The following is a 72,089-nucleotide window of genomic DNA, read 5'->3' as shown; positions in this document are numbered from 1 at the left end:
GAAAACCCATAGCTTTGACTATCTGGATCTTTGTTGGCAATGTCTCTGCTTTTTAAAATACTGTCTAGGTTTGTCATAGCCTTTCTTCCAAGGAGCAAGTTTCTTTTAATTTCATGGCTGCAATCACCATCTACAGTGATTTTGGAGCCCAAGAAAATAAAGTCTGTCATTGTTTCTATTGTTTCCCCATCTATTTGCCATGAAGTGATGGGACCAGATGCCATGATCTTAGTTTTCTGAATGTTGAGTTTTAAGCCATTTTATTCACTCTCCTCTTTTACCTTCATCAAGAGGCTCTTTAGTTCCTCTTCACTTTCTTTCATAAGGATGGTGTAATCTGTGTATCTGAGGTTATTGATATTTCTCCTGGCAATCTTGTTTCCAGACTGCACTTCATCCAGCCCAGCATTGCAAATGATGTACTCTGCATATAAGTTAAATAAGCTGGGTGACAATATACAGCCTTGGCATACTTCTTTGCCAATTTGGAACCAGTTCATTGTTCCATGTCTGAACCAGACTGTTGCTTCTTGACCTGCATTCAGGTTTCTCAGGAGGCAGATAAGGTGGTCTGTATTCCCATCTCTTGAAGAATTTCCCCCAGGTTGTAGACTATGAAAATATATTTGATGTGAGAAGCATGGCAGAAAAGCCAAAATCACCGACATGTCCACATGGGTTATGTAATTCTAGATAGCAATATATGCTCATTCTGATATATTTATAATAATACGAGATACATAGGATGCACGTCTTTGGTGAGGAAATTAAACCTTTGGTATCATATCCAGCTGAGACAGATCACAGAACATAGACTTTGAATTATTCCTTCTCTCTTGGTATTTTTCCAATGTCTGACAAAGACAGTTATACCCACTTATTTCCAGGAAGCAAATTGAGAGAGAAATTACAGAGAGGGAAAAGTAGTTGGTTTGTTGCATATGTGGATCTATTCTCTAAACCCACATGTAGAGACAAGAAGGGATTTTGTCTCTGAGACCAAAACAAACATAGTGTTTAGACAGGGAGGCCTGACTTGCCCACAAAACTTGGTCACTCACAGAACACAGGGCTTCTGAAATGAACTGATACCAGAAACTTTGCAGGACTCCGTAGACTGTAAAATCTCACCCATCATGCTTACTTGTTACAGAAATTTACAGAATATGGAACAGTATCTTTGGTTTTGTAACTAGATTGGTAATAATCACCTCCATTTGGGAATATTCATCTTTGATGACCCATCAACATCCAAACCTGACATCAAGCACTATAAGAGTTTGTCTTTATAGAAATTAACTCTCACTCAGTAGTTGCTTTTATGTTTTATAGTAGTTTTTTTTTCTTTTATCACCACTTTGCTTCTTGTATTCTGATTATTTCCGCTTTAACAATCAGTGCTTCAAAGGTCATATGGAGAAATCAAAGCGCCTGCCTTTTCAAATGCTAGTGGCTTGGGTTTTGTTTTCTTGTCTTTTTTTTTTTTAATCTTAATTGCCACAGCCACTGGAGATTGATTTTCCTAGAAATGAGGATTCTGTGTTTATCAAACAGCACTGGAGTCTGACATGCTGCTGACTGGTCTCCTCTTAGTCAATGTCAGAAGCTAGCTTCTCTGAGGAACGTTTTAAACAGCTACTTCTATTCAAATGCAAGAATCCTTAATCACAGATTCTTTTCCAAATAACTGTTGAGGTTTGACAGGTTTTCCCCACACAGATAATGGGTGGGATAGAAAAAAGACATAAACCAGGCAGATGGTAGATTTCATCATCTCAAGTATCATTAGTTTTGCTGATGAAAACTAAACAATAAAGACTGTAGCAACCCAGGGCAAATGAAAAGATAATCACTCCTCCTTGCCGCAAAACATGAGACAGCTCTTTTTTTTTTTTTTTTTTTTAATTATAGGGGTATAATTGCTTTACAATGTCATGTTAGTTTCTACTGTACAACAAAAGTGAATCAGCTATACGTATATCTATATCCCCTCCTTCTAGGATCTCCCTCCCCCACCCCCATCCCACCCCTCTAGGTCATCACCAAGCTCTGAGCTGAGCTCCTTGTGTTGTACAGCAGCTCCCTACTAGCTGTCTGTTTTATACATGTAGTTATATACATCAACGCTACTGTCCCAGTTCATCTCCCCTCACCTTCTGCCAGTGTATGCACATGTCTGTTCTCTGAGACAGTTCTTATAACAGATACAACACTTGGCTTGCATTTCACTGTACTTCCCAGTGACAAGTTGGAAAGCCAAAGACCAGAAAGGTAAGGAATCAATGGACTTCCAGATCTAGGAGACTCTGACCTTTTTTCTTTCATTCCATCACAGCTTGTTATATCAGGGAAACAAGCAAGGGTCAAAATTGCCCTAAGGAATGAAGTTATCAAACTAAGCTGTACAAAGATAATCATGTAGGATCGCTTTGAGAACACCTCAGCAAAGTCACAGGGCAAGTTTCTGGTAGAGGAGTAGAAATTGCAGAAATTGTCTGGTAGAGGAGAGAGGCATGGGGCTTCAATGGCCCAGCTCCAGGAACCTCACCACTGCCAGAGTAACCTGACTATTTTAGGCACTGTTTGGGAGCAGCTTGAGAGAAGTACAGCCTCTGCATGTACTCTGAGGTGGATCTGAAGGCAGAGTGGGCCGGAGGTTGTCGATAATTATGCTTCTTGCTACTACTGCTGCTTGGAAAGAGAGATCTGAGTGGTGTACTGTCAACGGCCACTGATGGGCACTTAGTTATGTGTAAAGTTTATCCCATGAGGAGAGGGAAGAATTACTCAAATTACTCATTATATTCTGAGAAGTCAATGTGACCTCATAGGAGCAAAGATAAGAAGATCATAAAAGCAGTAGAATTTATTTTAAATAAAGAATACAGCATGCACACAGGTGTACTGTCAGAAAAAATAAAGCTTAAAAAGAGCTCAGAGGAGGAAAAAACTCTCTTTTCCCCCTTTCCTATCTTTTAAATTAATTTTTATTGGAATAGAATCTACCTCCCAAGCAGGAGATGCAGATTTAACCCCTGGTCAGGAAGATCCCCTGGAGGAGGAAATAGCAACTCACTCCAGTATTCTTGCTTGAAAATTCCATGGAGAGAGGAGTCTCTCCTCTACAGTTCATATGGTCACAAAAGAGTTGAACACAACTTAGCAACTAAACAACAACATAGTTGACTTACAGTGTTGTGCTAGTTTCTACTGGATAGTGAAGTGAATTAGTTTTATATATGTATATACACACACACACATATATATGTATATATAGATACATACATATATACACACACATATATATACACATATATATGCACATGCATATATCCATTCTTTTAGATTCTTTTCTTATATAGATTACTTTTTTAAAGCAGCATTTGAAAAATGCTCTAAGTGAATATGAATAAAAATGAGAAAACTGTAAAACTGTGGCTTCCTTTCTTGGAAAAGACAGAGTAACAGTAAAGTACTCATTTGCTTACTAAGCCCAAATTTATTGAATATCCCACTATACGCGGAAGTCAGTTAAGCACCAGGGGTAAAGATGAGAGATAATGTCTCCTTTCCAATAGCGTATCAAGGGCCATAGACCCTTGAAGTGAAGTGAAGTTGCTCAGTCGTGTCTGATTCTTTGTGACCCCATGGACTATAGCCTGCAGGCTCCCCTGTCCATGGAATTCTCTAGGCCAGAATACTGGAGTGGGTAGCCATTCCCTTCTCTGGGGGATCATCCTAACCTAGGAATCAAACTCAGGTCTCCTGCATTGCAGATTCCTTACCATCTGTGCCACCAGGGGAGAATCTTATTAAGCTATAGATCAGAGATGGAAAAAGGTTTATGAGAGAGGAAGTGGGAAAAACAAGTGGGGAAGGGCCAAAGGAAGAAGAGAAAAGCAGCAGACAGTAAGCATTCACAAAAATTGTGCATGCAAATTTATGCCCCCCCAAAAGCAGAAACCCTAGGTTCTTGAGTTCACTAGATTATAAACTCCTAATCTCATATTCCTAATGCATATTTGTCTTTTCTGATATGACAATTTTTCAGACAAGAATGTATAAAGCAAACACCAGTAGAACAAGTGGAAAAAAAAGTCTAAGAAAATACAGCCTGCTCTTGGTGCTTTTATGTCTCTTTTGGTTATAACAAATTTTATCTCAGGGTACTCAAGGGGCATATATAAATAACACTGCTAACTCACAGCCTGTTTTCTTCAAGAAAACAGGAGAAACAGAACACATGTTGAGTAATTGAAGGCACAATATATCCAAGGAGGGAAAATATAGATAAACCAGCAAACATGTTAGTAATCCTAAGTAGGATTCTAGAACAGGTTATGGTACTTAGTGATGGAGATGCTGTCACTAGTAACCAGTGTGGTTTTAGTAAAAACAGAGGGTAGCTAACTAATTACATATCCTTTTGTGACAGGTTATCACTGAACTGACAGTTTAGGGGAAAAGAATAAACATCATATTCTATAATTTGACAAAGAATTCATAAATTCTCTCATATCTTGTGTATTGGACATAGCAGTGCAAGTTATGTGGTAATACAACGAGAACATGCAAATACTTGGTGACTGAACTCTAGAGAATCATTACTGTCCAAGTGATGTCTTCATTGGTGGCGCTTAGAAATTCATCTTGCCCCTGTACAGTTCAACATTTGTACCAATGATTGATGATTTCTTTAGAGCATGTAGTTAAAGTTGGGGGATAGCACTAAGCTAAGGGTGTCAGCTAATATCATAATGAAAGAATCAGGATCTAAAATTGGTGAATTTAAGTTGGAGCTTTTTGGTTTTGTTAAATTTAGGTTTAATGGAGCTAGCACACTCAGAACATAATTGTATCATTTCATTTCACGTGGGTTAGACCACACTTTCTTTTTTTTTTTTTAACCAATTTAAAAATTGAAATTATAGTTAATAGTTAAAGGTCCACATAGTCAAAACTATGTTGGACCATAAAGAAGCCTGAGCACAAAAAAAATTGATGCTTTCGAATTGTGGTGCTGGAGAGGACTCTTGAGAGTCCCTTGGACTACAAGGAGATCAAAGCAGCCAATCCTAAAGGAAATCAACCCTGAATATTCATTGGAAGGACTGATGTTGAAGCTGAAGTTCCGGTACTTTGGCCACCCTATGCGAAGAACTGATTCATTGGAAAAGACCCTGATGCTGGGAAAGATTGACAGCAGGAATAAAAGGGAGTGACAGAAGATAAGATAGTTGGATGGCATCACCAACTCAATGAACATCAGTTTGATCAAACTCCAGGAGACAGTAAAGGATAGGGAAGCCTAGGGTGCTGCAGTCTATGGGATCACAAAGAGTTGGACATAGCTTAGGGACTAAACAATAACAACAACCAAATAATTTGCAATGTTATTTTACTTTCTGGTGTACAGCAAAGTGATTCAATTATATATGCAATTTTTCAGATTCTTTTCTATTATAGGTTATTATGAGATATTGAATATAGTTCCCTGTAATACACAGTAGGTACTTGTTGTCTATTTTATATATAGTGGTGTGTATATATTAATCCCAAACTCCTAATTTAAATTAGGTCACACTTTCAATAGTGCTATGTGCACTCCTGGGTGCCATATTTTTAATAGTATATTCACAGACTGCATTTGTCCTAATAAAAAAGATAGAATAATCAAAGATTCAACATAAGAAATGAGCAAAGGAACTGGGGAGTGTTCAACATGGAGGAGTAATTTAGAGTGTTCATGCTGTTTAAATTATTTAGAAGGATTACATAAACAGAGAATGACACATGTTCTCTGTGGCTCTGGAGGAAAGAACAGGGGCAAGTGAATATACATTACATGAAAATGTTGATTTAGCTGAAGAAACACTTTTTACCACTGATTGCTGAAAAGAAAAAGAAGGGAAATATTTTGGAAGTGTGACAACTTCCCCATTACTAGAGGCTTTCAAGTAGTTATTCAAGTGGTAAGTAAAAGACCACCTGGTAATATCTTAAAGAGAGCCACGTCTCAGAATTCTCCTGAAACTAAATACACTCTAAGGTACACTAAAATAGAAAGAATTCTGGGTAGAGATTGTGCCAGGGAAACTGGCCCTCAACTTCCTTCATGTAAAATTATCTCTTGGGACTTTTCTAGTAAAAAAAAATTTTTTTTAACTGATGCTGTCATGTTCTGAGACTGAAATTCATTTTCATGATACTTCATCAGTCAGGGGAAGTTAGGTTTTGCTGCAGCAACTCCAAAAGCTCAGTGGCTTCAAGTGGCGAAAGTTTATGTCTTGCTCTTACTACATGCTCATCTCAGGTTGATAGACCACCTTAAGGATCTAAAGCATTTTTGGCTTGGGCAGTCAGCAGAAGAAGAGTTCAGTAAATTATGCACTGCCTCTTGAAGCCTTCTGCCTGTCTGGAATTAATCACAGTTCTCACAACTACATGAGGAACAGGCAGTATATTGTCTTCCATGTGCCTAAAGGAGAGAAAAACAGCTACCCTGAGCAGTAACTAATGACCATCTGAAATGAAAATGGATGCATGCCTTCAAAAAGCAAAAGGGTCCAAGGAAATAACACTGATTATCTTCTGAGATCCAGCCCTGTCCCTGTTGTGAACTTCCTCTGTGGTCCTGGATAGGTTACTTCACCTTTCTACACCTCAGATTCTGAAAAACAAGGAGATGATTCTCTCTTTCTCTCATTCGGGACTGTAGTCACATACAAGGAGTCAATACATACAGATACAATTCAGAACATTTCAACCACCATACAAAATGAGTGGAGAATGAAGAAATGCTCCATGCCCAATACCTACTGAGAATAGCTGTATATTGAGAGTAGCTGAGAGTCTCCTGTATATTGAATGAATTCTAGAAAATTTCCTTTTACTATAGGAAGCACTTCTATCAGTGCAGTATTCTAAGTGTTTCCCCCACTTTCTGGTGAGGTAGGCAAAAGCAGTTGTCCCATTGCATGTTACAGGGGCAGACTGAGGTCTCTGAGGACACTCAGAATTAGTAGGAGGGTCAGGAATAGGCAATCCCAAGCTCCAGACTCCTACCAAGCCATTTTGCAAATTCTCCCTCTCCACTATGGCCTTGCTTCCTCTCTTGCTCTAATTTCAATGCTCTACTCAGCCTTGGCATGGAGAATGGAGAGTGTGGGCTACTTGGGCAGTGGAGGAGGAGACTTTGTGCCAACAGCCTTCTCAAAAATAGTTGCAGTTCACCAGTGACCTGGCCTGCCCCACCGAGAGGTCACATGAGGGAGGCTAGGCACAGGATGGAGTCGTTTTGGTCCAAAGGCAGCCCAGATGTTGCAGGCACCCAAGCTCCCCCTGCCGATGGCCAAGTCGTAACTACGGCATCCAGGAATGTGGGCTCCCATCCAGGTGCTCCCAGCCGGAAGACATTCCCCATGCAGGGAACTGACAGTGACTTGGAAAGTGAATTGGAAAGTTTGGAGGCCCAGGTCACAGACTGGACAGAGTGTACGCAGATCATGGGGGGCTGTTCTCCCATCAAAGAGTGCTGTCCTCCCATGGGGTCACAGAGCAGCTCCGGAGGGCTGGGCAAAGGGCCTGGTGAGGGCAGGGAGGCATGTGCATGCTCATGTCACACTTGTACGCACGTCCACTCTTCACACTGGCTCACGTGCTTCTCAGCAACTGACAGCCAAGCCAACCCTAGGAGGACTTGATACCAAAGACTGTGTAAGAGATCACTGAAATGCAAATAGGTATAGTGCCTGTCCTCAGGGAACTTAGAAGTTCACTGGAGAGACAAGACGTAAACATGTGTAACAACTAGAAAAAATTACTAGCCAGTGTGACTGAATAAATATTACTACAATGGTAGAATTCCGATGAGATAGAATTCAGAAGTGGATAGTTTCTGGTATAGCTCATGCCTAAAATCTGCCTCTTTTGTGCTAGTCCAGACTATTCCAACTTCTTCCAACCTAACATAGTTTCTTCTCAAGTAGATAGGTGACTTTTTCCTGCAAACAAACTGATATAAAGAAGCACCCTTTCATAGGGAAGCCACTAACTAGTCTTCTATGAGATTAATATATATACCTACATCCAATCCAGGTTCAATACCTGGGTCAGGAAGATCCCCTTCCCTAAGCTGGGAAGATCCTCTGGAGAAGGAAATGTTAACCCATTCCAGTAATCTGGCCTTTGAAATCCCATGGTCAGAGGAGCCTGGTGGCTACAGTCCATGGGGCTGCGAGAGTCGCACATGACTTAGTGACTAAATCACCACCACCAAGGCGTTTGAAATGATTAGATTTACCTTTAACATAGTTTTCAATTCTCAATTGATGACCAAGGATCAAACTTTCATTCTGCCAACTGTTTCTCTTTTCTGTGCTTTTAGTAGTAGTAAAAATAAGGCTGGTAGGACTTTCCTGGCTGGCCAGTGGTTGCGACTCCATGCTTCCCCTCTAGGGGGCACAGGTTCAATCCCTGGTCAGGGAACTAAGATGCTGCATGCTTCACAATGCAGTAAAAATAATAATAATGCTGCCAGTCATAATGTCATATTAGGTCTGACTTGGATTATCAAGGCAGGGAGATTTGTTGGAGTGTGCCCAAGGGAAGAAGCTACCTGTATAATTCATCATTTGTCACCTGAGTATTATTTTATGTTAAGGACCATGATGGACCCCTCCCACACTGCCCAACATGACAGAGCTAACACAATAAGTAGTCAGCTAAATAAACCCTTGCCAGATGAACATCTCCTTCGAGTGACTAGTCTTTACTCATGTTTTGCTTAAAATGCAACCAAAGTGAGGTACTTACCTCAACATAGACAGGAAATATGACTTCTAGATTAGGGGTTCTGGTTCTAGAATCTATCCCTTCCATCAGCTCCTCTAGAAGCATTCTTCTCACCTGTTTTGTCATGGGAATGGGATGCAGGAAGCAGGAGTCTAGGGTTTTCTTTCATCACAACTTTCCAAATGGTAGGAAAGAATCCTTTATGTTTGCAAAAGTTTAGCAAATGATGAAAAGTACTAGCCACGCAGTTGTGTCCAATTCTTTGCAAACCAATGGACTGTAGTCCACCAGGCTCCTCTGTCCATGGGATTTTCAAGGCAAGAATACTGGAGTGGGTTGCCATTTCCTACGCCAAGGGACCTTCCTGACCCAAGGATCGAACCCAGGTCTTCTGCACTGCAGGCAGATTCTTTACTGACTGTATCACCTGGTAAGAGAAGAGAGGATTGCAGGCAAAACTTGCTACAGAAAATTGAAAGAATCAGATCTCATCCTTTGTGTGTGTGCTCAGTCATGTCCGATTTTTGTGACCCCTTGGACTCTCCCCAGGCCCCTCTGTCCATGGGATTTTCCAGGCAAGAAAACTGGAATGGATACCCGTTTTTTTCTCCAGATCTCATCCTGCAAAACATATTCAGTCTTCTCACCTTTTTCTTTCAATTTCTTGTGATTAAGCTTTTTTAAGAGAGTCTCAATGCATCATTTTGATCAAACCAACAAGCCGGTTTCTCAGAACTCATTAAAACTGTCAGTGTGGACACAGGTGATATGGTGAAGTAGTGTTGTTTCCACTCAGTATTAATGGGGTGAACATTTTATTGCAGGCCACCCAGAGGACTGGACATGAGACCCTTTCCTTCTCGATGCTATTTTTAGAGGGCGCATGTGTTCTACACAGCACTTGCACCTGTCATCAGTAAGCTCAACAGTCAACAGTTCATTTCTGATGCTACTGTACGTGCGGCCATGTGGTGAAACCTGGACTGGGGCTGAGGTTGTGTGAAGGTCACCATGGCCCATGGCTTTCAGACAAGGATACTCTTAAAGATGGCCCTTCTAACTGGTCCATCTTACCCACAAGCCCTTGACTCATAGGCAAACACTAGCATCCCAAGGCAGTAATCACAATTATTTTGCAGGAGGAAAAAAAGATTTTTGAGTTTATTTGCTAAAAAAAAAACCCAGCAATATGTATACATACAAATATATAGTCAAGTACACATATAATATGAAAAAATTTACATGTGAAAATTTTAAAATATGTACCAAATTTAGCAGTTACAGGTTATAGATAGATAGACAAGATGAAATTTGAGGAGAGAAGTTGTGAAAGAGTGTTTTAGCTTTTACTCCATAAACCTTGATGTTGTTTGAATTATTAACAACTAGAATGTTTTCTTTACCACTTGAGTGATTTTTAAATCCCTTGGCACAGATGCTGTTATATAATATGAAATTAAAGGGGAAAAAAGAGGGTGTAGGAAAAGAGGAAGAAGGGAAAGAGGAAGGAAGGAAAGAAACAGAAATGGAAAAGAAAAGAGTATGTGTGACTTTTTAAGAGCCAAGTTCATGAGCTCTGAGTGAGTGGAGTGGTTAGAGATAAATGGAGTTCATTTATAAAGGCGTTGTAAAATTTTGAACAGAGTTTTTAAAATCATTTTTAAAAAATTATAATGTGTTCACTCTCTCCTATAAGGTATTCATTGAAGAACATAGAAGATGGAAAACATAGAAGAGCACAAAGAAGAAAATTATTAGCACCAATTACCCAATTTCTCAGAGAAAATCATAGTGAACACTGCAGTGGGTGTCCTTACATTCTCTTGTAATTTTTAGATGACATTTTGAAGGGAACTGGGAATATAACATCACAGGGAAGAGAGAGTCAGGAGTGGGGGGCCATCCTAGAAGAGCAATGAAGGGTTTACCAGCAGCCTGTGATCGCGTTGCACTTGCCTGACCCATGAATATTGGTGTATTCATCTGCCTTGTGAGGGTTACATCCTCCCTAGGTCTCAGTGGCTTTCTCTCTAAAATGGAGAGGTCCTCTTTAGCCTGCCCACCCTGCAGCATTAAGACCCCCTAGACATAAACAAAGCACATTCCAATTACAAATCAACTCTTAGAATGCAGAGTAGTGATTGTATGCAGGTTTGTGGACTAGCTTATAAAAGCCAATTTAACCCAAAGGGTAGTTTAAATGCCAAATTCTGACTCTCTATCTTTTCCTACTATGTGATCTTCTATCTTTTTTCTACTATAAGTGTCTAATTTTTAGTCACAGTATGGGCATTTTAAGGCAGATTCTTGTATATTCTGGGAACCCAATCACAATTTGTTTCAAGCAGAAGATGGATTTTATCTGCTTAGAGAGGAGACTGTTGAGGCCCTGCCTGTAATTTTAAGGCTCTCCCAGCAGCGTTATCAGAGAGTGAAGAGTGCAGTTCAGGGACAGGTTTTGTTGCTGGGAGCACCTCCAGCCCAGATGCCACACAGATCAATCTCATTAGAACAGCAACTGCAACATATGAAAACAGTTGGACATGAGTCTGAGCAAACTCTAGGAGATAGTGAAGGACAGGGAAGCCTGGTGTGCTGCAGTCCATGGGTTCACAGAGATCGGACACAACCTAACACACACATGTGAAAACAGACGCAATGGCAGCTATCATTTATTGAGGGGTATTGTGGTCTTAATATGCTTTAGATGCATTATTGCATTTAATTCTCAAATCAACTTATATCCCCTGGTTTATTAAAGCGGAAACAAGGCACTGAGAGGTTAAATAGCTTACTCAAGGTCATGCAAATGAGTCTGATGTGAACCAGCATTTTAATTCTGATAAAAAGACTCCATAGCCTGAAAGCTCTTATCAACTGGCAGAAGAAGGAACCTCAGTTACCATTTGTGATCTGCCAGCCCTAGAAAGTTATGCCAGGTTATTCTGGAGGTCATCTGGCCATTTTGTGAGATTCTTCTAAATGAGAGGAAAATGGTAAAAGAAATCTGACCTCCTGTTTGAAATCTGATGTCTAACAGGAAGTTGCCCATCCCCCTCCCATATTCCAATCCTGGAGACACTGCCCTGGGCAGCCTGACATTGGGGAAATCTATCATTGAGGAAGTTCACTAAGGGACTTTGAGCAAAGATTATGACTTTAGAATTTTGGAGTGGGGAGAGATTTGTAATCATGTCATTCTCTTCTGCAGTGCCCAGTCCTCTACTGGATCCGTATTTCTGAATCATCTCTCAGAATCCACTGCCTATAGCATGCTCTGTTTCAGAAGCGTGTCTTTTGATTTTACGCTCTACATGCTGTTTTTTGGTGTTTTTTTTTTCCCATTCTGTTTTGCTATATTGCTTATAATGTTTATACAGCTGCTTTGAGAGCTAAATATGCAATCAGTGTGATACAATCATGTTCCTTGCTTATCAAGGAAGGGAGAAAATGCCAACTTGAATTTTATACAATTCTCAAAAGCTCCATGATGCAAAATGCTAAGTTCACTTACTTGATGTGATCTTAATTGGAATCGCAAGGGAAATTGGAATGTACATGAAGTTTAGCTTTTTGTGTTTTTAATAGCACTGTTTGGCTGAGATTAGACCATTATCTACCTCTGGTTACCCAAATGATGAAGAGCTTGTATTTCTTGAAGTTTGCTGGAAGTGGAATGACATATCACAGTATTTTTCTGGCCTTTTATGTTCTGCTGTTTCATATGAGATTTTTATTTTATGGGCTATATTTTGAGAATGTTTGAGAATATATATATATACAGGAATAGTCATTCATATTCATTATTCATTAGTAACTGACAATATTTGTTTATTCACTTGTTTAATAAAACTTTTGTTCATTTAGAAAATATTTGCTCAGCCCAAGCCAAATGACACTTTTGATAGACACAGGAGATGAACAAATGAATAAGACTAAATCCTATTTTCAAGATCTCATCATAGTTGGAGAGAGGGAACAAGTAAACTGTGGGGCAGGTCCTGGGATAGAGATATGTAAAGTTATTTAGGGTACAGACAAGAATACATACATATCCTGGAGATGGTCACTAGATTTAAAATACAATGTTGAATTTTATCAGAGTGCAGAGAAAGGATGGCCTTAGGAGTCAAAGATAAATTCAAGTATAAAATTCAAGTTGGCATTTTCTCCCTTCCCTGATAAGAAAGGAGCGTGATTGCATCACACTGGTTGCATATTTGTGAAACAAACAGGCTAGATGACAGTACTACATTAAACAGATGAGAGACTCAAAGCACAGGCCAGTAAGTGACCTGCCCAAGAGTACACAGCTAAGAACTGGGACAGGTATTGAAACTATGTGGGGTTTTTTTTAGCATTTTTTTTTAAATTTATTTTTAGCTGTCTTGGGTCTTCTTTGCTACAGGGGCTTTTCTCTAGTTGCGGTGAGCATGGGCTGCTGCTGCTGCTGCTAAGTCGCTTCAGTCATGTCCAACTCTGTGCAACCCCATAGACGGCAGCCCATGAGGCTCCCCCGTCCCTGGGATTCTCCGGGCAAGAACACTGGAGTGGGTTGCCATTTCCTTCTACTCTCTATTAATAGTTGTAGTGCACAGGTTTCTCACTTCAGTGTCTTCTCTTGTTGCAGAGCACAGGCTCTAGGGCACGCAGTCTGCAGTAGTTGTGGCACATGGGCTCAACATTTGTGGCTCCCAGGCTCTAAAGAGCAAGCTCAATAGTTATGGCCCATGGGCTCATTTGCTCTGCGGCATGTGGGATCTTCCCAGATCAGGGATAGAACTCTTGTCTCCTGCATTGGCAGACAGATTCTTTACCACTGAGCCACTAGGGAAGTCCAAGACTATGTTTCTTGATGCTTGGTCTGTCTACTCTCCTCCAGTCTCCTACATCTCTAGTGATAGTTAATTGTCTCCAGTGTGGAGGAGTGCCTCCCCAAAAGGGGCAACTTATAACCCATGAGGAGCACTCAGTGGGGTGTGGTAGTGACAGTAGCTTCCATGTCCTGAAACGAAGATTAATAAAAGATTCTCTTCTAGCTACTAATCACTCTTACTCCCTCTTTCCTCATTTTAAGATGCACTGTGACCTTAAAAAGGCATTGAAGCTAAAAATATTTAAGTAATCTACTTGTGCATAAATTGCTTTCTAATATTTCCTAGAAATTCTTGATTAAAAATGCTTTCTTTTTATTTTAGAAGGTGATATATTAAACAGTGTGTTTTAAATAGTGTTTATTCTATCCTGGATTGGGAGATTTGTAGCTCTGTAGGCTGGATGTTTGATAACACAAGGGCGTCATGTGGCTACTTTTATTTCTTGGTTGATTTCCCTACCCAAAGGTCATGGTCAGAAGTAGATTTATGTGGAAACAAAAACAACTGTCCGTCAGCCAATGAATAAACAAACTATATTCATATTTGGCCAAATAAAGTGATATTACATGCTATAACATAGATAAATCTTGAAAACATGCTAAGTGAAAGAAGACAGTCATAAAAGGCCATATATCATATGATTCCATTAGTATGAAATGTTCAGAGCAGTGAAATCTATAAAGGCAAAATGGATTCACAGTTGTTTAGGAATGGGAGGGAGAGGAGATGGGGAAATGGGTGTGATAGCCAATATTTTTTTTTTAGGTGACAAAAATGTTTTAAAATTGTTGGTGGCAAAATTTGTACATATCTGAATAAAAACCATTGAATTGGAAACTTTAAATGAATGAAATGTATGGTCTATAAATTATATCTCAAATAGAACTAGCTTTTAAAAAAAAAGTAGATTTATAACAACATAGGATTCTCTCTTTTGTGCTCCATTAAAATGAGAGCTGCCTTGACAGTCTTGGTCATTATGGACATCGTCACCTTAGCCAAGGACTGAACCATGGGTCATGCTGACTGTAGAACCCTTTCTCTGAAAATCACAAAACCCCACAGTCTTTTCCTTAAATAAATAGCCCTTTTCCTTGAACTCCTGAAGCATTCAGTTCAAACATCAGACCTACACAATTTTATTGCCATTATCTCTTCCCTTGTCAGTTTTCTGTGACCATGAATGTATTCAGGGCAAGGGAGATTTCTTATTTGTCTTTGAATCCCTGGCAGCAAACATTGGGCTTATAGCAAGTAGGTTCCCCATCAAAATGGAAGAAGGAAGGACGAAAGGTGAGAGGAAGGAGTAAGGGAGGACTGCCTTGATATTTCATCAGGAGTCCCGGAATTCCTGAACACCTGGAGCAGAACATGTGTCTTGTACATGTGGTTCTGCATCAGACTCCTGTGATGATGACCAATCAGCATGGGATGGAGGGATGGATTGGACATGAGTTGAATTTTTGCACCTCTGTGGAAGAACAATGAATGCCATCAGAATATCTGAATTTAAGCTAAATTTAAGCTAATTTAATCTTGGTTTATAATCAGTGTAACATTATTCTTTAATCACTGTCTCTTAGTAGTTTACATTATGAATCCCAGCATATGTATTTCCCTTGGTCTGTGTCATTTAGAAACTAAAGTCCAAGAAGCTAATTCTTCATGTCTTATCTGACTCTCAAAGTATGGAGACTTTTTCTCTAAACAGTCAGGTGAAGGACATCATTAAATGAATTCTCAGACTTTCCTGGCAACTCAGGGGCTAAGAATCTGCCTGCCAATGCAGGGGACATGGTTTCAATCCCTGGTCCAGGTAGATCCCACATGCCATGGAATAACCAAGCCTGTGTGCCACAGCTACTGAGCCCATGCTCCAGGGCCTGTGAGCCACAGCTACTGAGCCCGCATGCCCTAGAATCTGTCCTCCATGACAAGAAAAGCCACTGCAATAAGAATCCCACACACCACTAGAGAGTAGCCTTTGCAACTAGAGAAAAGCCCATGCAGCAAAGACCCAGCACAGCTAAAAACATATAATAAATAAAAAATTTTTTAAAAACAGCCTGTATTGAAGAAGCTATAAACAAAAAATAAATTTTTTAAAATAATAAAACCTTTAAAAATTAATTCTCAAGGAAATTTGACACTCTGTGACAAGTTTTAATAGTGAGGTTAGGTCGGTATTTTTTTTTTTAATCCATCATTAAGTAAACAACCAGATTCTTCACACACTAGAATTCTAGTTACTTTATATATGAATCTGTAGCCTAGGCTATTTTGTGGTATTGACATAAAAGAAAACATTTACCTAGAAGAACTTTTGCATCTTCAATACAAAGAGATCAAGTTATTGCATCTATAATTCCTGTGGGCATCTGTGTCCAGGTACAAAAAAGGAATGCCATGTCATGGTATGCATTAGGGAGTCAGACACCGCTCAGTTCACTTTGGTCTGTGCCAAAATATAAATTGCCATTAAGCATTAAGCACTTATTAAATGACTCCTTATGTACAATGTCAGAGAGTAGGTTTTACAGCTGGAATTTTGGCTTGCTATGACTTTATATTTCCTCTTGGGCAGGGCAGCTAAAAACTGAATAGGAAATTTGGTTGTTACCTACAAAGAAACCTATTTAGCAAGGACAACAGGAGCGAAAATGTGTCACATTTTCTAAGGAGCATTTCTTTTGGAAATCTGAAGCAAATTATTTAGTGGAGAATACGGATTTGAAAGCAGGATTTGGGAGCATTGGAGCTGCTGTATTAGTTCTCTACTAGGGAATTCGATCCAGTGGAGAGAAACTGTGATGGCTCAGATCCAAGAATTATGGATGCTATTTCCAGAGCTTCCAAAAACTCAGCAAAGCTGGCTTCACTGTGCCTGGGGCAAGGCCAGCCTCAGGGCAATGTGAGGCCACACTGGGTGCCCTGAGGTGGCCTCATGTGTGTGTGGAAAATCGTCCTCTGCAAGCTCATGGATTTCACTATTGGGCAACTCTTCAATCGACCAGGTTTCTGAACTGATGACATGTGATGGAGATGTTGGGGAGAAAGCAAAAGTCAGAACAGGCAGGTTTATTTTGAATCCTCTTTTCCCTCACTAGCTTCTCCACATTCATTCATTTGTTTTACACATATTTACTGAGCAGCTACTATGTGTCAGATGCTGTCATAAGAGCTGGGGTTAGAGTGAAGCACGAAAATATCTCTTCCATGGGACTTATTCCCTGGTGAAGAAGGTGTGCACCTGTGGACTAAAGAGTGAGAGTCTTCACTCCTTCCCTGGGACAAAGCTTTTCTAGTTTTCTGCAGCTGCCCATGGATTTTTCTAATTGAACATTTTCTTGGCCAGAGGGATTCACATAAATGAGAAAATGACATAATATATAAGTGAGAATGCTTACTTCAAAAATAGCACAATCAAGTTCTCATCCTGAAGAATAAAACCTTATCCCTGACATCCTTTGGTGATAAACAATGAACATAGTAAGTGAAAGGTAAGGCTCTAGAGTCTGACTTTCTTTTGGTTTGAATCCTGACTCTGACACTTACTAACTACATGTTAGAAGGTATGTTTTATAGCCTGAATATTTGTGTCCTCTTCAAATGCATATGGTAAAACCTATTTCCCCAATGTGATGTCATTTGGAGGTAGGGCCTTTGGGAGATGATTGGGTTGTGAGGGTGGAGCCCTTGTGAATGGAATTAGTGCCTTTATAAAAGAGAACTTCCTTGTTCCATTCTGCCACGTGAGGACACAAAGAGAAGATGGAAATCTATGAACCAGGGACTGTGTCTCACCAGACACCAAATCTACCTTGACCTTGGACTTCCCAATCTCCAGAACCATCACTGGTGGGTATTTGTTGTTGATAAGCCACCCAGTCTAGGTTTTGTTATGGCACCCTAAAAGGATGAAGACAATAAGTTGCTCAAATTATCTGAGTCTCACCCTCCTTATAGCTATCTCCCAGAGTATTTGGGCTTCCTTAGTGGCTCAGTCAGAGAAGGCAATGGCACCCCACTCCAGTACTCTTGCCTGGAAAATCCCATGGATGGAGGAGCCTGGTGGGGTACAGTCCATGGAGTTGCTAAGAGTCGCACACGACTGAGCGACTTCACTTTCACTTTTCACTTTCATGCATTGGAGAAGGAAATGGCAACCCACTCCAGTGTTCTTGCCTGGAGAATCCCAGGGACAGGGGAGCCTGGTGGGCTGTCGTCTATGGGCTCGCACAGAGTTGGACACAACTGAAGCAACTTAACAGCAGCAGCAGCGGCTCAGTAGCAAAGAAACTGTCTGCCAAGCAGAAGATGCAGGTTCGTTCTCTGGGTCAGAAAGATCCCCTGGAGGAGGAAATGGCAACCGGCTCCAGTAGTTTTGCCTGGGAAATCCCATAAACAGAGGAGCCTGACGGGCTACAGTCCATGGGGTTGCGTAGTCAGACACAACTCAGTGACTAAGAACAACTACATAGAGTACTTGTGAAATATAAATGAGGTTGTGCATACAAACTACATATTGTACATTTTCTCCTTCATTTTTCAACTTAGCTTATTATAGGTAGGCTGGCTTAGGATATGACCAAGCTGTCTCACCAGGCTTGTGCTCTCTGCCCCTTTCTAACTTCCTCAGGGTAGAAGCCCTGTTCTGCACATCATTCTCTTTGCTCCTGTGTCCTCTCCAGTGGTTCTACACACAGTAGGGGACAGGAAGTGCTTATTGACTGCGGCTGAGAAAATGAATTGGATGTCATTTACACTGACTTGGTATTGCTGAGAAGAGCACACGTGGAGTGTAATGTCGCCTCACCTCCCATCTGCCTTACTTCTGTCCATGCTGCTAAGTCGCTTCAGTCATGTCCAACTCTGTGCAACCCCATAGACGGCAGCCCACCAGGCTCCCCTGTCCCTGGGAGTCTCCAGGCAAGAATACTGGAGCGGGTTGCCATTTCCTTCTCCAATGGAGGAAAGTGAAGTCGCTCAGTCGTGTCCGACTCTTAGCGATCCCATGGACTGCAGCCTACCAGGCTCCTCCATCCATGGGACTTGCCAGGTAAGAGTACTGGAGTGGGGTGCCATTGCCTTCTCCAACTTCTGTCCATAGTCCCTGAATTTTCCCCATCAGCCTGAGGCCAGACCTCAGGCACTTCTGGTTCTCTCCTTTCATTTGTTGAAAAACAATTGAACTCCAATGATTAAGTCTTAGGAATTTTCCCTCTGTCCTATCTCTTGCAATGTATTGTGTCTTATTGGGTCTTTTTTTCCACCATCACCTCCCCTCTCCTGAATTTTATAATTTTATGACATTTCTTAGTAGAAGTACTTGCCTCTAATTCCAATTATGGATGCTGAATATTTGGTTTCCATTTTTCTTTCTTTCTAAAGATTCTTTTTTCTTTTATAAACCTTTATTTTCAAAAATTTCTAAAATGCACATGCAATATTTTTAAAATAAAATATCTTTGATAGGTTTCAATAAATGATTATCAAAAATCATTGACATTATTTTTTCAGTAAGAGGCAAAACTGACAAAGTTAAAATAAGTAGACAAACGTGATTTGTTACTCTGCCTGCAGAAGGGGATTCTGAGCAGTGTGGTGCAGGCCACACCAAGCTCCCCCAGGTCAGGGCCCTGGCTGTAATGAGGACCATTTTTAAAGTCTTTACTGAGTTAGTTATATTGCTTCTGTTTTATGTTTTGTTTTTTTGGCCCCAGGGTATAATTGAACCCGCACCCTCTGAATTGGTAGGTGATGGCTTAACCACTGGACTGCCGGGGAAGTCCCTGAATATTTGGTTTTCATCTATTGACTCAGAGCAAGCAGGAGCCATTTTATTGTCATATAACAGATATACATTAATGGAGAGTTCCTATTGCCTGTAAATCCCAAGCAGGGGAACATAATCAGTGAGGGCAGCATATCTGAGAATTGTCCTGAAACCTCTCCCTCATCTATGTTCATAAACTAGGAAAGTGTATTCAACCTGTGGTTCATTATCCAAAGGGAGTGGATATCTGCCATATACTGCCATGTTCAGGAATCACTTTTCCAAACTTGTGTATGATATTACTGTGTCAAACAAACAAAAAATAAGTTTTAAGTTAAGATTTGTATCTTAAATTGATGAATTTGTCATCAATGACATTGAATTGATCCGAGCTCAAGAAGACACCTTTGGCTTTCTTCTTTCAAATGTCTGAAGCCCTAGTCCCAGTGAGAATAAAGCACTCTAACAAAGTCAGTTTTTCTCCTAGCTTAGTCCATATTAATGTTTATTTATCAGTTCATTCGTTTGATCTTAGAAGCATGTTGTCCCCATGCTTGACTGCAAATAAGAAACATCTAGGAAACTTTTACAATAAAGTTTATCCTGTACTTTTGGAAAAGATAGAATAACAGGGAGTGTACTTATCCTCCTGGGTGAAACAAGTAAAAAGTTGAACAATAATATATTTAAAAGGGCATTTAAAATATCGATGTCAGATAATGAAGGATGGTCATTACTGAGATGGAACATAAATGAGATGATCTTTACTTACTGCCTGGAGAAAGTTTCAGGATATGGCACAGGCGGCGGGGGAAGCTAGGCAGAGCCCTACAATCTTCCTAATTCCAGAGTTGGAATTAGAATGTCAGGAATACCAACAGAGATATAGTCTGGAGTACAAAATACAGAATGGGAGAGGCTCCAGGGAGAGAGAATCCTAGAGATCTGCAGACAGAATTTCTGGAGCATTCAGTTGAATACTGATCAGAGCAAGAATATAAAGAAATGACCCATAGCTGGGGAGCTATATTAAAAGATTACAAGAAACAGTACCCAGAGTACACAAAGCTGTGGAAACAGTATCAGTCCACAATAACCAAAGTGGAAAACCTCATACTTCGGGGAGAATTGGTTAGACTACTAAGAATGATCTTACCTCAGTAGTGGGAAAAAATGAACCATAGTCTAAAACACAATGCTGCACCAACCTAACAAAGCTTAAAAGCTTTCCAAGAGGATCAGACTGTTTTCAAGTGATTTAAATGGGTCCCCAAACAGAAGTCTAGAATATTTATGACTATGAAAATAAACTGAACCCAACAAAATACAAGGCAAAATGTTTGGCATCCAGTCAAATATTACCAGTCATGCAAAGAAGCCAGAAAAATACTACTGATGCTGAACAGAAAAATCAATCAATTAAAACTGAACCAGCAATGAGACAGAAGATAGAGTCAGAAGACAAGAACATTAAAACAGTTGTTGTAATTGATTCCATATGTTCAGGAAGCTGGAAAAATGATTGAACATGTTAAGTAGAGACACTAAAGATATACAAAAGTCCCAAATAGAACTACTAGAAACAAAAGCTATAATATCTTGGAAGAGAGACACACTGTATGGAATAGTAGAATATTAAATATTGCAGAAGAAAAGATTAGGAAACTTAAAGACTTAGAAATAATAACTTTGCAAAATGAAATACAGAGAGAAAAATATTGAGAAAATGAGTAGAGTATCAATAATTTTATAAGTCAATAATATAGAGAAAAACATTGAAAAAATGAGTAGAGTATCAGTAATTTTAAAAGTCAATAATATAGTTTTATTAATTTTAAGCAGCCAAAAAAATTGGAATCTATGGTAGTGTGAGGTGTTTGAAGAATAATGGGCAAAACTTTTACAAATTTGTTGAAAATCATGAGCCACAAATGCAAAAAACTCAATCTTAAGCACAAGGAATGTGTGGAAAAGTACATCAAGGAAAGTGTAAATTAAATCACTTAAAATCAAGGATAAAGTAAAAATTCAAATGCAGTCAGAGAAATATGTACATTATGAAGGAAGAACAGCTGTAAGGATGACAGCAGATGTTTCTCAAAAATAAGAAGCAGGAGGAGATCAGGGTAATATTGCTTAACTGTCTTTTTTATAAAAATCTAGAACATGTGACACAATAAAAGCATATTTTAAAAAAAAAGTGAAGAAAAATATCTTTTTGAGAATAGAAAAGCTGAATCAACCACCAACTGACTTTCAATTATAAAAAATATTAAAGGAAGTCCATCAAGTAGAAGGAAAACAATACCAGATGAAAACCTGAAGCTATGCAAACTAAGATAAGACATCAGAAAATGGTAACTACTTGGGTAAATATAAAGTTGTTGCTCTGCCACTTGTATCTCTTCAAAAGATAATTTTGTGCTTTAAGAAAAAATTATAACATTTATATTATAAAAAAGGATTATATGACAAGCACTCAAAGGCTGGAATTGAAAAAATAGAAGTACACTGATTTAGTTTTTAATATTTTACATGAAATAATTTCATCTTAATACAAACCATGATGAGTTGAATTGTTTAAGTTATAACCTCTAAAACAACCAGTAAAATAGCCAGTCATAAGCAACAAGTCAACAAATGAGAAAAAAATTACTCATAAAAATACACAAAAAATCCTGGAGATTGATGGTTGTGATTATTGCACAACAATGTGAAAACATTTAATTTCATTGAACTATACACTTAAAAATAGTTCAAAAAGTAAATTTTATGCCATATATATATATATTATTCTACACTAAGGCAAAAGGAAGTAACTTTGAGTTATGACTTTGAATTAGGAAAGGGTTTTTTAAATATAAACTGAAAACATAATCCAAAAAAGAAAAAAAAAAAAGTTTTGATAATCAAAATTGAGAGTGTTTGTTCTTTTAAACATCAGTGTTGAGTCAAGCCACAGGCTGAAAATAATTTCCTATTACATATCTGATAAAGAAGTGGTACTTGGAATATGTAAAGAACTCTTAAGATCCTATAGTAAGAAAGTAAACAATTAAATATGAGCTAAATATTTGAATTAAAACTTTACCAGAGAAAGTATACTGGTAAAAAACATGAAAAGATGCTCAACATTATTAGACATTGGGAAAATGCAAATAAAAACCACAATGAGCTAATTCCACACACCTGTTAGATTGTCTAAAATTGGCAAGGATGTAGAGGAACCGAAACTCTCATACACTGCTTGTGGGAATTTAAATTGATATAAATGCTTTTTAAACAATTTGCCTGTTTCTTAAAAAGTTAAATATACAGTGCTCATATGATACAAATATTCTAAGTATTTACCTAAGTGAAAGCATATATCCATATAAGATGTATACACAAATGTTCTCAATGGCTTTATTTGTGATAACCTCAAACTATAAAAATCTAAATGAAGGTGATTAATATATTCATCATCTTGATTGTGGATGGTTTCATGAGTGTAACCATATGTGAAATCTTAAACTGTATACTTTGTAAACACTTGCAGTTTACTGTACATCAATTACAGCTCACCAAAACTGTTAAATATAATTATTCCTATGATATAACCCAAATGATTTATTGAATTTTGGGGAACTCCTAAATTAGACCACTCTGGACCATCATCACTTTAATGGTATCATATGAGCTACTTTTCAACTTAATTATATGAAGAATGCTGCATGAAATTCAGAAAATCTACCTATTGTCCTCAAGGAATTTGAAGTGGCACTCAAGAGACCATGTTGGGCTGCACCCAACAGACCTACAAGCCCTGAAATAACCCAGCCTCAGGACAGAAGGAAAGAGCCCAGAGTCAGTGACAGACATGAATTGTTTATTGGTTAGGGGATCATACACATCTTAAGCAAGGTCCTGAACATCCTGGTATTTGGCAGACAGAGGCAGGACATGGCAGCAGTCATTGCTACTGCAGAGAGGGGGAGGTTACCAGTTGCAGGGGAAATTGATGTCAAGTTGGCTCCCTGGTTACCAGGGAAATCAGCAGAGGTGTATGCTCCTCATATTCCCCTGCAGTTAAGAACCATCTGGGAGCAAGTTTTTCCCTTTGATAAGCTAGCATAGTGGAACCATTCTGAATCAAAGATTAGAACAGTCACTAGCTGAGGCCAGGGGCAAGATGGGGGGAAAGGGGAAAGCATATAGGCAGTTATTGATTAGGCTCTATGTTTAAGGTGGAAGATTAGTCATGTGAGTAAGGTATAGGTGAAACAGGGATTGGTTGAGCAGGGAATGAACAGAGAACCGGAGAACCACCATCTTGAGTAGCCTGATAGTACAGACCAGTATTCATTTATTCCTATGGATGGAAGAGCCTGGTGGGCTACACCCCATGGGGTCACAAAGAGTCGGACATGACTAAGCAACTAACACACACATGCGCACACACACACACACACACACACACATTCATTTATTCACCTAAGTCCAATCCTTTACTGGGTGCTGTGGATTGAAAGATGAATAGGAAATAGTATTTGGGGTCTACCACCAATTATTATAACAGGTGTATTATATATATGTAGTAATATATGCAAAAGGTGCCAATAGAGTACATCAGAAAATACTTAGGCCAACTTGGCAGTGCAGCGAAGTTTTCCTAGTGTGAAATCTAAGCTGAGAATTAATGGAGTCAGCCAGACAACTATTGGGTAGATTACAGGCGCATTACATACAAAGGAAACAGTATGTATAGATTAGAGGCTAGAGAGAGAATGGAATTGAGAAATACAAGAGATTCAGTATGACTATGAGCTAGAGAGTGGGTTTTAAGAGGAACTAAGAGTGATGGAAAGCCACTAAAAACTTTTATTAGGGAAGTGATATGTGTAAGATGTTGTAGGAAAAAAAAAATCACTCTGCAATGAATACTACTGAAGGCAATACTAGATACAGGAAGTCCAGTTAGGAGAATAACATAATAATAAAATTTAAAATGATGGGGCTGGAAACTAAGATAGTGAAAGTGGTATTTGAGATACGAATAATATGAGAGTGATTTATTGGTTTCTATTGTGAGAAACTGAATCAAAGAATATAAGAGGAGAAGTTTTTATGGAAAAGATGGTAAGTTTGATTCTGAACATTTTGTGTATTTCTGCAACACTCTAATATGTAATACAGGAAAGTGGCTTCAACAATATCCATGATTTCTTTTCTCAAAAATAAGACCCTGTTGTGAATAACCTTAATGTCATTATTTGTTAATCTGAGCCAGTAATACCTACAACCTACTTTGCGTATTTTCCTTATTGTGCTATAAATTTGAAATATCTCAAAATTTAAATTAAAACATGAAAAAACATACAATAGTTTACTGTGATAAACTTTAAGTCCTTCTGCTATAATTTAATTAAAACCTGGATAAATTAGCAAGCTAAACTTTTAAGTTCCCTAACTTTAAAGATACTACCTGAACTTGCAAAAGAGCGAGGCAAAATTTTAAGCCACACTCTAAAGATTGTTTTTTAAGGAAACTAGTGCTAGGGCTTGGGGATCTAACAACTAATCCTGGGATTTAATGCAAACTGAATATAAGACCTCCTCTTCATTATTTGGAAGGCCTCAGAAAGGACTATAGAGGTTGACAGATGCAAACCCAAATACTTCCTGGAAGAAATTGACCCCAACATTTAGTTCACAGGATTCCCACAGATTAAGTTCAATAAAAGTGTAGTTCATAACAAAAAATAAATCACAAGAAAATGAAACACTATAAATAACAGTGAGCAAAAACAAGAGCAGATTTACACCCCCAAGTACTTCTCATATCAGAATTACCAGATAAAAATTTATACATAAAATGTTAAAAGAAATAAACTATTAAATTTTGAAAAATGAGTAAAAAGCAAAAGTTTATCAAACACAATCCTGCATATTTGCAAAAAAGCACTCCCAAAAGAATATTTCTTTTAAAACCAATAGAATAGGACTGAGGTTCAGAAACAAACCCAACCACATATTGGAATCAGATATACGATAAAAGTGATACTTTAATCACTAGAGCAAAAGGGATATCTTTAATAAAGGGTGGAAAATATAAAATTAGATACAAGCCATGTCAGGCACCAAGAAAAATTTAATTGGATCAGAGATATAAATATAAAAAGTGAAAATAAGTAAGGATTAGAATAAAACATGGTTAAATTTTCCTTAATTTTTATTTAATAAAATAAAACACTGATAAATTTAAAAATTCATCTACATACACCCTTAAAAATTATTAGATAGCAAAAAAAATAAGCAAAGTGAAAAAAGAAATGACTAACTGGGAGAGGAATTACCCACGTCCAAGGTCAGGTGCAGCAAGGAGAGGAGTTACCCCGCATCGGAGATCAGGGGCGGCGGCTGGGAGGAGCAACCCCACGTCCAAAGAGCCGTGGCTGCGCGGGCGCAGGAGGGCCTAGAGGAGCTATCCCACGATGAAGGTCAGGAAGGGCGGCGGTGAGGAGATACCCCTCGTCCAAGGTAAGGAGCAATGGCTGCGCTTTGCTGGAGCAGCCATGAAGAGATACCCCACCCCCAAGTAAGACGGTAGGTGTTGCAAGAGGGCATCAGAAGGCAAACACATTGAAACCATACTCACAGAAAACTAGTCAATCTAATCATACTAGGACCACAGCCTTGTCTAACTCAATGAAACTAAGCCATGCCCATGGGGCAACCCAAGACGGGCGGGTCATGGTGGAGAGATCTGACAGAATGTGGTCCACTGGAGAAGGGAATGGCAAACCACTTCAGTATTCTTGCCTTGAGAACCCCATGAACAGTATGAAAAGGCAAAATGATAGGATACTGAAAGAGAAACTACCCAGGTCAGTAGGTGCCCAATATGCTACTGGAGAACAGTGGAGAAATAACTCCAGAAGGAATGAAGGGATGGAGCCATAGCAAAAAGAATACCCAGCTTTGGATGTGACTGGTGGTAGAAGCAAGGTCCAATGCTGTAAAGAGCAATATTGCATAGGAACCTGGAATGTCAGGTCCATGAATCAAGGCAAATTGGAAGTGGTCAAACAAGAGATGGCAAGAGTGAATGTCAACATTCTAGTAATCAGCGAACTGAAATGGACTGGAATGGGTGAATTTAACTCAGATGACCACTATATCTACTACTGTGGGCAGGAATCCCTCAGAAGAAATGGAGTGGCCATCATGGTCAACAAAAGAGTCTGAAATGCAGTACTTGGATGCAATCTCAAAAACGACAGAATGATCTCTGTTCGTTTCCAAGGCAAACCATTCAATATCACAGTAATCCAAGTCTATGCCCCAACCAGTAATGCTGAAGAAGCTGAAGTTGAATGGTTCTATGAAGACCTACAAGACCTTTTAGAACTAACACCCAGAAAAGATGTCCTTTTCATTATAGGGGATTGGAATGCAAAAGTAGGAAGTCAAGAAACACCTTGAGTAACAGGCAAATTTGGCCTTGGAATACGGAATGAAGCAGGGCAAAGACTAATAGAGTTTTGCCAAGAAAATGCACTGGTCATAGCAAACACGCTCTTCCAACAACACAAGAGAAGCCTCTATACATGGACATCACCAGATGGTCAACACCGAAATCAGATTGATTATATTCTTTGCAGCCAAAGATGGAGAAGCTCTATACAGTCAGCAAAACCAAGACTGGGAGCTGACTGTGGCTCAGATCATGAATTCCTTATTGCCAAATTCAGACTGAAATTGAAGAAAGTAGGGAAAACCACTAGACCATTCAGGTATGACCTAAATCAAATCCCTTATGATTATACAGTGGAAGTGAGAAATAGATTTAAGGGCCTAGATCTGATAGATAGAGTGCCTGATGAACTATGGAATGAGGTTCGTGACATTGTACAGGAGACAGGGATCAAGACCATCCCCATGAAAAAGAAATGCAAAAAAGCAAAATGGCTGTCTGGGGAGGCCTTACAAACAGTTGTGAAAAGAAGAGAAGCGAAAAGCAAGGGGGAAAAGGAAAGACATAAACATCTGAACGCAGAGTTCCAAAGAATAGCAAGAAGAGATAAGAAAGCCTTCAGCGATCAATGCAAAGAAATAGAGGAAAACAACAGAATGGGAAAGACTAGAGAGCTCTTCAAGAAAATCAGAGATACCAAGGGGACATTTCATGCAGAGATGGGCTCGATAAAGGACAGAAATGGTATGGACCTAACAGAAGCAGAAGATATTAAGAAGAGATGGCAAGAATACACAGAAGAACTGTACAAAAAAGATCTTCACGACCCAGATAATCACGATGGTGTGATCACTGACCTAGAGCCAGACATCCTGGAATGTGAAGTCAAGTGGGCCTTAGAAAGCATCACTACGAACAAAGCTAGTGGAGGTGACGGAATTCCAGTTGAGCTATTCCAAATCCTGAAAGATGATACTGTGAAAGTGCTGCACTTAATATGCCAACAAATTTGGAAAACTCAGCAGTGGCCACAGGACTGGAAAAGGTCAGTTTTCATTCCAATCCCAAAGAAAGGCAATGCCAAAGAATGCTCAAACTACCGCACAATTGCACTCATCTCACATGCTAGTAAAGTAATGCTCAAAATTCTCTAAGCCAGGCTTCAGCAATATGTGAACCACGAACTTCCTGATGTTCAAGCTGGTTTTAGAAAAGGCAGAGGAACCAGAGATCAAATTGCCAACATCCGCTGGATCATGGTAAAAGCAAGAGAGTTCCAGAAAAATATCTATTTCTGCTTTATTGACTATGCCAAAGCCTTGACTGTGTGGATCACAATAAACTGTGGGAAATTCTGAAAGAGATGGGAATACCAGACCACCTGACCTGCCTCTTGAGAAATCTGTGTGCAGGTCAGGAAGCAACAGTTAGAACTGGACATGGAACAACAGACTGGTTCCAAATAGGAAAAGGAGTTCGTCAAGGCTGTATATTGTCACCCTGCTTATTTAACTTATATGCAGAATACATCATGAGAAATGCTGGACTGGAAGAAACACAAGCCGGAATCAAGATTGCTGGGAGAAATACCAATCACCTCAGATATGCAGATGCCACCACCCTTATGGCAGAAAGTGAAGAGGAACTCAAAAGCCTCTTGATGAAAGTGAAAGTGGAGAGTGAAAAAGTTGGCTTAAAGCTCAACATTCAGAAAACGAAGATCATGGCATCTGGTCCTATCACTTCATGGCAAATAGATGGGGAAACAGTGTCAGGCTTTATTTTTTTGGGCTCCAAAATCACTGCAGATGGTGACTACAGCCATGAAGTTAAAAGACACTGACTCCTTGGAAGGAAAGTTATGACCAACCTAGATAGCATATTCAAAAGCAGAGACATTACTTTGCCAACAAAGGTCCATCTAGTCAAGGCTATGGTTTTTCCTGTGGTCACGTATGGATGTGAGAGTTGGACTGTGAAGAAGGCTGAGCGCTGAAGAATTGATGCTTTTGAAGTGTGGTGTTGGAGAAGACTCTTGAGAGTCCCTTGGACTGAAAGGAGATCCAACCAGTCCATTCTGAAGGAGATCAGCCCTGGGATTTCTTTGGAAGGAATGATGCTAAAGCTGAAACTCCAATACTTTGGCCACCTCATGCGAAGAGTTGACTCATTGGAAAAGACTCTGATGCTAGGAGGGATTGGGGGCAGGAGGAGAAGGGGACGACAGAGGATGAGATGGCTGGATGGCATCACTGACCCAATGGATGTGAGTCTGAGTGAACTCCAGGAGTTGGTGATGGACAGGGAGGCCTGGTGTGCTGCGATTCATGGGGTCACAAAGAGTCGGACACAACTGAGTGACTGATCTGATTTGAACTGGGAAAACGTTTGTATAACATAAATCATGGAGAAAGGCTTGATATCTTTAAAAGAAATGAATTTTTAATTGGTGGAAAAAGGCCAGAAATACCAAAAAAAGATAGGCAAAGATCCAAAGTAACACATCATAACGCCAGATATAAAAATGGTTCTTACACATACGAAACAAGCCTTCTTTGAAAGCACAGTGATGAATTCACAAACAGTAATTTTGCAATTATCTCACAAACCTACATGTTCATTTATTCTTTGATCCTGCAATCTCACTACAGGAATTTAACCCAAAGATTATTTACAGCAATATTAAAATGTATTTTCACAATGACATCACGAACCATTATTTTTAAAGGCAAAATTTGGGAAACAACCTAAATGTCCAAGAGGGGAAGTTAGCTGAGTAAGCTAAGGTATATACACACAATGGAGTAATACATAACTGAGCAACATAATGAAGGAGATCTTGTTAAGCTGATATGGAGTAATTGTAGGAGGTATTTTAAGTGAAGAAAGCAGAAATGCAAAATATCATATATCATATTATATCATATATAATATGCTGTGTTTTCATAGGAAAGAAGGGAAAACAAGAAAAAAATACATGTATCTGCTTATTTTTACACACAAAAAAAGAACCACATGAAAGAAAAACCAGAAGTTAATAAAGTTGGTTACTTACAAGAGGTGGATGTATTTTGAGATAAAAGGGATATAGAATAGGGACATCCCTGGTGGTCCAGTGGTTAGGACTGTGCTTCTAATGAAGGAGATATGGGTTTGATTCCTCGTAAGGGAACTAGAGTCCCACATGCCAAGTGGTGTGACCAGGCAGTTTAAATATTAAAAAGAATTTTTTTAAAAAAAGAAATATAGGGTAGAGTGACACTTTGCTGAGTGTACTTTTTTGATTAGTGTTGATTTTCAGAAGCAAGTTAGTTATCTACATATTAAAAATAAATCAACAAATATTTGTTGTTCCTCAGTCACTCAGTCTTGTCCAGCTCTTTGTGACCCCATGGACTACAGCATACCAGGCTTCCCTGACAGTAAATAAGAAAAAAAATTAAACTATGAAAAAGTTTTAAAAAAACCCCACTTTGTTGTATATGAGTATCATAATTCACTGAGGGATAAATCTACAAAAGAGAAAGTAATCCAAGTAACCCAAAGTATTTGTCTGTGGGATAGGTATTCAAAGAATTGGAAAATGCTGAACTGTTTTTTAGTAGATTTCTTTTTTATAATGGTAGATTTAAGGCAATTGTGAAATCATTTACGATGTATTAAATTGACCAAAAGGATAAGTGCATCAGAGTTGCTGTGGATGAAAAGACATGCAAATAGGAAATGGGAAAGGGAAGAAAGAGGATGGATTAGAATGGGAAATATTGTAAACTCATGATTTCTAAAATATTAGTATGTATGTGTGTATGCAAATACATGAACATGTGCCTGCCTGTTAAGTCTCTCAGTCATGTCTGACTCTTTGCAACCCCATGGACTATAGCCTGTCAGACTCTTCTGTACATGGGATTTCCTAGGCAAGAACCCTGGAGTGGATTCCCATGCTCTCTTCCAGGGGATCTTCCTGACTCAGGGATCAAACCCAGGTATCTTATGTCTTCTGCATTGGCAGGTGGATTCTTTACTGCTAGTGCCACTTGGGAAGCCCATAGATGTGCATGTATCTATGTAAATATGTGTATATATATGTTTATACATGCATATATTTTCCAGTACTAGTACTGTTCACTGAATGGTTCTTTTAGTAAAGACACCTTAATAACAGTGAGCATGCCTAATGCCCCAAGATTGATCTCTAATACTACTAAAGGTAACCAGGAATCCACAGAGGAATATATGACTCCATGGCTGGTCCAGAGTAAATATAAGCCTAGAACATCTTGTGTCAGAAGGATGAGAATTAGTAAAAAACTTATGGAGGCATGTCTCAAAGACATAGAAACCCATAATGAAGCCTTCAATGGCCTAATATGGCACAATTTTAGCAATAGCAACAAAATTATGAATTCATAATTCATATTTATAATAAATACATGGTGAAGATGATGGATAGATAGATAGAAAGGAGGGTTCTTGCCCTCAGTAGAAGGCTGAGGACTAAATAGTGAATGCGGAGAGTACTGGAGGTGGAAAATCATCTTTCTGCAACCATCATAGTAAAGATCAGTTCGGGCGAGCATCAATGGATGCCAAATATGGGGGAAATACTGATGAAGAGCAGAATATGCGCATGGTCTTAAAACTTCCCTTCATGGGCTGCTTATTCATTACAAGAGAGAAAAATAGTAACTATGCACTTGAGATATCAGACAACACCTTGACTGTATGATGGAATTATGTATATCACCAGTGAGTAGGTAGAGATCATGTCCCTTCAGGTGTGATACCTCAGGAGGACTCAGGGTCATTCACATCATATTCTGACCAGGAATATAGTCAGGATATACTCATGAGGAAATGTCAGACAAAGACCAAATGAGGAGTGTTCTATTAAAAAGATCAAAAGGTACTTCATCCTTCAAAAATATCAACAAGATAAATAAAGGCTTTGGAGATGTTCCAGATATGAAGTGACCTTACAAACACGACAACTGCATGCAATATCTGATCCTAAACTGGCTCTTGTACTGGAGGGAAAAAACACTAATAAAGGAAATTATTGGGTTAATTGATAAAATTAAAATATAAATAGTAGATTAGATTAAATATTCATTACTATTAAGTATACTGAAGTTGATAACTACAGTGCAACAACATAGGAAAATTTCTTATTATTGGAAAATTCATATTTAAGTACTTAGAAAAGGGCCAGTATGTGTTCAGTTTACTTTTAAATTGTTCAGAAACACACGTATGCATAGATAGATGAATGGATAGACAGATAATAGATACATACATATATACAAAGATATATAGATACATAGACAGAAATATATGCCATTCTCAAATGTATATATGAGAAAATATAAAGATTTATATATATTTATAAAAGAAATTTTTATATTTGTATATAATAAAAATTTGCATATTTGCATATAAAAAAAGAAGGAGGAGGAAGAGGTGATAGAAGAGAAGGAAGGAGAATAATGAGACAGACAAAAAAATGAGATAAAATGTTAACAACAGGAGAATCTGGGTAAAAGATATATGAGTTGCCTTTTTTTTTTTTCCTGTTCTTGCAATTTTCTCTAAGTCTGAAATTATTTCCAAATAAAAAGTATTATAAAACTCTTGACTCCTCAAATGAAATATTGGGATGAACTTAAAATAAAATTTACCTCATCAAAAAAATAAATAAAACAACTTGAATATCAGATGGGGAAATGCTTCCTGATACAGGGTAAGAGGTGAGGTCACTGTGGTGTTGGCTGTGGTTGGTGTGGGCTGAGGGTGACTCTGCAGATTGGCTCCAGATGGGAAGATGAAGGACAGATATCAGAGCAGATTCAGGGTCCCCCATACACTAGTAACGCAGAAGCCCTCAGCCAAGTTCTTGGGTTTTTTCACTATGGTGTTGTTCCCAAGCCTTTCCTTTCTGACAAGCCCTGAAGTGTTCAGTGAGGTGCCAGATTTGTCCTTGGGGGCTCCAGGACACATCCATATAGGGTTAGTTTGGCCTTGATGAATTTTCTGGGGTTGGCAAAGTTACTTCGTGCCCTGAATACCCTAATCTCAACATTTCTTTCTTTTTCCATTAAGCTCCTTGAAAATATAAGAAATATATATATATATATATATATATATAAGAATAAGGTGGCATGGGTGCTGTGGACACACCTCAGATGCCTTCACCCAAGCCTCCAGGTCCCCCACTTCCGCGAAAGAAAGACTCTCCCTTCATGCGCCCATCAGAGACTAATTCTTTGCGAAGACTGATGGCACTATTAAATCATTAAGAAGACAGGCTGTCAGCCAGTCTGTTTACGTCTTAACCAGACTCTATCACTTACTGACTGGAGGATATTAAGAAGGTTACTTTCCTGTTCCTTACTTCGCTTACCAGTAAGAGTATAAATATTATATTGTGAGGTTTGAATGAGTAATGCTATACTACACTTATCCCAAAAAGATAGAAAGATTTAATGCATTTAGTCATTTAGATTTAATATTCTCTTAGCTAAATCCTTTAACTGGTGAGAGTTTAGACTCCTCTTTCATAACTGTATTCTGAATTGTACCTGTTTATTATTCTCTTTTGTCTGATCCTTTCAGTGTCCCTCTTAAACTCTAAAGTTGACTGAGCTATATTCTTGGTTAACAGTCTCTAACCCTTGAACCCATATCCACGCATCCTCAAACACATGCATATACACGAGCGAAACTGCAAAAAAAACCCTGCAAAAACCATCTGATGCACAAAATAGGGCCTTTTCCAGATTAATCAGGACCACGCTGTCTCTAGCCAGAGAACACAGGGTTATTGGCGAATGAGCAATGATTTAAGAGGTCCAGAAGGCTCTCTTGATCCCAAGTATTCATCTAACATGCTGAAATCCCTGATATGTTAATAACATTTTATTAAGAAGATTGATATTTAGTTGAGTTAAGGCAGGAACATATTGGGAGAGATTTGTGGCTCCTGTTGGAGTCCTAATCATAATTCTGCCCTGCCTTAACCTTTCTGTGACCTAGTTTCATCAACTGTAAAAGAGAAAACCTACATCAATGACTCAGTAGAGTCATACAGGTAAAGAACTTTGGAAAAAAAACATGTCATTATGCTATATAAGTATGATCTAGGTCTCCCCAGTTGGTACTAGTGGTAAAGAACCAGATTGCCAAGGCAGGAGAAAAAATATACAGATTTTTTTTTTCAAGGAACAAATTGTCATATATACCATGAAGGGAAAAGAAAATGCAGTGTGAGAGAAAAAGTAGGATGGAAGGTGGTGAGTGTTTGTGCAGGGGTGCAGAGGTGTGTGGGTTTGACCATCAAAAAAGGCTGTCTGAGGAGGAGGCATTTGACTTCCCTTTTGGAGTAGGCCTCACTAAGAAGAAGTCATTTACTGGCTTTTCAGGTGGCATTAGTAGTAAATAAACCTCCCTAGGTCAGAAAGATCCCCTGGAGGAGGGCATGGCAACCCACTTCATTACTCTTGCCTGGAGAGTTCCATGTACAGAGGAGCCTGGTGGGCTATCGTCCATAGAGTCGCAAAAAGTCAGACACGACTGAAGCGACTCAGCACGCACACATGCACTGAAAATGAGGAGGAGCCATCCAGAAACAGGGGACAGCCTGCATGAAGAGTCTAGAGTGAATGATGGCTGTCCAGCGGACCTAGCATAGTGGGTGAGCCTGTGCATGGCCTGCAATGAAGGCAGAAGTCAGATCATGCAAGGCCCAGCTGGGCATGGGAGAAGTTCACATTTGACTTTATGAGCCCTGTGAAGTCATTGCAAGTCTTTAGGCAAGACAGTAACATAATCCAATTTGCTTTTTCAGATGCTCTCACTGACTGCCATATAAAAGTATATTGGCCTGGAGAAAAGACAGAACACAGGCAGATTAAACCCTCTTCCAAGGGATTTGGCTGCTGTATTCTCTGAACTGAAGAGACCACCCAGGCACTGGTCTGTTTGGTCACCCATACAAAATGCATCCCTCTGTATTTCAGGGAACCAGTCCAAAGCCTCCTGTACTCTTTGGGCTTGGATCATTGATGTTCCATTGGGGCTGGGAGGGACAGCAAGTTTTGACTTTTGAATAATGTCTTGTGCCTTGTAACATATGGCTTTGATCTATCTGAATGGGAATCTTGGTCTGTTTATCTGACATCATTCTTACTATCTCTTTGGCACTCGAGATGTAAATTATGTTCTGATGAATTTTTTCCTTTTAATTTTACAATCAGCTTGTCTTAATATTTTATTATTAATAAAATTTGCTCTTCTATTCCATAAGTGGAAATCTGAAGAAAGAATTCCAATTTTGAAAATCTTTTCCATACTGAGATTAACTAAATGCTCAATTGTTGGGCTAAATTGCTGAGGTTTTGTTGGTTTGCTTGTTTGCATTTGAAAAACTATGTTTGAGTATCTGGATCTACAGCTTCCATTAATTAGTTTGACTGTTTTATCCTTTTTTTTTTTTTTTTCTTTTTGCCTATCAGGTGTTACACAGATAGGTTTGATGTATTGAGTATCTATTGACCCCTATTCTGTCTCTAAGTGGCTGTATGAATTTGGACCTCTGAGACTGTCAGCTGTTTCAACTGTGACCATTTAGTTTGGATGGTATTGTGTATACTGGAGGACATAGCATTGTTTCTTTTTGTTATTATTTTATGTGTCAGTTGGGTTCTGTCAGTATCAGAGGCCAAGATGGAGTTAGGACTACAGAAATTGTATTGGGGAATAGGAGCTGTGAAAGGAAAGGAGAGCAAGCAGAAACAGTATGGTGTATCATCACACTGGGTATAGTCCTGATGAAGTTCTGCCAGTCCAGTTCCAGGCTTCAGACCAATGATTGATCCTTAAAAGAGTCCTACAATTTGGGGCAAAAATAGTCAGACCTTGAATCACCATCTTGCTCAGTCATTGGCTGAAATTCTCCTCAAGAAGAGCGTGACCTCATGTGAAAAGCCGAAGTGGACCCTGAAGGCACAAACAATCTGATGATGGGCAGCCAACCACAGCCCTTGCTGCTGGGCAGCTCCTCCTTGAAGTCCTTGTCTGTGCACATGAGACAACAGCTCCTTCTTTCTACCTAAAGCAAACTTGGAAGAGAGAGGTTAACGGAACAAACTACAGTCCTTATGTGGAGAAGGCAATGGCACCCCACTCCGGTACTCTTGCCTGGAAAGTCTCATGGACAGAGGAGCCTGGTAGGCTGCAGTCCATGGGGTCACTAAGAGTGGGACACGACTGAGCAACTTCACTTTGACTTTTCACTTTCATGCATTGGAGAGACTGCTGTTGGCCCACGGGCCACAACTGCTCACTCTTCTTCTCTCCAGTATCCATTCTAACGTGCCCACATCCTCTTCCACCACCTCTGCTGGTCTTAGTGGCTGACCTGGTCGTGTGACTCAAACTCTCATTTCTGAGAGGTCTGAGATCCCTCTCAGCCAGGGTGGTCTTGCTTATTTATTCTCAGTCACGGTTAGGCAGGAAAGAACTAAAAAGCACCCCAAGTCGGTCACCTGAGCTCCCCATGGATTACCCCCTGCCAGGGTACAAGAGCAGCCCAACTTCTCTCCCAACAAAGATGTGTATAGTCAAATCTATGGTTTTTCCAGTAATCATGTATGGATGTGAGAGTTGGACCATAAAGAAGGCTGAGCCCTGAAAAACTGGTGCTTTTGAACTGTGGTGCTGGAGAAGACTCTTGAGAGTCCCTTGGATAGCAAGGAGATCAAACCAGTCAATCCTAAAGGAAATCAATCCTGAAATTTCACTGGAAGGACTGATGCTGAAGCTGAAGCTCCAATATTTTGGCCACCTGATGCAAAGAGCCAACTAACTGGAAAAGACCTTAATGCTGGGAAAGATTGAAGGCAGGAGGAGAAGAGGATGACAAAGGATGAGATGGTTAGATGGCATCACTGATTCAATGCATGTAAGTTTAAGCAAACTCAGGGAGATAGTGAAGGACAGGGAACCCTGGCATGCTGCAATCCATGGGTTCGCAAAGAGTTGGACATGGCTTAGCAACCGAACAATAACAATCTCTCTGCTGATTAGGATCACTTACTGCTAGTGAGTCCTCTTTTGCCTGCCAGTCCCTTAGCACAAGGGACCCAAGATGCCTGGCAGGGATAAGGACTTCTAATGCTTCAGTCAGGTAGGACCTGCATACAGACACAAAGACTCTCAGTCAATTTCTAGGAGTCATGGTAAGTGGGTTCACCTCTCATGCCTTGGTTCTCAAATCCACATATCCTTTCTATTGTGAACCTAGTGCCATATAAACCTTGAGATTCTTTGTAAATATTGCATCCTGAAGAACGATGTCCAGCTTTCACAGGGTTTTGACTCTGGGCTGGCACTGCATCTGTGACTTCAGCAGGCCTTTACAATGCTCTGTGAGACTGGCATCCTCAGGATGGTGTGCTTTGTGATGCCGTTAACGGATCCCAAAGACTTGAATCCCCTCCCACATCTCCATCACTGGAAAGTGGGTTCTCTGGTCAAATACTACCTTGTATGGGATTCTACCCCTCTGAACCAAATATTCTAGGAGCCCCAAAATAGTGGTGTTAGCTGAGGCCCTGCAAGCAGAAAATGCAAATTCATACTTTGAATAGGTATCTAATCCTATTGGATCTAATTTAATAAATTTACATCTGACTGGTCACTTGATCTCCTCAAAGAATAGGGTCATGTTAGGGGCTTCAAACTGATCTTTGTTGCAAATAGGTTAGACATTCACAGGTAGCAATAAACTGACCTTTGTCAATGGGAGACTGTGCTATTGATTCCATATATATTAATGGCCTGCATCTCTGCATTCATGGCCATTTCATTCATCTGTTAATTGTGCCAACACTGGAGTAGCTGTTGACTGGCAAATACCCAGTTGCCCAAGTTATTTTTTCAATTTGGTTGTTAAATGCCTCACTCATGGTAGATACTTTCTAGTAGCCTTTAATATATAATTTTAAGAAATACTCTTCAAACTTGGTGTCCTCTCTAATATACCCATCCTCACACCTCTACTTCTGATATTTTTGATTCCAGTCTTTTGTTTTTCAAGATCTGGACCCTCTGGCCAGGTCATTCAACACTGCTCATGGAGTTTTGGGGTTTTTTCCCCTCTCACTTGTATCCCTCAGGGACCTGCTGAATAAGGCTTATAATGTAGCCAACATTAATTTTTAAAAAATGTTTATTTATTTATGTTTGGCTGTGCTGGGTCTTCATTGCATGGGCTTTCCTTTAGTTGTGGAGAACAGGGGCTATGCTCTAGTTGCAGTGTGCAGGCTTTTCATTGCAATGGCTTCTCTTGTTGCGGAACTTGGGCCCTATGGCATGTAGGAGTCAGTGGTCGCTGCATGTGGGCTCAGCAGTAGCACATCATGGGCTCCAGAGGGCAGGCTCAGTAGCTGAGCACATGGACCCAGTTGCCCTGCAACATGTAGGATCTTCCTGGACCAGGGTTCAAACTGGCATCCCCTGCATTGCAAGGCAGACTCTCAACCACTGGACTACCAGGGAAGTCAGATGGTGTGGTCCAAGTGGCAGAGTTACTTGTATCATGGTCTGAGTCCTGTGGAGAGGCTTTTATTGCTCCGGATGCTACAAAAACCCAAGAGCCACTGTATCACCCAGTATCGCAGCCATATCAATATTCCTAGGTATCTAATGTGTTGCCTCCAGATACCAAAAAGTCCTGTTAGGAATTATACATTCCTCTTTGTAAAAGTAAACACAGAGTGCAACAATTTCTCTTTCATTTTAGACAGGATGATTCTACATGCCCCTGGCCAGGAGAGTCCCATAAATGCTTTACTGAAGTGGCAGTTCTATAAATTATTATAGCATTTATCTCCCACCCTCTTAGTCCCTAGGTTTGGAATACATGCCCTCCAGGGTATTAGACATCCTTATCCTCAGTGTGAGTTTCTGCAAGATACCCAGATGGTCCAGAGATCTTCACATGATATTACAGCAGACAGCTGCAAGAGTTAGCAAAAGTATTACTATAGGGAAAACAATAAACATATATATATATATATATATACACACGCACACACACACATAGTTTTATGTTCTGCATGAATGCAAACTATTTCTGAAAGCCCTTTCATTGTTAAGATAGAAAAAAACACACTTGCCAAATCACTGGATGCCCATCATATACCTGTGGCCACATTTATCTGTTCTAGCAAAGAGAATTCACATAGCAGGTAGCTGCAACAGGTCGAGCCTACAATGGTCAATAGAGTCATTTTCCAGAACCTATGCAAATTCTGCAAGGGCTAGATTTTTGAGTTTAACAGTGACTACCACCTTACAATATTTAACCTGAAACCCTAATAAATGCCTTTTTATTCCATCTTGATTTCTGACTTCTTGATCAAGTACCCTTAAAATCTAGTCCCATGTGGACTGACCTGATCCCTGAAAGTACTGGGGTGATCAAACATTCTACTTTGCCTAAGATTGCTCTGTTTTTCGGAGAAGGTGATGGCACCCCACTCCAGTACTGGTGCCTGGAAAATCCAATGGACAGAGGTGCCTGGGAGGCTGCAGTCCATGCGGTCGCGAAGAGTCGGACATGACTGAGCGACTTCACTTCACTTTTCACTTTCATGCGTTGGAGAAGGAAGTGGCAACCCACTCCAGTGTTCTTGCCTGGAGAATCCCAGGGACCGGGGAGCCTGGTGGGCTGCCATCTATGAGGTCGCACAGAGTCAGACATGACTGAAGTGACTTAGCAGCAGCAGCTCTGTTTTTAGCACAGAAACTCCTGCATTGCAGGCTATCTGCCAGCCTTGGGCAAACCAGCACTTTTGATTGCCCAACAACAGTCACTATTTTTTACAACTCCTCTAGGATAAAATCTCTTTTTTCCTTTATCATGACTAGCATGTTTCCGATTACGTTATGTTGTGACAACCCTATTCATTGGCCTGGAGGCCAGGACCGTACATGGCAATTTTTAAAGGAAGCACTTTTTTATGGCTTTTAGAGAAAAAGATCTCTTATTTTCTCCCATAGTGGGGAAATTTTTGCCTGTTAAGAAGGAGAATACCCACTTCTACAGACTCAAATTGTTCAGAGTCTGTGTATTCTTCAGGGGAATCACCCGTATGACCTCTGCCCATGTGTCAGGGATTTAGGTTTTTCCAACCAGGGCTTGAAGTTTGTCTTACCAGACTTACCTTTTAAAAAATTGTTTTTATTGGAGTATAGTTGATTTACATTGTTTTGTGAGTTTCAGGTATACAGCAAAGTGAATCAATGTACATATATCTCCTCTTTTCACAGACTTGTCTTTGATGAACATTCAGCAGTCTTCGAATTTCAGCTTCTCTGATTGTTACAGACTGGATTTGATCTCATGCTCTGCTCACCATCACATGAGAGGAGGGGATTTTCTCGAGCTGCCCAAGAGACTCTGGTTTTCACGTTTAGTTTTTAGTTGTTTCCATTGTTAATTGTCCTCAGTGTCCTATTACCCACATGCAGGTCATACATGCAACTTAGTAATAGTCATTCAACATCATTGCTAAGCTGCTAAGTCACTTCAGTCGTGTCCAACTCTGTGTGTAGACGGCAGCCCACTAGGCTCCTCCGTCCCTGGGATTCTCCAGGCAAGAACACTGGAGTGGGTTGCCATTTCCTTCTCCAATGCATGAAAGTGAAAAGTGAAAGTGAAGTCACTCAGTCGTGTCCAACTCTTAGCGACCCCGTGGACTACAGCCCACCAGGCTCCTCCATCCATGGGATTCTCCAGGCAAAAGTACTGGAGTGGGGTGCCATTGTCTTTTCCAATTCAACATCATTATTCTTATAACAAATATACATTTGTAGGCATATTTTATAAATTAATATTTATAAATTTCTATTATTATTATTTCATTTCATGAACACCACCAACACCTCTGTATGTTCAAATGCTTAAAATCATTCCACCAGCCTGTTCTCTCAAGATACCAGTGATGAAGTTTTAATATTTAGGTCACCACCTTGCCCCAGGCCATCTTTGCTCTACCTGCCACTCAGGGAGAGTCCTCCTTATGCATGTTCCAGTCTCTTACCCTCATCTTCATGCCTGCTTTCTCAGAAAACTTCTAATGCCAACTGTGCAAGGAAAGGAGTATTCGAAATAGAACCAGGAGTGAGGTCTATTGCAGAGTAAAGGAATATCACCTATGAAAGGAAAAGGAAGGGAAGAGGCTTGTGCAGGGAAACTGCCAGAGTGCAATGCTGTCCTGACTGTGTCAGCCCAGTGAGGAGCTCTGGAGCAAAGCTTGCTCACTGGGAGAGTCTTGCATACAGCTGAATATCTGTCTTGTGAATTTGGCTCATGGCTGCCCTGAGAAGAACATGGCCTCAACTGCCACTGCTTTGCTCTATCTTCAGTTGAGGGTCATCCCAAAGAAATGACTTTGGCTTGAAAACTGTAACAGATCCCAAAGGTATGTCTGCAGGCAGCCAGCTAACTGCATGCCTTACAGCTTGTCAGAAAGTCTGTTCTTGAAGGGGAATCTGAGCAGCACATCTCCATACCCACCGTAAAAATCATAAACACCTACAGTCAAAAGGAACCTTGAAGAATCTTTGCTTTCCACTAATTATAAGATTTGCCATTAGTCTGTGTACCTCCATGAAACAAACAAAAAACAACACACCCAGTCATCAGATCAGATCAGATCAGTCGCTCAGTCGTGTCCAACTCTTTGTGACCCCATGAATCGCAGCATGCCAGGCCTCCCTGTCCATCACCAACTCCCGGAGTTCACTCAGACTCACATCCATCGAGTCAGTGATGCCATCCAGCCATCTCATCCTCTGTCGTCCCCTTCTCCTCCTGCCCCCAATCCCTCCCAGCATCAGAGTCTTTTCCAATGAGTCAACTCTTCGCAGGAGGTGGCCAAAGTACTGGAGTTTCAGCTTCAGCATCATTCCTTCCAAGTCATCAGAGACCATCAATTTTAATTCCATGCCATTTCAGAGGTGTTAAAATCCAGAAAAACACACATAGAACAGATGAAACGTGGTACTTACTTTACTTTTTGTTAACCTTTCAGAGAAGGAAGTGTTCTGTGTTGTTAACCCCTTGAGTCTTCGGTACAGGAGTTTAGTCCAATATCATCCTGAATTGTGGAAGAAGCCCAACTCTATTTCTTCTTTTTTCTATTTTCTGTGGTGCACATGGAGATGAAATAATCAGCATCACCCTCTGAAAAAGAGCCTTCCTGGATCACCTCAAGTTGTTCACATTGCTCCTCTTCACCTCTGCTCAGAGTACATAGCATTGAAAGATTAAACAGGAAAAAAAAAAAAGAAAAAGAAAATTACAGAACATAACCAAAGTAAAAAAACTGCACAAACACTTTACCACTGGGTATTAAAATTAACACAGCCATTTTGGAAAATAGTAAGGAGTGTCTATAAGAGATGAAGCTATGTATACCCTACGATCTAGTGGTCTACTCCCAGTTACATAGCCAAAAAAAATATGCCAAAAGGCAGATACAGGAATGATAAAACAGCATTACCCATCATAGCTCCAAACTGAAAGCAATCCAGATTTATCCTTTGATAGTAGAATAGGTAGACTGATAAAATATAAAGCATCAATGAATTAAACCCTTGAAAAATGTGACAATGTGGATAAATTCCAGGAAAGGTAGATGTAAAGAGGACATGTGTGATATGATTCTATTCATAAAGCACAAAAATAGGAAAAAGAAATTTATACTGTTCGAAGTCAGGATAATTGTTAGTGTTGAGAGAAAGACAAAAGTAGTGACCAAGAGGTATCTTGAAGATAACAAATTCTGCTTCGCGGTTGATTCTCTCTGTCTTGATGTGTACTATATTCACTCTGTGAGGACTTCCCTGGCAGTCCAGTGGTTAAGACTCCACTTACATGGTAAGAGGGCATGGACTCGATCCTTAATCAGGGATCTAAGATCCCACAAGCCTGCTGTGTGATGTGACATTTTATAAAAAGAACTTCCCTCTTCACTTTGTGAAACTTTATCTAGTTGTACCTTAATGATTTCATATTTTGCCATAGATATAAAGAAATCCTACTTACCTTAATGACTTCATATTTTGCTAAATATGTGTATTTCACTTTAATAAGAAGTTTACAGTGAAGTGAAATAAATGACGCTCATATGACTAAGGCCAAACTCTGGTGGCTCAGATGGTAAAGCATCTAAGATTTGATAAAGCTAGGTACCTGAAGGGTACTTGACAGATGTGTGTGATATTATTTTACATTTTCTCACATGCCGAAAAATATCCTTATAAAAAGTCCAAAAAGAACTTGAAGGTCATGACAAGTCAGTTCTAAGCTTTCTCCATCCTGTTGCTTAGTGATTAGAGGTTCATTGATTGGATATAAAATAAGTGGTCAAGTTGAAAGTAAAAGTATGAAAAAATTATCATTCAAGTTCTAACCAAAGAAAAGATGATATGACTGTATTTATTAAAATAGACTTTAGGTCAAACAACAACTGCAGATTAAAAAGGTCATTTTTGAATCATTAACATTTTGGTTAAGTGGTAAGATATGAAATTAAAACTGTATGGCTGAAAGCAAAGCTAAAAATACATAAAGAAAAAAATAAACTTCAAAGAAATCCACATTTATCTAAAGTAAATGATAGAGTATCTAGACTAAAATATCTACAGCAAACTATGAAATCATGACAGAACATTAAAATCTTCTGTACTGTAATTAGATAGCATATTCAAAAGCAGAGACATTACTTTGCCAACAAAGGTCCGTCTAGTCAAGGCTATGGTTTTTCCAGTGGTTATGTATGGATGTGAGAGTTGGACTGTGAAGAAGGCTGATCGCCGAGGAATTGATGCTTTTGAACTGTGGTGTTGGAAAAGACTGTTAGGAGTCCCTTGGACTGCAAGGAGATCCAACCAGTCCATTCTAAAGGAGATCAGCCCTGGGATTTCTTTGGAAGGAATGATGCTAAAGCTGAAACTCCAGTACTTTGGCCACCTCATGCGAAGAGTTGACTCATTAGAAAAGACTCTGATGCTGGGAGGGATTGGGGGCAGGAGGAAAAGGGGACGACAGAGGATGAGATGGCTGGATGGCATCACTGACTCGATGGACGTGAGTTTGAGTGAACTCCGGGAGTTGGTGATGGACAGGGAGGCCTGGCGTGCTGCGGTTCATGGGGTCGCAAGCAAAAGAGTCGGACACGACTGAGCGACTGAACTGAACTGAACATAGCAAACTTAGGAGAGGCAAGTAAAGCAATTCTGAGGGCAAATTCTAACCCTAACTTATATATTAGAAAAATAAAGACTAAATGAGTTAATAAACCATCTGAAGTTCTGAGAAAAATAGCAACATAACTCCAAATATAGCAGATGGAAGAATATTTTTAATAAGAGTTAAAATAAACCAAATAGAAAGCACAGATAAAGTTCAGAGCTTACTAGTTAATACTAACCAAGATTTAGTTCTTTGAAAGATTAATAAGGCTACAAAACTTTAGCAAAATTTATTCCATAGTGTAAGCACAATAGGTATTAAAATGAAAAGTGCTATAGGCATTAAAGAGACAATAAAGGATAATGTGAATAAAGGATAGCATTCATTTGAAAATTTAGATAAAATACACAAATTAATAACTTGCAAAAGCAAAGCAAATTGACAAATAGAAAGTCTAAAACTTTAGAACTATAAAAGAAATAAAATTACTCATCAAAAAATTTTTTCTTTCTACAAACTCCTGGCCCATGTAGCTTCATGAAAGAATTCCATCAAATATTCAAAGATCAGATAATTCCAGTTTTATCCAAGCTCCTCAAGGATAGTATTGAAGTCAGTTCAGTTCAGTTCAGTTCAGTTGCTCAGTCGTGTCTGACTCTTTGTGACCCCATGAACCGCAGCATACCAGGCCTCCCTGTCCATCACCAACTCACGGAGTCCACCCAAACCCATGTCCATTGAGTTGGTGACACCATCCAACCATCTCATCCTCTGTCATCCCCTTCTCCTACTGCCCTCAATCTTTCCCAGCATCAGAGTCTTTTCCAATGAGTCAGCTCTTCGCATCAGGTGGTCAAAGTTTTGGAGTTTCAGCTTCAGCATCAGTTCTAACAATGAACACCCAGGACTGATCTCCTTTAGAATGGACTGGTTGGATCTCCTTGCAGTCCAAGGGACTCTCAAGAGTCTTCTCCAGCACCACAGTTCAAAAGCATCAATTATTCGGCGCTCAGCTTTCTTTATAGTCCAACTCTCACATCCATACATGACTACTGGAAAAACCATAGCCTTGACTACACGGACCTTTGTTGACAAAGTAATGTCTCTGCATTTTAATATGCTGTCTAGGTTGGTCATAACTTTCCTTCCAAGGAGTAAATGTCTTTTAATTTCATGGCTGCAGTCACAATCTGTAGTGATTTTGGAGCCCAGAAAAATAAAGTCATCCACTGTTTCCCCATCTATTTGCCATGAAGTGATGAGACCGGATGCCATGATCTTAGTTTTCTGAATGTTGAGCTTTAAGCCAACTTTTTCACTCTCCTCTTTCACTTTCATCAAGAGGCTCTTTAGTTCTTCACTTTCTGCCATAAGGGTGGTGTCATCTGCATATCTGAGGTTATTGATATTTCTCCTGGCAATCTTGATTCTAGCTTGTGCTTCCTCCAGCCCAGAATTTCTCATGATGTACTCTGCATAGAAGCTAAGTAAGCAGGGTGATAATATACAGGATTTAATTCATGAGTTTAGAATTAAAATTGTAGAGATGTTGTCTCCCCTAAGCATATGACAACTTCAATTAAAATGCCAACTGTAGTCTTTGAGAAACTTGTGAAACTAAGTTAAAATTGTTACAGAAGTATACAGTGCTGGGAATAAACAAGACAGTTTAAAGAAGAAATTGTGAGCCCTGTTGTACCAGATATCAAGACATGTTATGTGTGTGTGCTCAGTCATGTCTAACTCTGAATCTTTGAGACCTCAAGGGCTATAACCCACCAGACTCCTCTGTCCATGGGATTTTTCAGACAAGAATACTGGAGCAGGTTGCCATTTCCTCCTCTAGGGGATCTTCCCAACCCAGGGATCAAACCCACGTCTCTTATGTCTTCTACATTGGCAGGCAGGTTCTTTACCACTAGCACCACCTGGGAAGCCCCATCATAACAGATTAGTCAGACGTAGGTTTCATGTATCTGGACCCTTGTTTTATGACAGATACTATAGCAGAGCAACTGTTATAAGGATGGACTTTTAGCAAATTGTATTGGCACAATTGAGTATCCACTTTGAAAACTCACACTATACAAAAACATCAAATCTGGATGAAATAAATGCAATCATAAAGGACAAAGGTATGAAAATTTTAAAATATAATATAGGATAGTATTTTCATAATTCACAGCAGGGAAAATATTTTTAAAGCAGATGTAAGAAACATAAGCCATGTAGAAATATTACAAACATTATTATAAATTTAAGAAATTGTGCTCATCAAGAGATATTAAAAGGATGAGAATACAAGCTACAAAGCAGAAAATGTTCTAAAATATATCCAAAAAATCACTACTATCCAAAATAGACAAAGGACTATGAATCAATGAGATAAGCAAACTGATGGAAAAGTAGGCAGAAGAACTGAAACAATATTTCACAAAGGAGGACATTTTAATGACAAGTAAATACACAAAGAAAGGCTTAACATCATTATACCTGAAAAATGAAAACTAAATCCACAAATATAGGCTATGGCATACCCTTCAAGTTGGCAAAAATATGAATATCTTACAATACCAAGTGTTGGGATAGATGGAAACTCTCACCTACCACTGGTGAGAATATGAATTATACTTGAGACCATGAATTATACCAATACTTTATCCATTTTGGAAAATGACTTGAAATTGTTTAGTAAATTTATACACATATATTCCTAGCTACCAGCAATTCCATTCCTGGCAAGAATGTTTGTAACATCATTATGAGTAATTGTCAAAAACAATAAACATCACAAATAAGCATCAATAAGAGAATGGATAATTTGTGGTATTTTTTTAAAGGACAATTATAGCTATATACCTAAACATGGATAAATCATACGTATAATATTAAATGAAAGACACATGGAATGAAAGAACATGTTTGATGTGATTCTATTTATAAAATTATTATAAGCAGGAGTGTAAATAATATTTATGAAAGATGCATACCTAGCCAGTAAAAGCATTTTTTAAAAAAGCAAAGAAAGGATTATCGGAAAAGGCAGAACACTCATTATTCATGGGGAATGGGATGGGGAGAGCCACATTGAGGGTCACAGAGTGAGTTTTTTAAATTACTATAAATGTTTTCTTAACCTGGATGGTGACAGCACAGGGGGTAATTTTAATATTATTATTTAAAATGTATATATTATAATGCATTTTTGGTACATATAATATATTTATAAGATTAAGAAAAAAAGATAAGTGAAAATTCAGGAAGTTGGGTCTTTTTTTTTTTTTTTTATTTTATTTTTTTTTAATTTTTTTGACTTGGTCTATTTTAACCACAACATTGCAATTTTCCACAACTTTGAAAGAAAAACTTTTAATTTAGTAGAAATTTTTTTTTTTTTATAGTTTATCTCTGTCTTTATTTTTTTTATTTTTATTTTTATTTTTTACCATGAGGTACTTTAGTTATTTTCAGTATTCATCCCACTTGCATAATATCTAAGACAGAACTATGTCATACCATATTCTTTTTTTTTTTTTTTTTTCTGAAAAATTTCACAATATAATGTTAGGACTTTATCATTTTTTATAGCTCGTGCATGCTTCCTAGCTTTCATTTCTCAGAAGGTGTTTTCACTCCCATTTCAAAAGATACTTTCAATGAATATCTATTACAGAATTGACAGCTTTAATTTTTCAGCACTTTATTTATTTTTTATTTGATAAATTTAATGCCTTTTATTGCCATACCTCATTTTACTGTGCTTTGCTTTAGTGAGCTTTATAGATACATGTTTTTTTTTTTTTTTTTTTGTTAATTTTCTGTTTAGTTGATCTATCCATAAGTGTGAGTGGGGTATTAAAGTCTCCCACTATTATTGTGTTATTGTTAATTTCTCCTTTCATACTTGTTAGGATTTGTCTTACATACATGCGGTGCTCCCCTGTTGGGTGGATATGTATTTATAATTGTTATATCTTCTTCTTGGATTGATCCTTTGATCATTATGTAGTGACCTTCTTTGTCTCTTTTCACAGCCTTTGTTTTAAAGTCTAATTTATCTGATATTGTGACTCCTGCTCTTTTTGGTCCCAATTTGCATAAAATCTTTTTCCAGCCCTTCACTTCATCTTTTGTGTCCCCTGTTTTGATTGTAGACAACATATGTAAGGGTCTTGTTTTTGTATCCATTCCTGTTTTTTGGTTGGGGGCTTTTTGGTTTGGGCAATTAACATTTCCTTGCTGGAGTACAATAATCTGGGCTGTAGGTTTAATTTTCTTTCATCATTTTAAGTATGTCTTGCCATTTCCCTCCTGGCTTGAAGAGTTTCTATTGAAAGATCAGCTTTCTTTTGTTATTCCTTATAGAATTCCCTTGTGTCCTGTTATTTTTGTTTTCCCTTGCTGCTTTAATATTTGTTCTTTGTGTTTGATCTTTGTTAATTTGATTAATATATGTCTTTTTTATTTCTTCTAGGTGTTTCTCCTTGGGTTTATCCTGTTTAGGACTCTCTAGGTTTCTTGGACTTTTCATCTAATGCTATCTTCTCAATCTGTGTCTTCAGGCTATTTTGGATTTAATCATTATTTGGAATTTTTTATCTGAGTTTGGGAGTCCTTTTATCTGTATTCTGGCATCTTGTTTGTGGAGTTTGGGAGTCCTTTATTCTGTTTGTGCGTTTCTTTACTGTATGTTTCGCTGTGTGTGGGTATGTAGAGGTGGCTTGTCAAGGTTTCCTGGTTAGGGAAGCTTGTGTCGTGTTCTGGTGGGTGGAGCTGTATTTCTTCTCTTTGTTCAGTCGCTATATGGGGAGGGAGGGAGGGATGCTGCAAACAAATGACACTGGCGTCTTTCGCAGTGCCTCAGCCACACTGGGTCTGCCCCATTTCGGGCGCTGCGCGTGTAGCCTCCTGCCCACACTGCTCAGGCTCTGGGTTGTTCCGCAGAACAATCCGAGACTGGCCCTGGGTTGCATGCACCTCCCAGGTCCGAGCCGCTCAGGTTCAGGCACTCAGGTAGTCCTCAGAGGCGCAGACTCAGTTGGGGCTGCGTTTTGTGCTCTTCCCAGGTCCGAGCAGCTCAGGTGATGAGGTGTTTGGCGAGCGCCAATGCTGCGACTTATCGCCTCCCCACCACTTGGTTATCTGGGTGTAAAACCGGCGCACCTTCTCAGGCAGATGTTGACCGTCCAGACCCCCAATAAGTTTTAGTTAGCAAAGAAGCCAGTTTTATAGATAATGTCTCTCTGGGGCTGAGATTGCCCCCTTCCGGCTCTGGCTGCCTGTCACCGGAGGAAGGTTTGCAGCCGGCTATCTCTGTTTAGTCCTTTGTTCCGTGCAGGGCTGGCGGTGTCTTAGGTTAGGGCTGGCTTTTCGTGTGTAGATATCCCACAGTCTGGTTTGCTAGCCCAAATTATTTCGCTCAGATAGTGCTCAGGTATTCAGGCCAGATTCTTACTCTCAGTGATGCAGCCCACGCCGCCTCCCCCTGCCCAGCCCCGGCTTGCTAATGGCGGATGCAGGCGTCTGCGCTGCTTCTCCGCTGGAGGAGTTACCGTAGGGCTTGCAATCTCAAAGTTTTAATTGTTTATTTATTTTTTCTCCTGTTATGTTGCCCTCTGTGCTTCCAAAGCTCAAACAGATTCGGCAGTGAGAAGGTTTCCTGGTGTTTGGAAACTTCTCTCTTTTTAAGACTCCCTTCCCGGGACGGAACTCCGTCCCTCCCTCTTTGTCTCTTTTTTTGTTGTCTTTAATATTTTTTCCTACCTCCTTTCAAGAGTTGGGTTTTTCTGGGTTGCCTGATGTCCTCTGCCGGCATTTTGATGAATTTGTTGTTTTGTGGAATTTACTTTCCCTCGACGTTGGGTCTTGAAATAAGACTCTTTTCCTTAAGATGGATTTGATCTGGAAAACAAATTAAAGTATTACCTGGTGAAAATGATAATGTAATATCTACATTTCTCAAGACTTTCCTAAATAAAACTAGTTTTTTTCTTATATGTATCTTCTGTTTACCAAATCCTCCTAGTGAGTGAAATTTGTTCAGTGGTGTCCAACTCTTTGTGGCGCCCCCATGGACTATACACTCCATGGAATTCTCCAGGTCAGAATACTAGAGGTAGTAGTTCCCTTCTTCCAGGATCTTCCCAACCCAAGGATCAAACCCAGGTCTCCCACATTTGCAGGCAGATTCTTTTACCACTCAAATATGGAAGAAACTGAATACTAAGTGAGGACTTTCAGTGAATTGCTCCTTATTGAACAGGGGTGGATCAGCAAATATAGTTGTCTTAAAATAATACTTTAAACTTATTTTTTAATAATTTTGAGTCACTTTTAATTATCGTTTGTTTAAGTCTGTTTTGTATGTTTTCATTCACGTATGACTTTTTGTGACTCATGGACTGTAGCTCACAGGCCCTCTCACCATGAAATTTTCCAGGCAAGAATACTGGAAATGTTGCTATTCCTTCTCAGGGCATCTTCCTGACCCAGGGATTAAAGATACATCTCTTGTGGCTCCTGCTTTGGCGGCAGATTAATTACCACTGTGCCATCTGGGAAGCTCCTGTTTTATATAACATACTATGAAAATTTCAAGAGAGAGGTACACTATCCATATTGTTCTCTATATTCTCAGCTCTTAGAAACAAAGACTTAACACAGTAAATATTTGTCCAGTGATAATAAAGGAAAACAAATGAATATATGAATGAATGAACATCTAATATAACAATCATTGGCTCCTTTACACAGCTGCAGATTCAGGATTCAGCAATGTCCCTTTTCTGATTGCTTTCAGACTTTTAGAATGAATGAGAATATGCCTCTACTGAAAGTAAGGAAAATGTTGTTAGAAAGAATTTTTGCCCTTCAAGTTACAGTGGCAGAATCTCTTAGAGTAACTGAATACACCATCCAACCATCTCATCCTCTGTCATCCCTTCTCCTACTGCCTCAATCTTTTTCCAGCATCAGAGTCTTTTCCAATGAGTCAGCTCTTCGCATCAGGTGGTCAAAGTTTTGGAGTTTCAGCTTCAGCATCAGTTCTAACAATGAACACCCAGGACTGATCTCCTTTAGAATGGACTGGTTGGATCTCCTTGCAGTCCAAGGGACTCTCAAGAGTCTTCTCCAGCACCACAGTTCAAAAGCATCAATTATTCCCAATCAGCAGCTTTTATAGTCCAACTCTCACATCCATACATGACTACTGGAAAACCATAGCCTTGACTACACGGACCTTTGTTGACAAAGTAATGTCTCTGCATTTTAATATGCTGTCTAGGTTGGTCATAACTTTCCTTCCAAGGAGTAAATGTCTTTTAATTTCATGGCTGCAGTCACAATCTGTAGTGATTTTGGAGCCCAGAAAAATAAAGTCATCCACTGTTTCCCCATCTATTTGCCATGAAGTGATGAGACCGGATGCCATGATCTTAGTTTTCTGAATGTTGAGCTTTAAGTCAACTTTTTTTCACTCTCCTCTTTCACTTTCATCAAGAGGCTCTTTAGTTCTTCACTTTCTGCCATAAGGGTGGTGTCATCTGCATATCTGAGGTTATTGATATTTCTCCTGGCAATCTTGATTCTAGCTTGTGCTTCCTCCAGCCCAGAATTTCTCATGATGTACTCTGCATAGAAGCTAAGTAAGCAGGGGTGATAATATACAGGATTTAATTCATGAGTTTAGAATTAAAATTGTAGAGATGTTGTCTCCCTAAGCATATGACAACTTCAATTAAAATGCCAACTGTAGTCTTTGAGAAACTTGTGAAACTAAGTTAAAATTGTTACAGAAGTATACAGTGCTGGGAATAAACAAGACAGTTTAAAGAAGAAATTGTGAGCCCTGTTGTACCAGATATCAAGACATGTTATGTGTGTGTGCTCAGTCATGTCTAACTCTGAATCTTTGAGACCTCAAGGGCTATAACCCACCAGACTCCCCTCTGTCCATGGGATTTTTCAGACAAGAATACTGGAGCAGGTTGCCATTTCCTCCTCTAGGGATCTTCCCAACCCAGGATCAAACCCACGCCTCTTATGTCTTCTACATTGGCAGGCAGGTTCTTTACCACTAGCACCACCTGGGAAGCCCCCATCATAACAGATTAGTCAGACGTAGGTTTCATGTATCTGGACCCTTGTTTTATGACAGATACTATAGCAGAGCAACTGTTATAAGGATGGACTTTAGCAAATTGTATTGGCACAATTGAGTATCCACTTTGAAAACTCACACTATACAAAAACATCAAATCTGGATGAAATAAATGCAATCATAAAGGACAAAGGTATGAAAATTTTAAAATATAATATAGGATAGTATTTTCATAATTCACAGCAGGGAAAATATTTTTTAAAGCAGATGTAAAAACATAAGCCATGTAGAAATATTACAAACATTATTATAAATTTAAGAAATTGTGCTCATCAAGAGATATTAAAAGGATGAGAATACAAGCTACAAAGCAGAAAATGTTCTAAAATATATCCAAAAAATCACTACTATCCAAAATAGACAAAGGACTATGAATCAATGAGATAAGCAAACTGATGGAAAAGTAGGCAGAAGAACTGAAACAATATTTCACAAAGGAGGACATTTTAATGACAAGTAAATACACAAAGAAAGGCTTAACATCATTATACCCTGAAAAATGAAAACTAAATCCACAAATATAGGCTATGGCATACCCTTCAAGTTGGCAAAAATATGAATATCTTACAATACCAAGTGTTGGGATAGATGGAAACTCTCACCTACCACTGGTGAGAATATGAATTATACTTGAGACCATGAATTATACCAATACTTTATCCATTTTGGAAAATGACTTGAAATTGTTTAGTAAATTTATACACATACATTCCTAGCTACCAGCAATTCCATTCCTGGCAAGAATGTTTGTAACATCATTATGAGTAATTGTCAAAAACAATAAACATCACAAATAAGCATCAATAAGAGAATGGATAATTTGTGGTATTTTTTTAAAGGACAATTATAGCTATATACCTAAACATGGATAAATCATACGTATAATATTAAATGAAAGACACATGGAATGAAAGAACATGTTTGATGTGATTCTATTTATAAAATTATTATAAGCAGGAGTGTAAATAATATTTATGAAAGATGCATACCTAGCCAGTAAAAGCATTTTTTTAAAAAAAGCAAAGAAAGGATTATCGGAAAAGGCAGAACACTCATTATTCATGGGGAAGGGGATGGGGGAGAGCCACATTGGAGGGTCACAGAGTGAGTTTTTTAAATTACTATAAATGTTTTCTTAACCTGGATGGTGACAGCACAGGGGGTAATTTTAATATTATTATTTAAAATGTATATATTATAATGCATTTTTGGTACATATAATATATTTATAAGATTAAGAAAAAAAAAGATAAGTGAAAATTCCAGGAAGTTGGGTCTTGATAAGATAAGACTTTGGCCTCTTCCTTAAGATGGACTGTGATCTGACACCATAGCCAACTTCCAAAGAGTAAGAAATTCAGTCAAAAAAGCCATTCATTTCCTCCTCACAGCATCACTATCGTTTGACTGGATTACCTGGACACTGCTGCTTTCTAGAGTTACAGGCCTTTGATCACTGGGGGTCAAATAAAGGTGTTAAGACATTATTAGAACATCAATTTAACAAGAACAGTAAGGATGTATATTTCACCCAAGCAGTGTGGGAAGTCTTTTTGCAGGTTTTGTTGTTGTTGTTTTAACAAAAGGCATATTTATCCATCAGGAACAAATTAAAGTATTACCTGGTGAAATGATAATGTAATATCTACATTTCTCAAGACTTTCCTAAATAAAACTAGTTTTTTCTTATATGTATCTTCTGTTTACCAAATCCTCCTAGTGAGTGAAATTTGTTCAGTGGTGTCCAACTCTTTGTGACGCCCCCATGGACTATACACTCCATGGAATTCTCCAGGTCAGAATACTAGAGGGGGTAGTAGTTCCCTTCTTCCAGGGATCTTCCCAACCCAAGGATCAAACCCAGGTCTCCCACATTGCAGGCAGATTCTTTACCACTCAAATATGGAAGAAACTGAATACTAAGTGAGGACTTTCAGTGAATTGCTCCTTATTGAACAGGGTGGATCAGCTTAAATATAGTTGTCTTAAAATAATACTTTAAACTTATTTTTTAATAATTTTGAGTCACTTTTAATTATCGTTTGCTTAAGGTCTGTTTTGTATGTTTTCATTCACGTATGACTTTTTGTGACTCATGGACTGTAGCTCACCAGGCCCCTCTCACCATGAAATTTTCCAGGCAAGAATACTGGAGCGGGTTGCTATTCCTTCTCCAGGGCATCTTCCTGACCCAGGGATTAAAGATACATCTCTTGTGGCTCCTGCTTTGGCCGGCAGATTCGTTACCACTGTGCCACCTGGGAAGCTCCTGTTTTATATAACATACTATGAAAATTTCCAAGAGAGAGGGTACACTATCCATATTGTTCTCTATATTCTCAGCTCTTAGAAACAAAGACCTAACACAGTAAATATTTGTCCAGTGATAATAAAGGAAAACAAATGAATATATGAATGAATGAACATCTAATATAACAATCATTGGCTCCTTTACACAGCTGCAGATTCAGGATTCAGCAATGTCCCTTTTCTGATTGCTTTCCAGACTTTTAGAATGAATGAGAATATGCCTCTACTGAAAGTAAGGAAAATGTTGTTAGAAAGAATTCTTTGCCCTTCAAGTTACAGTGGCAAGAATCTCTTAGAGTAACTGAATTCCCTAGGAGAGTCACTTGGAAGCTTCTGAGAAGTTGACTGAATGGGCTGTAAAGATCAAAGCAGTACCTTCCCTCATAAAAATGGCAGTCAGAAAAAGGGGGACAGTAAATCCATATCAATATATTTATCAGAACCCACATCAAGTAAAATTTCCACCCAATACCAACCTAGATTCACAATGTTCACTTCTACATATGAAAGTCTAGCTATATCTGGCTTTTAAATTCACAAACTAATATTGAAATGACAGGTCATTTGACCAAAAAAATTCACAGACATAATTACTTTATGCATTCAAAGCCTTCAGTTCAGTTCAGTTGCTCAGTCGTGTCTGACTCTTTGCAACCCCATGAATCGCAGCACGCCAGGCCTCCCTGTCCATCACCATCTCCCGGAGTTCACTCATACTCATGTCCATTGAGTCAGTGATGCCATCCAGCCATCTCATCCTCTGTCGTCCCCTTCTCCTCCTGCCCCAAATCCCTCCCAGCATCAGAGTCTTTTCCAATGAGTCAGCTCTTCGCATGAGGTGGCCAAAGTACTGGAGTTTCAGCTTTAGCATCATTCCTTCCAAACAACACCCAGGGATGATCTCCTTTAGAATGGACTGGTTGGATCTCCTTGCAGTCCAAGGGACTCTCAAGAGTCTTCTCCAACACCACAGTTCAAAAGCATCAATTCTTCGGCTCTCGCTTTCTTCACAGTCCAACTCTAACATCCACACATGACTACTGGAAAAACCATAGCCTTGACTAGACGGACCTTTGTTGGCAAAGTAATGTCTCTGCTTTTGAATATGCTATCTAGGTTGGTCATAACTTTCCTTCCAAGGAGTCAGTGTCTTTTAATTTCATGGTTGCAGTCACCATCTGCAGTGATTTTGGAGCCCCCAAAAATAAAGTCTGACACTGTTTCCACTGTTTTCCCATGTATTTCCCATGAAGTGATAGGACCAGATGCCATGATCTTAGTTTTCTGAATGTTGAGCTTTAAGCCAACTTTTTCACTCTCCTCTTTCACTTTCATCAAGAGGCTTTTTAGTTCCTCTTCACTTTCTGCCATAAGGGTGGGTGTCATCTGCATATCTGAGGTGATTGATATTTCTCCCGGCAATCTTGATTCCAGCCTGTGTCTCTTCCAGTCCAGCATTTCTCATGATGTACTTACTCTGCATATAAGTTAAATAAGCAGGGTGACAATATACGGTTTTGACGTACTCCTTTTCCTATTTGGAACCAGTCTGTTGTTCCATGTCCAGTTCTAACTGTTGCTTCCTGACCCGCATATAGGTTTCTCAAGAGGCAGGTCAGGTGGTCTGGTATTCCCATCTCTTTCAGAATTTTCCACAGTTTCTTGTGATCCACACAGTCAAAGGCTTTGGCATAGTCAATAAAGCAGAAATAGATGTTTTTCTGGAACTCTCTTGCTTTTTCCATGATCCAGCAGATGTTGGCAATTTGATCTCTGGTTCCTCTGCCTTTTCTAAAGCCAGTTTGAACATCTGGAAGTTCACAGTTCACGTATTGCTGCTGTAAATCAAACATTAACCTTAGCACAGACAATTTGCAAGATATTTTATTTGTTATAATCACATCTTTGTGTTTGGGAATTAACTGCGGGAAAGCCATTTTAAATTTTAAAATTCTATATTTTAGAAGATTCTGAAAGAATTATAATTGTAATACTGGTTCACACAGTAATTAGTTATGATTAAGTAGGGCGTAAATCAATGAAAACTTACATTTATAAAATACTTATTAATATGCAAAATATATTCATGTTTACTTATTTGATTATAATGCTGTGAAGTAGCTGAATCCTCAAATGTTAGATTTCCCAGAATCAAACAGAATTTAAGTGGTAGAGCAAGGCCCTTTGAGACCCCATGGACTGTAGCCCACCAGGCTCCTCTGTCCATGGGATTTTCCAGGCAAAAATTCTGAGTGGCCAGCCATTTCCTTCTCTAGAGGATCTTCCTCAGCCAGGGATTAAACTTGGGTTTCCTGCATTGGAGGCAGGTTCCTTATCAACTGAGTCACCAAGGAAGCCAAAGATCCCTCCTTTTCTTGAGTTGGTTAAATGTGTCAGATGATGTCTTACTCCATGCTTCTTCCTAACATCTCTTTACAGAGGCCGAAGAGATGTCCTGCTGTCAAATCATGATTGAATTATTCAGTTCATTTCAGTCGCTCAGTCGTGTCTGACTCTTTGCAACCCCACGTCATGTTTCTATTGACTGAAATTGCAACTGATGAGGCTTTGATATAATTGGAAATATTTTCGTTTGTTTGTTTGCTTGTTTCATTGCAGCAAGAATCTGGGAAGAAGTGGGTGGCTGGAAGCAGAAGCCAGTAACCTGGAAGGAGAAAAGGATGCACACCACACCACTGGGTAATTCTGGGGTGTGACAAGGTAAGGAAGGGGTCTGGTGGAAGGGTTTGATGTGGGAGCATGATAACGTCACAGAAGTAGCTGTTTGTGTTATACCACGTTCAAAATAACATTAAAAGCCACATACCACAGTCTAACTTGCCAGTAATCTGAGATAGAAGTGCATTAATCCAATTACTTTCCTGGCACCCCAAACCACTTACTACCTACATGCTTTTAGAAGCTCAAATAACTCCAGGGCTAAAATGATAAAATATGCCCCAGAATAAACAAGTCTCACATTAGGGCACTGTGAGTCTCCAGGGGAGGTCTTTATGGCCGCAGGCCATGTTTCCTTATGAAAAGGAATAAACCAGCTCCTAGATTATACACTTCTTCCTTCTCTGACTTGTTGTTTAACAAAAAAGATAAAATATAAAACTTTTTTCCCCATTCATGAGGTAACAGTTGTTGCTATCCTCACACACAATCTTTCTGCCATCCTAAGATTTGTAGATGACCCACGTGTGGATGTATACAATTTCAGATGACTGTATTTGTAAACACCATTGTACTAAATATTGAGGATGTTAGGTACTATGTAGCAATAAATTAAAATTCCAGAATTGCAAGAAAAAAATGTTGAAAAGCCATTTGGTCCAGATTTTCCTTCTTGCAGATGAATAGCTAAAATATTTAAAAATGATCTTGATCCGAGGGATGGTATGGGGAGGGAGGTGGCAGGGGGGTTCAGGACGGGGAACACGTGTACACCCATGGCGGATACATGTTGATGTATGGCACAACTAATACAATATTGTAAAGTAAAAATAATAATAATAAAAAAATTAAAAATAAAATAAATAAAAATAAAAATACAGAATTTTAAAATTAGAAAAGACTCTGAGTAACGAAGAGACTAAATCTTTAAGGTTCTCATCACAAGAAAAAAACTATGTATGGTGATAGATGGTGGACTTACTGTGTTGATCATTTTGTAGTATATATGATGCATATATTAAATCATTGCTTTATACCTGAAACAAATATAATGTTCTATGTTAATTACATTTCAATAGGAAAAAAAAAAGTGGAGAAAAAGACCTAAAAATGAGATGGCTAATTATTTGTGTTTTGCCTACCAATGCCAATCAATTTGTAGTGATAATCTGCATTTTGATGAAAATCAGACTTGTCTGGTCTTAGGAGGAAAGGTCACCATGATGGATGGGTTGTGAATGGCTATCCTCTACTTGACTATTTTAAATTTAAAACATAAACAAGATTATCAAGTGATCACATAAAGTGACAACTGGAATAACTCACGTTCTATTTCTTAGTTTTACAATCAGGATGCCATCATCATTTGTTTCTAACCTACTGTTCAAATTGTAGTGTGCACTCAACAGAGGTTGGAGACACAAATCTGATGGAAGAGAACATCAAGATTCTGCACCATCGCACAATTGTTTTAAAGTAAATATGTCGGTGAGTCCACAACAGGAGTTCTCCAAAGTAAATGTCACATTATTTTAGAATACAGTACGATGTCTATCGGGTTTTCCAGATGGTGCTAGTGGTAAAGAATCCACCTGCCAATGCAGCTCAGGTAAGAGACTAAGAGACGTGCGTTCGATCCCTAGGTTCGATCCCCTGGAGGAGGGCCTGGCAACCACTCCAGTATTCTTGCCTGGAGAATCCCACAGACAGAGGAGCCTGGTGACCACAGTCCATAGGGTCACAAAGAGCTGGACATGACTGACATGACTTAGCACACATGCACAATGTCTATAAAAGAATAAATGTTTATAGTAAATAAATAAGAAAAATTAACTAAAGTGAAGCTTAAAGTATATTTATTATTAAAGTAAAACAATAACTGCTGCAAATATTTAGAACTTATGAAGGATGTTTTCAGGGAAGACGCATTTTATCACTGAACTTTTTGTTAGCATTGCTTGTTCTCAGTAATAATAAAAGAGAAAGCAATATTTTGTCAGTTTTATTATTGTTCTGGTAGTAGCTGTAGACAATGCACCGCCTTAGTGCTGACCTCTGGGCAGACAGCTCTCACTGCCCATGTTGCACACTTCCAAGATATTGGTGCAGATATTTACCCCTCTGATGTTCTATAAACCTCCCCATTTTGTGAACCCCAGTGAAATGAACAGTGTACGGACTCTAGGAGTTGGTGATGGACAGGGAGGCCTGGCGTGCTGCGGTTCATGGGGTCGCAAAGAGTTGGACGTGACTGAGCAACTGAACTGAGCTGAAGTGACAGTAAAAGTAGCTTGGGTTTACATTTCAGTCACTTGATTCAAAGAGCAATCTAATTTGTTGAACAATTCACATTTTCCCTATCCTGAAATTATGCCTCTGTCAAACATCAAGTTTCTGTCTAAATATGAATGTATTTCTATGCCCTTTATTGATTTCACAGAGAAGGCAATGGCAACCCACTCCAGTACTCTTGCCTGGAAAATCCCATGGACGAGGGGCCTGGTGGGCTGCAGTCATGTCAATGCTGGTTGGCTTAATTAATGGTTCTATAACTACCTTGGTATCAAGTATAACAGGTGACAGTCATGATTTTTTCCCCTTCAAATTTGTCCTGAATTTTATTGATCCCAATTTTCTTCATTAAAAATTTTAGGATCAGCCTGTCTGTTTCCATTGAGATACGTATTGAGATTTTTTATTGAAATTTGTTAGAATTTATAGATCACTTTAGCAGGAATTAATACAAAATTAGCTTTTCCCCCTTACATGAATTCACTATATCTCTCCCTTTTGTTTCTATTAACATCTTTCAAACATATTTTCTATTACTCCATAAATACATGGCTATGTTTTTCTCGAATAGATTTTTATATGCCATATATTTTTTCACTTGTAACCTTCTAATGCTTAGTTTCCATTTATATAGTGTAATTTATTTTGGTGCATCAGTTTTATGTTGTGCAATATTACCAAGTTCTCTTATTAATCCTAGTACCGTATTAGTAAAATCTTAAAATTTTGTATGTAAACAATTATATAATCAGTGAGTAATATGCAAGTTTTTCCTTCTTAGTCAGTCTTTTCCCCTTTTAATTATTTTTTGGTTTATGTATGTTTATATATCTGCTTGTCTCATGGCTCTGGCTAGACCCTCCTAAATAATGTCAGATAGAAATGGTGCTATTGAAAATTCATATCATGTTCCTGACTGTATTTAATGGGAATGTCTTTAACATTTCTCCATTAATCATAATGTTAGCAGAAGTTTTTAAATAAATGCCTTATCAGATTCAGTTCAGTCACTCAGTCGTGTCCGACTCTTTGCAGCCCCATGAACCACTGCACGCCAGGCCTCCCTGTCTATCACCAACTCCCAGAATTCACCCAAACCCATGTCCATCGAGTCGGTGATGCCATCCAACCATCTCATCCTCTGTTGTCCCCTTCTCCTCCTGCCCTCAATCTTTCCCAGCATCAGGGTCTTTTCAAATGAGTCAGCTCTTCACATCAGGTGGCCGAAGTATTGGAGTTTCAGCTTCAACATCAGTCCTAACAACGAACACCCAGGACTGATCTTTAGGATGGACTGGTTGGATCTCCTTGCAGTCCAAGGGACTCTCAGAGTCTTCTCCAACACCACAGTTCAAAGCATCAATTCTTCAGTGCTCAGTTTTCTTTATAGTTCAACTCTCACATCCATACATGACTACTGGAAAAACCATAGCCTTGACTAGACAGATCTTTGTTGACAAAGTACTGTCTCTGCTTTTGAATAAGCTGTCTATATTGGTCATAACTTTCCTTCCAAGGAGTGAGAGTCTTTTAATTTCATGGCTGCGGTCACCATCTGCAGTGATTTTGGAGCTCAGAAAAACAAAGTTAGCCACTGTTTCCGCTGTTTCCCCATCTATTTGCCATGAAGTGATGAGACAGGACGCCATGATCTTCGTTTTCTAAATGTTGAGCTTTAAGCCAACTCTTACACTCTCCTCTTCTACTTTCATCAGGAGGCTCTTTAGTGCTTCTTCGGTTTCTGCCATAAGGATGGTGTCATCTCCATATCTGAGGTTATTGATATTTCTCCCGGCAATCTTGACTCCAGCTTGTGCTTCCTCCAGCCCAGCGTTTCTCAAGATGTACTCTGCATATAAGTTAAATAAGCAGGGTGACAATATTAGGTAATTGGTTATTCTTGTTTGTTTAAAAGTTCTTTTTATTGTGTTAAGTCATGGATAGCTATTTATCTTTGAAGTTTGGGATTAACATATACACATTATTATATACAAAGCTGATAGTTAACAAGGATCTACTGTATAGTACAGGGAACTCTACTCAATATTCTGTAATAACCTATATGGGAAAATAATCTGAAAAAGAATGGATATCTGTATATATATATAAAACTGAATCATTTTGCTGTACACTTGAAACTAACACAACTTTATTAATCAGCAACACTTCAATATAAATAATTTTTTTAAATGTTCAATTATGTACATTCCTGTTGAACACAAAGTTCTTATTAAAATATGAATTTCAATAAGATTTAAAATGCCAAATACTAATTTTATGAACTAGCCTTATGTGTTTATTCTGTTACAAAATATATTTTAATTGGCAGTTATAACACATGTAGCAACATTCTTCTCCAGTAATGCACTTATAAAACTTTTTTGATTTACTTTTCTCTATAATATTATCCGTTTTTCTTATATATTTTCTGTAGCTTATTGGTGGTTTGGTCACTAAGTTGTGTCTGACTCTTGCGACCCCATGGACTGTAGCCCGCCAGGCTCTTCTGTCCATGGGATTTCCCAGGCAAGAATACTGGAGTGGACTGTCATTTCCCTCTTCAGAGGATCTTCCCAATCCAGGAATCAAACCCAGGTCTCCTGCATTGCAGGCAGATTCTTTATCAACTGAGCTATGAGGGAAGGCCTTGTAGCTTACTATTTAAGGCATTATGCTTTTTCTTTTATAGAAAATACCAAAATTATCACATATTATTTTTATTAATTTTTTTTCTGAGTTCTAATAATCAAAAAAAGCTATGTATATGCTTTTCTGAATCTTCTAAGGTCATTTTAGAATTTTCTCTTTTAACTTTTAACTGTGGTGAATGATAATAATTAATTTTCCAATATGAAATCAATTTTGCAGTCCCTATCATGGTATATCTATAAGTTTCCAGGTCAGGTTTGCAGATATTCAAGATGCACAATCCTAAGTAATATACCTTTGCCAATATCTTTTCTTCTACTTTCTTTGTTTCAATATCAAAGTTATAATAGTAATATAAAATTATTTGAGAAGACGTCCTTATTTTTCTATATTGTGAAAAACTTATACAAACTTTGGAAGCAGCTATTCTTTAAATGTTAATAAAACATGTTTATGACCCTCTGAGCCTGGTCTCTTTTTGAGGATAGGTTTTGATTATCAGTTATATTTATTTAGTGGGTATAGTACCATTAAGCTTATCAATTATTTTATTGAGTACTTTCTTTTTCAAGAAATTATACATTTTAAAATATATTGTCATAGGTTATTCATATTTTATTATTTAATTTCTACCCCACCTAAATAGATATTCCTCCTTTTATTTTTTCTCCAGTTCTTTTTTTTGGTTTACTGCTGAAATAAACATTACAGATATAACTGAAGTTACCTATATTTCCATTCCTGGTCCCATTCCCTTCTGCTCTGCTAGAGACAATCACTATTATGGGTGATTGGTCCATGTATTTTTATGTATTTTTGACATTGGTATATTTAATTTTTTCAAATTGAGGTAAAATACACATAATATGAAATCTACCAAAGTGTATATTTCAGTGGTATTAAGTACACTCACACTGCTATCCTACCATCACCATCATTCATCTCAAAAACTCCCATCTTATACAACTGCAACCCCACACCCATTAAATGATAACACACCATTTCCTTCCTTTCATTCCTGGCAACCACCATTCTACTTTCTGACTATGAATGTGTACGTTCCATTTGTTCATTCCTAGTATTATTTAGCCATACCTTCTCTTTTTCTCAATCAATTTTGCCACAGAATCATCATATTTTCAGTATTTAGAACAAACTAATTTGGTTTGTAGATCTCCATTTTGTGTTTATTTTATATTTTAATATTGGGTATTGATTTCTTATTTATTTTATTTCAGTTCATTCTTGTTTAACTTCTAAAGTTAAATGTTTATTTAATTAACTTAAACCCTGTCTTCTTTTTCAATATGTGTGTGTAGAGGCTGTGCATTTTAAAGAACTGTTTTTCATACATCACACAAGTGACCATGTATTTTTTTGCTTCAGTAATTTTAATGCTGATTTTTTAAAATGTGGATGCATATTTTTTATTATCTGTGATTTCTATCCACAAAGTTGGGGTGGAAACAAATTTCTTATTCTTGATTTCTAATTTAATTTATGGACAAAAAAGCAATATGGTTCAAATACATTCTATAAAATATGTTGAGAATAGCTTTCCTGTATTTAAGCTACCAAGCTTCATAAACATTCTGGATATGTTTCAAGAGATTGTTTATTTTGCATTTGTTAATGTACATCCTATATATATGCCCATTAGACCAGCCTTGGTAATTGTGTCAATTGAATCTTCATACATTTACTGATTCTGTCAGTTTTTCCTAACAGTAACTGAGAAAGGTATTACAATCTTAATATTTCTTATCAGGATGTGGGCCTTAGGAAGCATTACTACAAAGTTAGGAGAAGTAATGGAATTCCAGCTGAACTACTTCAAATCCTAAAAGATGATGCTGTTGACATGATGAACTCAATATGCCAGCAAATTTGGAAAACTCGGCAGTGGCCACAGGACTGGAAAAGGTCAGTTTTCATTCCAATACCAAAGAAGGGCAATGACAAAGAATGCTCAAACTACTGCACAATTGTGCTCATTTCACATGCTAGCAAGGTCATGCTCAAAATACTTCAAGCAAGGCTTCAAGAGTAAGTGAATCAAGAACTTCCAGATGTACAAGCTGGATTTACAAAAGGCAGAGGAACCAGAGTTCAAATTGCCAATATCCTTTGGATCATAGAAAAAGCAAGAGAATTCAAGAAAAACATCTGCTTCATTGACTACGCTAAAGCCTTTGACTGTGTGGATCACAACAAACTGTGGAAAATTGTTAAGAGATTAGAATACCAGACTACCTTACCTACCTCCTGAGAAACCTGTATGCAAGTCAAGAAGCAACAGAACTGTACATGGAACAATGGACTGGTTCCAAATTGGGAAAGGAGTATGTCAAAGTTGTATATTGTCTCCCTGTTTATTTAACTTATATTCAGAGTACATCATGTGAAATGTAGCACTGGATGAAGCACAAGCTGGAATCAAGTTTGCCGGGAGAAATATCAATAACCTCAGATATGCAGATGACACCATCCTAATGGCAGAAAGTGAAGAGGAAATAAAAAGCCTCTTGATGAAGGTGAAATAAGAGAGTGAAAAAGTTGGCTTAAAACTCAACATTCAAAAAACTAAGATCACGACATCCGGCCACATCACTTCATGGCAAATAGATGGGGAAACAATGGAAACAGTGACAGATTTTATTTTCTTGGGCTCCAAAATCATGGCGGACTGTGACTGCAGTCATGAAATTAGAAGACACTTGCTCCTTGGAAGAAAAGCTATGACAAACCTAGATAGTGTATTAAAAAGCAGAGACAACACTTTGCTGACAACGGTCTATATATCCAAAGCTATGGTTCTTCCCAGTAGTCCTGTATGGATATGTGAGTTGGACCATAAAGAAGGCTGAGAGCTAAAGAATTGATGCTTTCAAAGGAGATCAAAGCTGTCAATCCTAAAGGAAATTGAACCTGAATATTCACTGGAAGAACTGATGCTGAAGCTGAAGCCCCAGTACTTTGGCCACCCGATGTGAAGAGCCAACTCATTGGAAAAGATTCTGATGCTGGGTAAGACTGAGGGCAGGAGGAGAAGCAGGAGGCAGAGAATGAGATTGTTCTATGGCATCATCAACTCAATGGACATGAGTTTGAGCAAACTCCGGGAGATACTGAAAGAAAGAAGCCTGGTGTGCTGCAGTCCATGGGGTGACAAAGAGTCGGACATGACTGAGTGACTGAACAATAACAGCACATGAATATTTACAAATAAACTCACACATGTATAGATATATTTGTTGTTTATTATTTAGTCATTAAGTCGTGTCTGACTCTTTGAGACCCCGTGGACTATAGCCTGCCAGGCTCCTCTGTCCATGTGGTTTCCCAGACAAGAGCACTGGAGTAGCTTGCTATTCAGTCCTCCAGGAGATCTTCCTGACCCAAGGATTGAACCCAGGTCTCTTCATTGCTGAGTCGCTGGGAAAGCCCCCATATAGATATATACTCATATAAATACATGAAAGTGAAAGTGTTAGTCGCTCAGTCGTGTACAACTCTTTGCAATCCCATGGACTGTAGCCACCAGGCTCCTGTATCCATGGAATTTTCCAGGCAAGAATCCTGGAGTGGGTTGCCACTTCCTCCTCCAGATGATCTTTGCAAGCCAAGGATCGAAGCATTGCAGGAGAGAGAGACAGAGATAGATGTAGATATAGATATATGAGGGACTTCCCCAGTGGCTCAGTGGTAAAGAATCCATCTGCAATGCAGGAGACACAGGAGTTGCAGGTTCAATCCCTGGGTCAGGAAGGGTCCTATCCCCCTGGAGGAGGGTATGGCAATCTACTCCAGTATCCTTCCCTAGAGAATTCCACTGATAGAGGAGCCTGGTGGGCTACAGTCCTTAGGCTCACAAAGAGTTGGACAAGACTGAAGTAACTTATCATGCATGCATAGATATATGAAGGTTATATATATAAATATTATATATATTATAAATATATATAAATATAAAATACATATATGAAGGTTATATATATATATATACTTGTAATATATATATATTTTTTCCTCAACTACTGACAGAGTTATATTCCGATAAACCCTTCTTAAATTCAAAATGTATGTAATACATGTGATGTACAGAACATCATAGCTTTGCCAGACCTATCTTAAACATGCTCAGAACACTGATATTAGCCTATAGTTGGGCAAAATCTAACACAGAGCCTATTTTATAACTAAGTGTTGAATATCTCATGTAATTTATTGAAGGTTGTACTGGAAGTGAAAAAAGAATAGTTATATGGGTACAGAATTGTTGTAAGTGTATTGGGTGTTTATCTTCATGATTGCCCAGTTGACTGAGAGCTGTAGCTCACCATTTCTGTCCAGCATCGAGAAAGTGCGGTACCACATACTGCTGGCCTGAAAAAATTCAAACTTCAAAGTAGAGTCTCTACTAAATGCGTATTGCTTTTTCATATCACTTTCACACCACCATAAAGAGCAAAAATTGTAAGGTTGTGACTCACTCTCTAGTTCTCTCTATAAATAAATTTTTAGAGTTTTTTTTTTTAGGTCATTCTCCTAATATACTTTTATAAGCATACTTTCGATTTCACATTTTATGACCTTAACTATATTAAATATGTTCATTTAAATCCTATATTCAATTATTTTAATGTTTGATATATTTGTGAGTCTGATACTATAGTCTGTCATTTCTGCTAACCCTCACTCATGATACCTGTCTCTCAAGATTTTTTTTTTCCACATCACAAATCAGTAAAATTTTACTGCAGGATTTCTTAGGTTAAGAAAGTACTTTTCTATATATAATAATTTTGTTTATTGCACAAGCATAAGATCACTATCAACTTTGGGTCATATTTAACTAAAATAAGTCCTGAATTTTTTGTACCATGTACATAGTATAAATCCAAGTGCCAAACTAATAGAAAGAATGGGCTTCCCAGGTGGTGCTAGTGGTAAAGAACCCACCTGCTAATGCAGGACGTAAGAGATGTGGTATCTCTTATGTCCTGGGTCAGGAAGATTCCCTGGAAGAGGGCATGGCAACCTACTCCAGTATTCTTGCCTGGGAAATCCCATGGACAGAGGAGCCTGGAGGGCTACAGTCCATAGGATCTCAAAGAGTCAGACATGACTTAGTGACTAAGCACAATGTGAAGAACAGATTATTGTTAGGATTTCTCAAGAGACAGTTATAGTCCTTTCATCAGGAACAAGTCAGACAAATTTTCTCCCTTCGTTCTTTTTTTCTGGTCTCTTCCTTCACTAAAGGTATAACCCAGTGATTTACAACAGGGATGCTTCTACTTCCTCAGAGTGTTTTTGGACATATGTAGAGCCAGTTTTGGTTAGGGAATGCTATTGACATTTACTGGGAAGAGCCCAAGAATAGAATATTAGATACTCTGTAATAGAAGAATATAGCACAACAAAAATTCACTACTCACAGATTTTTTAAAAATTGTTTAGTATTATTTGATCCTAATGGCAACCCACTCCAGTGTTCTTGCCTGGAGAATCCCAGGGATGGGGGAGCCTGGTGGGCTGCCGTCTATGGGGTGGCACAGAGTCGGACACGACTGAAGCCACTTAGCAGCAGCAGCAGCAGCAGCATGTAACTTAATTATACATATAAACCGAAAGGATTTTTTTTCACTATTTTAAACTGTTTTCATATTTTTGTGGGACCCAGCTTTCATGTTAATCATTATTTTACTTTGTTAAGAACTTCACCAAGAATGAGTCATCATTTCAGAAAATCATTACCCATAGAAATTCTGTTCATGAGCCTAGAGTAATTTGTATCAGTCACAGTTGTAACTTTCAAGTTACCTAGAGTAACTTGTATTTAGTCACAGCTGTAACTTTTACAGTGAGTTAATAGGTAACTGTAAGTAACTGATGACTTTTTTATGACTTCCAGTATAGCTTTACTCATAGTCTATGTAGTTAAATGCATCTTAATTTATTATCATTTGTTTTCTCTTTATTTCTTGTCTATTTTTTTTTGGCTAGGATGATTTTTATTTTTTAATTTGTACTTTATATTGGAGTATAGTTGATTAATAATATGCTAGTTTCAAGTGTAGGCTTTTCTGGTGACTCAGTGATAAAGATTTGCCTGTCAGTGTAGGAGACTTGGGTTCAATCCCTGGCTCGGGAAGATCTCTTGGAGAAGGAAATGGCAACCAACTCCAGTATTCCTGCCTGGGAGATTCCAAGGTCAGAGGAGCCTGGCGGGCTCCCAGGGCTGCAAAAGAGTTGTACACAATTTAGCAACTAAACAACAAGTTTCAGGTGTATAGTAAAGTGATGCAGTTATAAATACACATGTATCTATTTGGAGAAGGCAATGGCACCCCACTCCAGTACTCTTGCCTAGAAAATCCCATGGATGGAGGAGCCTGGTAGGCTGCAGTCCATGGGGTTGCTAAGAGTCAGACACGACTGAGCAACTTCACTTTCACTTTTCACTTTCTTGCATTGGAGAAAGAAATGGCAACCCACTCCAGTGTTCTTGCCTGGAGAATCCCAGGGACAGAGGAGCCTGGTGGGCTGCCATCTATGGGGTCGCACAGAGTTGGACACGACTGAAGCGACTTAGCAGCAGCAGCATTCTTGTTTTAAAATTATATTAGAAATTATATAAGTTATAAGATTAATTTTATTTCAGAATAACAAAGGGGATTATAAACTAGGGGAAAAAAAGATGTAGTTTATGATAGTTTTGTGAATCACTGAAGCAGCTCTTCAGGGGCCTTCAGATGTACATAAGTGATTTAGATTCTACTTCCCACCTGGAAAATCCAAAGCTTAAAAACAAAGCTCTAAGTCGTTAGGGGTGACAATAAATCACTGGATTTATGTTCCTGATTTGTTTATCTTCTGCAAATGTGTGTTAGCCATTCAGTCATGTCTGACTCTTTGCAACCCCATGAACTATAGCTCGTCAGGCTCCTCTGTCCATGGGATTCTCCAGGCAAGAATACTGGAATGAATTGCCCTGCCCTCCTCCAGGGGATCTTCCTGTCCCAGGGATTGAACCCTAGTCTCTTATGTCTTCTGCATTGGCGAGCAGGTTCTTTCCCACTAGCACCACCTGGGAAGGAGTTTCCTTAAAAGCTTGTCAGATAAACCACACATTTAGATAAATATTCGATTTAATTTGGGCCTCCCAGATGGTGCTAGTGGTAAAGAATCTGCTGGCCAGTGCAGTAGATGTAAGAAAATTGGGTTGGACCATGGGTCAGGATTCCCTGGTGGCTCAGATGGTAAAGCATCTGCCTGCAATGTGGGAGACCTTGGTTTGATCCCTGGATCGGGAAGATACCCTGCAGAAGGAAATGGCACCCCACTCCAGTACTCTTGCCTGGAAAATTCCATGGACGGAGGAGCCTGGTAGGCTATAGTACATGGAGTCGCAAAGAGTTAGACACGACTGAGCGACTTCACTTATGGGTCAGGAAGATCCCCTGGAGGAGGGCATGGCAACTCACTCCAGTATTCTTGCCTGGAGAATCCCATGGACAGGGGAGCCTGGAGGGCTACAGTCCATGAGGTTACAAAGAATCAGACACCACTGAACTCACACATATATATTTAAGTTAGGATTTGCATCTGTTAGTGAGATGGCACTGTCTCTTTGTCTTACAAGATTATTCCTTTTGTCAAAGCAAAATGTATATTTAAACACTTCATAAAATATAAAGTCTTAAATAAGTGAAAGTAATTGATAGTGATAATGTTCCTGTAGCTTAATGATTTACATGAGGATCCTCAAGAACAAAACTCGAGAAAACTATAAAATGCAAGTTTCCTGGGATACTCACCATTAAACGGTCTCCCAGCTTTGAACCTGTACCCTCTTCCACATAACCATATAATACTATGAAAAGTATTGAATATTAGCAAGAGAAACAACTAATTTTGAGGAAAAATGGATTACTTCGTGTTAAAGACCTTTGAATGGGAACAAAAGATCTTGGACTTGGTTTAAGGAAATATAGATTTTTTTCGGATGACAAAAAGTACTGAAAATTCAGTCATTGCTGTCAGGCTGAGAGTTGTCCACCTGGTCCCCTCCTGTATGAAGTGATTTTAGCTTCTTTTCCACCTGGTTCCTCACTCCACATCTTCTCTGCTGCCTGTGGTGCCAGTTTCTGTTAACCTCAGCACAAGGATCTTCTATTGTTAAATGATAGCCATCTCTGGGCTTCGGGAATGGAGACGTAGAAGTGTCTTTCAGGACAAGATTGAGTGAATCATAATCTGTTCTTTTTTGTAAATTAATTTTTCAGTTCAGTTCAGTTGCTCAGTCATGTCTGACTCTTTGCGACCCCAAGGATCGCAGCAGGCCAGGCCTCCCTATCCGTCACCAACTGCTGGAGTTTACTGAAACTCATGTCCATTGAGTCAGTGATGCCATCCAACCATCTCAACCTCAGTTGTCCCCTTCTCCTCCTGCCCTCAATCTTTTCCAGCATCAGGGTCTTTTCAAATGAGTCAGCTCTTTGCATCAGGTGGTCAGAGTACTGGAGTTTCAACTTTAGCATCAGTCCTTCCAATGAACACTCAGGACTGATCTCCCTTAGGATGGACTGGTTGGATCTCCTTGTAGTCCAAGGGACGCTCAAGAGTCTTCTCCAACACTGCAGTTCAAAATCATCAATTCTTTGGTGCTCAGCTTCCTTTATAGTCCAACTCTTACATCCATACATGACTACTGGAAAAACCACAGCCTTGACTAGATGGACCTTTGTTGGCAAAGTAATGTCTCTACTTTTTAATATGTTGCTATGACGAATATGTCTTGGTCATAACTTGCCTTCCAAGGCATAATCATCTTTTAATTTCATGGCTGCAGTCACCATCTGCAGTGATTTTGGAGACCCAAAAAATAAAGTCAGCCACTGTTTCCCCATCTATTTGCCATGAAGTGATGGAACCGGATGCCATGATCTTAGTTTTCTGAATGTTGAGCTTTAAGCCAAATTTTTCACTCTCCTCTTTCACTTTCATCAAGATGTTCTTTAGTTCCTCTTCACTTTCTGCCATAAGGGTGGTGTCATCTGCATATCTGAGGTGATTGATATTTCTCCCAGCAATCTTGAGTCCAGCCTGTGCTTCATCCAGCCCAGCGTTTCTCATGATGTACTCTGCATATAAGTTAAATAAGCAGGGTGACAATATACAACCTTAATGTACTCCTTTCCCAATTTGGAACCAGTCTGTTGTTCCATGTCCAGTTTTAACTTGCTTCTTTACCTGTGTTGACAAGTGTTGCTTCTTGACCTGCATACAGATTTCTCAAGAGGCAGGTCAGGTGGTCTGGTGTTCCCATCTCTTTCAGAATTTTCCACAGTTTATTGTGATCCACAAAAAGGCTTTGGCATAGTCAATAAAGCAGAAATAGATGTTTTTCTGGAATTCTCTTGCTTTTTTGATGATCCAGCAGAGGTTGGCAATTTGATCTCTGGTTCCTCTGCCTTTTCTAAAACCAGCTTGAACATCTGGAAGTTCACAGTTCACGTATTACTGAAGCCTGGCTTGGAGAATTTTGCGTATTACTTTACTAGTGTGTGAGATGAGTGTAATTATGCAGTCATTTGAGCTTTCTTTGGCATTGCCTTTCTTAGGGATTGGAATGAAAACTGACCTTTTCCAGTCCTGTGGCCACTACTGAGTTTTCCAAGCTGGCATATTGAGGGCAGCACTTTCACAGCATCATGTTTTAGGATTGGAAATAGTTCAACTGAAATTCCATCACCTCCACTAACTTTGTTCATAGTGATGCATCCTAAGGCCCACTTGACTTCGCATTCCAGGATGTCTGGCTCCAG

This window comes from Bos mutus, chromosome 16, assembly GCF_027580195.1.
Source record: "Bos mutus isolate GX-2022 chromosome 16, NWIPB_WYAK_1.1, whole genome shotgun sequence".
In the NCBI taxonomy this organism is placed as follows: Eukaryota; Metazoa; Chordata; class Mammalia; order Artiodactyla; family Bovidae; genus Bos; species Bos mutus.
This window is presented reverse-complemented; position numbering follows the sequence as displayed.